Genomic DNA, 72089 nt, shown 5'->3' on the forward strand with positions numbered 1-72089 from the left:
ATAGTTCATTTCAAATATTTTAGGTATATCATAAACTTTTTCCTATACAACCTCTTATATTATAAAAGAGATAAAAAATATATATATAGATATACCAAGTGAACTATTTTTTAGATAAATACCCTCGCCTTGGCAGTCATTCTAGTATATCGTTACCTTAACATATATAAATTAGCTAAAAGGTGGTGCTAAATTGACACCCCTTAGACACCCCATTGACATCTTTATCAAACGTCAACATATAATTAACTATTTATATTTATTTTTTTACTTTTTTAAAAAAAAAAACAATGTAATTTCAAGAAATAAATATATTTCCATTTAGCCAACCCCTTATCTAAAAGGTTCTTAGGTTCCATGATACATTTGAACCCCCACTTTACCACACCACACCCTTGGACCCCATGGGTTTTTAACTTTGGGCTATGTTGGATAATTTTTTAGTTACTCAAAACAATATATTTTATTTTAAATTTATGAATTTTAGTTTAACACGTTTAGGTTGATTCGGTGTATATAGACCCAACTTGTTTAAATGTAAATATATTTGTGACATTCTAGAAGAAGACAAATTCTGTATTCTAAAAATTGATACCATGGATATTCCAAAAAGCATGTTAAGAAAGTGGTTACCCACGGAGAAGTTCAAGCTTTGCTTTTACGAGTTAAGCCCTTACAGGGCAACTTCATACGAGAAACAGAAGAACTTCTTGGTTTCTAAAGCTTTGAGTATACACAAGTCAATGTGGAGATTGTTATGTGTGACTTGAGCATTTAGAATCAACATGGAGCAGTCTGAATCATGATGGAGCATTCTAAATCACAATAGAGCATATCAAAATGGAGCTTTTTGTCACACCCCCAAACTGAAATGGTGGAAACGTTTGGGAATGGAGGACGCCATGTATAGTATCATAAAAATTGCATCATAGTAATCAAAGTAAACACAACCATTACATTAAGATAGGAATATTTACATCCGTTTGATACATAACTTGTATACATCGAAAGTATGACAAAATAAGTAAAAGACGTGTATCTATATGCTCTCTCTTCTCAAAATGTTGCAGGAGTACCTGATTACTGATTTCCTGAGAATACAAGCGATTTTTGAAATAGTATCAGCATAAAGCTAGTGAGTTCATAAGAATGTTTTTTTAGTGAAAACCAGTAATTGAATTCTGTAAAAATGTTTGTATGCTTCCCAGGAAAATTCAATATTTTCTAACATATATGTCTGTTACTGTATTTTGTTCGAAAATCTTGACTAACACTTGTACGTATAGTATGTTTTATTGGAAACCCAGGCTACCACCAGTATGTATAGTATGTTATGTTTGAAAACCATGGCTATATGTTTTGTTTGAAAACCATGGCCATATGTTCTGTTTGAAAACCCTGGCTACCACCAATATGTATAGTAGTATCATTATTTAAAATAAAACTGAGTATTGTATTCCATGGAATCCTCCAGTATAGTGTATAGTAGTTCTATTGATGAAAATAAAACTTTTGAAGAATGAAATCTCGTAAACAAAAGGTTAGTTTATACTGTTGTGAGTTCGTATAACCATGTTTGCTATGACCTAGTGACCTCTACAACGTTCTTCAGGCGTCGAACGTTATGACATTTGTCATCCCTGACATGCCTGCCTAACTTTAGCTAGCAGTTCGGGTGTGGGATAGTTAATCCCGAATAGATCTATTCACAAATCTCACGCTTTCCCTACAGGAGACTCTTGTTATACTATGATAGGATTTAACCCGCACCCCCAAGGGTACAATTGAAGTGATGTCTCACAACCATGTATTAACTAGTTTACGTGTAGTTTTGTATTGTTTTCTCGTAATTGAAACTGTTTGTATACTTGGTAGAGTATTAATAATTATACTTAAATAATTATTCGATGTTATACTTTTGTTATCCGAACGTAGTAATGAATATCATAAACTAAAGTTGTCATAGTTTATAGGTTTGCCCATATATATAGTCTAAATAGGTAAAACTTTGTAATGAATTCTTCAAAGTATATCCATTATAGTTTTCTTGAAATGTTATGTATTTTGTTTGTGAATTGTTCAAAAAACTATGCAATTATGTTTTTAAATTGAAAGTTTCCCTTATGCTCAGCATAGTACAAAAGGATAAAATATCTAAATATTTTATAAAATGTGGGAATCGTTTGACTGTATCAATTGCATAAGTTTTAAACTTGTTAAAATCCTTTTGTTTTGGTTCACAAAATCATTTGTGTTTGACTTGTACCCCCCCCCCCCCTGAAAAATGTTAAAAATCATAAAAGCGTAGGGGTATGAACTCACTGTTAGTTGTGTGCAAACGTGGAATCAATGAACTGGAAATGAAGACCCTCGAGTTGCTGTATGTGGCACTTAATGGAATCCTAATAAAAATTAAATACATATATGTATCTAAATTAGTGATTTCGTTAGATAAAGTATTAGTAAAACACTTGCTTTCAGTTAAGGAATGTTACCAGGACTTGATTGAATCGGGGAAAACGGGTTTTCAGTCTACTTCACCACTTAGGGAGGGTTTGCAACCGTGATGGGGTTTACGGTTGTAAAGGGTTTCCGATCGTGAACGAAGCCCTTTGAAAGGTTTACGGCCGTGAATGATGTTCTTGAAGGAAATATGAACTTTTGAAGGGTACAGACGTAAACTCAAGAACAGCAACACTTGATCTTGATGAAAAACTGATGATTTGATGCTCCAAAATGAGTTTCAAGGCTGATATAACTATAGATGAGGAGAAATCTTGTGTTTCCTCGCGTTTTCGAGTGATGATTATTAAAGAAAGAAAGTGTGTTCACGGCCAGAAAAATTCAGATGAGGGTGGCAGTCTCGTATATATAGGTTGGGGGTATGGTCGGTGGTGGAGTCCAGCCGTGATCGAGTTCATGGCCATGAACACTCTCAAGCCGGATTTTCACTGATTTTCGAAGGAACTCTGGTTTTTTGCGTGATTTTTGGTTCCGACTCATAAAAGAAAATTCTATTATATAACTTAAATGAATTTCTAAATCATAAGAATTTGACAGAATTAAATAAAATTCATATTTTATTAACGCAATCGGGCTAACATTAACGGAAAAAGATTCGGGTTGTCACATCATTCCCCCGTTAGAGGGAATTTCGTCCTGAAATTCAAACTCATAATAAATATCATGGACTCGGAAAAGGATGAGGTTATTTCTGTTTCATGGAATCCTCTCGCTCCCAAGTGAATTCAGGTCCCCGCTTGGCATTCCATCGGACCTTCACTATCGGTATGTGACTTTGTTTTGTTCGCTTGACTTCCCGATCCAACATTTCGACTGATTCTTCCACAGAATTAGGGTTCTCGTTGATCTCGATCTCGTCAAGAGGGATCACAGAGGTTTCGTCGGATATACACTTTTTAAGGTTCGAGATGTGGAAGACAGGATGAATGTTTCTAAGTTCTTGGGGTAATTGAAGTTTGTATGCTACGGGATTGATCCTAACGAGGATCTCGATGGTCCTATGTATCTCGGATTCAGCTTTCCACGCTTTCCAAAGCGTATCATGCCTTTCTAGGGTGAGACCTTCAATAGTACACGGTCACCAACCTGGAACTCCAAGGGTTTTTGTCTCTTATCGGTGTAACTCTTTTGTCTATCATGCCTTTCTGTGGTTTCACGGATGATTTTTGGGCCTGTGAGAGTGCTGACGGGGACTTGCCTCTTCTTATAAAATACTTATATTTTAAAAAGTATACTTTTAGTTCAGAGCACTTTGGCCCCTTAGTTTTTATATTTGTATACCATTTAAGGTTCGGTATACTTAGTTCACTATAAACAATAGATCTGATACCAATCTGTCACACCCCCAACCGAAACAGGGGAAACGTTCGGGGGTGGAGGACATCATGTATAGTATCACAACAATTGCGTCATAGTAATCAAAGTAAACACACCCATTACACTAAAATAGGAATATTTACATATGTTTGAGACATAGCTTTTATACATCGAAAGTATGACAAAATAAGTAAAAGAAGTGTCTCTATACGCTCCGTCTTCTCAAAATGTTGCAGGAGTACCTGATTACTAATTTACTGAGAATACAAGCGGTTTTTGAAAGAGTATCACCATAAAGCCGGTGAGTTCATAAGAATGTTTTGGTAGTGAAAACTAGTCATTGAATTCTATAAAAATGTTTGTAGGATTCCTAAGAAAATCCAATATTTTCTAACATATATGTTGTGAGTTTGTATAACCATGTTTGATATGACCTAGTGACCTCTACGACGTTCTTCAGGCGTCGGACGTTATGACATTTGTCACCCCTGGCATGCCTGCCTAACTGTAGCTAACAGTTCGGGTGTGGGATAGTTAATCCCGAATAGATCTATTCACAAATCTCATGCTTTCCCTCCAAGAGACTCTTGTTATACTATGAGAGGATTTAACCCGCACCCCCAACTGTACAATTGAAGTGATGTCTCACAATGTGACAACTCGAAGTTGTTCCATCACCGTAACCCGTTCCGCCCGTAAAACCCATCTTTAGCAATTCGTTTCGATTTCGTTTTGGGCTAAGATATTTAAATTTATATGTTTATTATAATCTCATGAGTGTCCAAACTCCCTACGAACTCATGTAAACGACCCAAATTATTAATTTGAAAATTTTTAGAATTGGTCCCGCCGGGTTACGACAACTTAATCGGGTTCGACCAAAACCCCGTTTAATGTCGGTATCGGGTAGAATTCCACCATGTCACAAAACTGAACCAAATATAAAGTTGATTAAGCCTCATTTGAAGCTTTTTCACTCTCTCTCTAACCTCTCTCCAAAAATCCAAACTCTAAGTCCAAAATCATCAAATTAAGGCTCCAAATCATCAAGGTAACTATCCTAGCTCCTAGTATAACATCCTTAGCCTTCATTTTCGTGTTCAAATCATGGATTAGGACCATAAACATGTGTTTACGGCCCTGGAACACTCTTGGTCCATGAACACATATAAAATGGGTTTTGGAGCCCAAAAACATTTCCAAACCAACTTTGGAGCTTAGATATGGCTTAAGGACTTATTGGAATGGACTTAGAATACCTTGAACTCATCAATTAAGGAGTAAACATGAGTTTACTACCCAAGAACATGCTTGGGCCGTAAACACCCATTCATGGGTAGTAAACTCCTTCTAAGGTGTTAAATTGCCATTTACACACCTCCTAAGCCTTGGATTAAAGTCTAGAAGCAACCACAATCGAGTTAGAGGCCTTAAACTTAATGAAAACCACCCCCATAGGAGCTTACGGCCGTAAACCCCCCCAAGGATGGGTTCCTGGGTTATAAACTCCTATAACTTAGTCAAATGGTGCCTTAAATTCATTCTATGGCTTGTAGATTTAGCTATAAACACTTGTTAATGACCTAGGACCACCAAAACATCAAAGGATTCAGTGTGGGGGAGTTTACGGCCGTAAACTCCTAGTTTACTGTCGTAAACTCCATTAAATGGTCCATATGTGAGTTTAATCCATTCCTATGCCCTAGATTTGATCCTAGCTAATTTTCCCAAGTCATATAAGGCCATTTAGCACCATAGAACACCTCACGATGATTTTACGGCAGTAAACTCATGGGGAATGGGTCATTAGGGCCGTAAACCCTCCTATGAGTTTACTCTCGATGATTAAACTCCATATCCAAGCCATATACGTCCCTAGATGTCACCCGGGTCACTCCAAACACTTGATTTGAAGTGTTTTCGCATCTTGGAGTGTAAAATCATATCTAATTAGTGATTTAAAGTCTAATTAGATACATTTGTATATCAATTCATATTACATAGGAACCTCACGCGTTATCAAGCCCCGAACCGACACTTAGCATCCAATCCGACACGCTTCTCGACCGGTGAGTTCATACCCCTACTCTTTTTCAATGTTTTTCAAATGTTTTCGGGGGGAATACAAGAAAAAGTACAAGGAAATCTTGTACTCAAACTTATTATTTCAATTCTAATGTTTATATTCCATATGTTTTTAATATCAAAAACTGTGTTAACCAATAATTCGAATTGTAGAGTTCGCTTTCAGAATAATCATAGATTTTTTTTTATAAAGTGTTATAATCTATGTTATATTTCACAATTTACGAATAATTCATACTAATTCTCAATTAGGATTAATACGAATACGAATACGAAAGTACATATAGGAATAGAACGAATACGAAAGTACAGCTAGGAACAGGACGAATATGAAAATACAACTAGGAACAGAGCAAATACAAAAGTACAGCTAGGAACAGGACGAATACGAAAATACAACTAAATAACAGAGCAAATACAAAAATACAACTAGGAGCAGAGCAATTACGAAAGTACAGCTAGGAACAGGACGAATACGAAAATACAGCTAGGAACAGAATGAATATAAAAGTAAGAATACGAATACGAATACGAATACGAATACGAATACGAATACGAATACGAATACGAATAGGAATAGGAATAGGATTAGGAATACGAATACGAATACGAATACGAATACGAATACGAATACGAATGCGAATACGAATACGAATACGAAAAGGATTCGGAATAGGATTAGGAATACGAATACGAATACGAATATGAATACAAATACGAATACAAATACAAATACGAATACGAATACGAATATGAATAGGAATACGAATACGAATACGAAAACACGCCTCTGAATATATTCAAGTGTAGAATAACTAGGAAATCAGAATACCTAGCTAATACAACAAGTATGATAGATAATTGTACATTACATTTGGTTGTGATACTTAACATGAAGTCACCTCCGCCCCGGAACGTTTCGAGCATGGGTTTCAGGGTGTGACAGATTGGTATCAGAGCCCTTGTTTATAGTGAACTAGTATACCAAACGTTACATGGTATAAGACTATAAACACTAAGGGGCCTAAGTGCTCTGAACTAAAAGTATACCTCAAAATATAAGTATTTTCAAAAGTATACAAAGTATACCCAACCGTCGAAATTAGTAACTACAAGTAGAACGAAACATAAGTAAATGGGTGTTGTACGTTGCAGTTAAACTTGGGCAGTTATGTAGTCGTGTCTAGGATCAATATAGCCTGGCTAACTATATTCATTCGAGACACGGCCAACATGTGCTTGGGAGTGACTGTGGTGTGCGGCATGCCTAAAACTTAACCAATAGCCAAACAATGCGACGTCGTTGCAGCGAGACATGAAATACTATGGGAGTATTTCTCGAGCCAAATTCGTTATAGAAATCCTTATCCCATCGTTGCTCCTCAATCATTCCTTTAGCGATAGTTTATCTGCTTTAATAACTCTTTCCTAATTTATCGCTTAATAGAACTCTATATCTCTCATAATGAGATATCCCTTGTATCATATCTCTTGATTTAATTCAGATGGCTTACCATCCTCTCTTTCCTGATCTTTTTAGATCAAGATGCCTCCAAGAAAGAGACCCAGTTCAAAGAACAACAACAACCCTCCGCCACCACCTCCTCCTCAATTTGATCCTGTCGTGTTCCAGGCAGTTGTTGTTGCCGCAGTGACAGCCGCCATGCCTCACATAAACCCCGGTGGTTTAGGGGGTGGTACCCACACCCAAAACTAGGAAAGTAGTCAGGGACACCGGAAGGAGTGTTCCTATAAGGATTTTATGAATGTGAAACCCACATTCTTCGATGGCACAGGAGGTGTCATTGCCCTAACTAGGTGGTTAGAGAAAGTCGAATCTATCTTCGAGATCTGTGCCTGTTCAGAATCCAACAAGGTGAAATTCGCAGCCTGCACATTCACCGATAAAGCTCTGACTTGGTGGAACGGCCGAGTTAAATCCCTAACCCTACCTGTAGCCAATGCTATGGGTTGGGAAGTCATGAAGGAACTTATGCATGCAGAGTACTACCCTCGAGGCGAAATACAGAAGCTGGAGCATGAACTCTGGAACCTGAAGATGAAAGGTTCTGATATCGCCGCTTACACTTCAAGGTTTGATGAGTTGGCACTTCTTTGTCCAAGGATGGTTACCCTAGAAAGCAAAAAGGTTGAGAGGTTCATCTAGGGGTTGACCCAGCCAACCAAAGGGAACGTTTTAGCTGCAAAGCTGGATACATACGACAATGCCAAATGCCTAGCGCAAATCTTGATCGACCATAGTGAGGACATATAGGAAGCAGCCACCACTCCTGAGCCGACAGAGAGAAGTGGTGAGAAAAGAAATTTTGGGAGACAAAGGAGAAAAGTCAGCCTTCACACGAGTTCTCGAAGAAACAGCAGATAGTGGCAGTCCACGCTGCCACTATCCCTGCTGTTGTTTCTGTCGTCGGTTTCCCAGCCCAAGCACCTATCACCGGATATGTCGGTATTCTCCCGTGGTGTAACCAATGCAGTTACCACCACCGCATCCCCGGTCCCTGTCGTGTGAAATTTTGCAAAAATTGTGTCCAAGAGGGTCACCTTGCACGAAGTCGCAGAACACCAACAAATCAAGCTTCCGGAGCGGGCATCAGTCAGGCCTGTTATGGTTGCGGTGAAGTCGGGCATTATAAGAGAAACTGCCCCAATGCAGCAACAACTGGCAACACTGGAAGAGTCCCAGCTATAGGACAAGGTGAGACAGCGGCCAATCCCACCATTACCACAGGTGTATTCCTCTTCGACAACCTTTATGCTTGCAATCCTTTTCAATTCTAGTACAAAAAGATAAATTGTTAGCTATTCATTCGAACATCTTCATAAACATAGTCCTCAACTAGTAACCGAAACATTTACCATCGAGATAGCTAACGATGAGAAAGAAGGCATGTTACATTCTGGAACATGTATCGCGAGGTACATAAAACTTTTCAAAATCCTCATTAGGATTGATCCCGTAGCCTACAAACTCCGACTACCCTCAGGACTTAGCAGCATCCATCCGGTATTCCACATCTCTATCCTTAAGAAGTGTCTATCCGATGAAATCCTAGTAATCCCTTTGATGAGACCAAAATCAACGAAATTTTGAACCTCATGGTAGAACTAATCGAAATCGTAGATCGAGAGATTAACGTACGAAACAAAGTCATATCCCAACAGTGAAGATTCGCTGGAAAGCCACATTAGGACTCGAATTCACTTGAGAGCGCAAAAATCCAACAAAGTAGAAGTATCCGTATTTCTTTCCGAATCCATAAATTGTATCTAAAGTTTGAATTTTGTGACGAAATTCCCTCTAACGGGGGGATAATGTGACAACCCGAAGTTGTTCCATCGCCGTAACCCGTTCAGGCCGTAAAACCCGTATTTAGCAATTCGTTTTGATTTCATTTTGGGCTAAGATATTTAAATTTATATGTTTATTATAATCTCATGAGTGTCCAAACTCCCTACGAACTCATGTAAATGAACCAAATAATTAATTTAAAAATTTTTAGAATTGGTCCCGCCGGGTTACGACCACTTAATCAGGTGCGACCAAAAGCCCCGTTTAACGTCGGTATCGGGTAGAATTCCATCGTGTCCCAAACCCGAACCATATATAAAATTGATTAAGCCTCATTTGAAGCTTTTTCACTCTATCTCTAACCTCTCTCCTCAAATCCAAACTCTAAGTCCAAAATCATCAAATTAAGGCTCCAAATCATCAAGGTAACTATCCTAGCACCTAGTATAACATCTTTAGCCTTCATTTTCGTGTTCAAATCATGGATTAGGACCATAAACATGTGTTTACGGCCCTGGAACACTCTTGGGCCGTGAACACATATAAAATGGGTTTTGGAGCCCAAAAACCCTTCCAAACCACCTTTGGAGCTTAGATATGGCTTAAGGACTTATTGGAATGGACTTAGAACACCTTGAACTCATCAATTAAGGAGTAAACATGAGTTTACTACCCAAGAACATGCTTGGGCCATAAACACCCATTCATGGGTAGTAAACTCCTTCTAAGGTGTTAAATTGCCATTTACACACCTCCTAAGCCTTGGATTAAAGTCTAGAAGCAACCACAATCGAGTTAGAGGCCTTAAACTTAACGAAAACCACACCCATAGGAGCTTAAGGCCGTAAACCCCCCCCCCCAAGGATGGGTTCCTGGGTCGTAAACTCCTATAACTTAGTCAAATGGTGCCTTAAATTCATTCTATGGCTTGTAGATTTAGCTATAAACACTTGTTAATGACCTAGGACCACCAAAACATCAAAGGATTGAGTGTGCGGGAGTTTACGGCCGTAAACTCCTAGTTTACTGTCGTAAACTCCATTAAATGGTCCATATGTGAGTTTAATCCATTCCTATGCCCTAGATTTGATCCTAGTTAATTTTTCCAAGTCATATAAGGCCATTTAGCACCATAGAACACCCCACGATGAGTTTATGGCCATAAACTCATGGGGAATGGGTCATTAGAGTCGTACACCCTCCTATGAGTTTACTCTCGAAGATTAAACTCCATATCCAAGCCATATACGTCCCTAGATGTCACCCGGGTCACTCCAAACACTTGATTTGAAGTGTTTTCGCATCTTAGAGTGTAAAATCATATCCAATTAGTGATTTAAAGTCTAATTAGATACATTTGTATATCAATTCATATTACATAGGAACCTCACGCGTTATCAAGCCCCGAACCGACACTTAGCATCCAATCCGACACGCTTCTCGACCGGTGAGTTCATACCCCTACTCTTTTTCAATGTTTTTCAAATGTTTTCAGGGCGGAATACAAGAAAAGGTACAAGGAAATCTTGTACTCAAACTTATTATTTCAGTTCTAATGTTTATATTCCATATGTTTTTAATATCGAAAACTGTGTTAACCAATAATTCGAATTGCAGAGTTCGCTTTCAGAATAATCATAGATTTTTTTTATAAAGTGTTATAATCTATGTTATATTTCACAATTTACGAATAATTCATACTAATTATCAGTTAGGATTAATACGAATACGAATACAAAAGTATATATAAAAACAGAACGAATACGAAAGTACAGCTAGGAACAGGATGAATACGAAAATACAACTAGGAACAGATCAAATAAGAAATTACAGCTAGGAACAGGACGAATACGAAAATACAACTAGGAACAGAGAAAATACAAAAATACAACTAGGAACAAAGCAAATACAAAAATACAACTAGGAACAGAGCAAATACGAAAGTACAGCTAGGAACAGGACGAATACGAAAATACAGCTAGCAACAGAACGAATACAAAAGTAATAATACGAATATGAATACGAATACGAATACGAATACGAATAGCAATAGGATTAGGAATACGAATACGAATACGAATAAGAATGCGAATATGAATACGAATAGGAATAGGAATAGGAATAGGATTACGAATACGAATACGATTACGATTACGATTACGAATACGAATACGAATACGAATGCGAATACGAATATGAATACGAATACGAATACGAATACGGATACGAATACGAATAGGAATAGGAATACGAATACAAATACAAATACAAATATGAATATGAATAGGAATACGAATACAAATACGAAAACACACCTCTGAATATATTCAAGTGTAGAATAACTAGGAAATCAGAATACCTAGCTAATACAACAAGTATGATAGATAATTGTACATTACATTGGATTCAATAACTAAACTTTACTTTTAGGAAAATAAGGGTTTTTCCTGGGATTACAAACTGTACATAACCGGATCGTATAATAAACGGATAACTCAACTAAGCTTATAAGAAACTATGGGATTTTCTTGGATAACAAACTTTTTCAAAAAACCAAAGGAAACTTGTACATTTTCAAAAAACAAACATCTTATAAACTCACCAGCTTTATGCTGATTTTCAAACTGATTGTATTCTCAGGTCCATATTAGACAGATACCTGCGATCTTTTTGGAGAAGACGGAGCTTTCAGAAGACTCATCTTAACTTTTGTTCATATGATATATGTATAACCTTTGTAACACTTTGCTTTCAAACAAATGTTATTATTCATATGTAATGTCTCTTGTTTACTATGATTACTATGTACATTGGTTGTGATACTTAACATGAAGTCACCTCCGCCCCGGAACGTTTCCGCCCTGGGTTTCAGGGTGTGACACACAACCATGTATTAACTAGTTTACGTGTAGTTCTGTATTGTTTTCTCGTATTTGAAACCATTTGTATACTTGGTAGAGTATTAATAATTATACTTAAATAATTATTCGATGTTGTACTTTTGTTTTCTGAACGTAGTAATGAATATCACAAACTAAAGTTGTCATAGTTTATAGGTTTGCCCATGTATATAGTCTAAATAGGTAAAAACTATGTAATGAATTCCCCAAAGTATACCTATTATAGTTTGCTTGAAATGTTATGTATTTCGTTTGTGAATTGTTCTGAAAACTATGCAATTATGTTTTTAAATTGAAAGTGCCCCTTATGCGCAGCATAGTACAAAAGGGATAAAATATCTAAATATTTTATAAAATGTGGGAATCGTTTGATTGTATCAATTGCATAAGTTTTAAACTTGTTGAAATCTTTCGGTTTTGGTTCACGAAATCATTTGTGTTTGACTTGTATTCCCCCTGAAAATGTTAAAAATCATAAAAGTGTAGAAGTATGAACTCACTGTTAGTTGTGTGCAAACGTCGAATCAATGAACTGGAAAGGAAGAGCCTCGAGTTGTTGTATGTGGCACTTAACGGAATCCTAATAACAATTAAATACATATATGTATCTAAATTAGTGATTTCGTTAGATAAAGTGTTAGAAAAACACTTTCTATCAGTTAAGGAATGTTACCGGGACTTGATTGAATCGGGGAAAACAGGTTTTCAGTCTACTTCACCACTTAGGGAGGGTTTGCGGTCGTGATGGAGTTTACGGCCGTAAAGGGTTTCCAGCCGTGAACTATTCTCGGCGTGCCCAACCCCTTGAAGGGTTTACAGCCGTGAACGATGTTCTTGAAGGAAATATGAACTTTTGAAGGGTGTACGGCCGTAAACTCAAGAACAGCAACACTTGATCTCGATGAGAAATTGATGATTTGATGCTCCAAAATGAGTTTCAAGGAGGATATAACTATAGATGAGGAGAAATCTTGTGTTTCCTTGTGTTTTCGGGTGATGATTTTTAGAGAGAGAAAGTGTGTTTGCGGCCAGAAAAATTCGAATGAGGTTGGGAGTCTTGTATATATATGCTGAGGGGTATGGTCAGTGGTAGGGTCCAGCTATGAACGGGTTTACGGCCATGATCGGGTTCATGGCCGTGAACGGGTTTACGGCCGTGATCGTGTTCATGGCCGTGAACACCAGTCAGGCCGGATTTTCGTTGATTTTTGAAGGAACTCTGGTTTTTCGCGTGATTTTTAGTTCCGAATCATAAAATAAAATTCAATTATATAACTTAAATGATTTTCCAAATGATAAGAATTTGACTGAATTAAATAAAATTCATATTTTATTAACGGAATCGGGCTTACATTAACGGAAAAAGATTTGGGTTGTCACATATTTGGACATTGGAGCACTTGGTCAAAAGTTTTATGGATTTTTTCAAATGCACTCATGGAATATCAGAATATGCTAGGGCTTTTATCAAAATCACTCTGCTTTTTGAAGCAAGCAGAATGCACTCTTATTAATGGAAGATACGCTCCTCGCTTCACCAAATACATTGTTGATGAAGGATGCATTAGTTCTTCATGGATGCGCTCATGGTCTTTTTGAATGAATTTTATGTTGTTGAATGCACTCATGGATGTACTAACACCTCTAGAATATGTTGCCTAAGTGCAATGGTGGTCTTTTAAATTAAAGGTGCTCTCCTAATCCAAAGGTTGAATTTACAAGCAGTTGCATGACGTCTTGTAATTTGTTGATATCCACTTACACCTATGAATGGATGGGTCTGGCCTATCAGGTTTTTATGTTTGATCCTTAGTCTATAAATAAAGGCTTCTAGCCAGTAGTTAAACTACTAATGATCTTTTGAATTATCTTTTAGTGGTTCCTTTGTGTTGGTCGAATTCAAAGTCTTTATGGTCTTGATTGTATTGTTACTCTATTTGAGCTAAGTGAATAAGAATTTTTCATCCTATGGTGTAAATGTATGTCACATTGACCAAACCATGTTGTGTTTGTGTATGTATGTGTGTGTGATTTTCATTCTTTCTAATTTATTCCATAACAATCCTTGACTAGATAAACCTTGCCCTCCTCTAGTATTTAAAAATAAAGTAATTACACTTTAACCCCTTGAGATTTTCAAGTTTCTAATTAACTCCTTATAAACTAATGAGTTAATAAACTACGCTCTTATCAATTTTTTTGTCATTGTTATGCTTAAATCATATATTTTGTGTGACCCAAAATGATCTTGTTTTTATATTAATATCACCAAATTGTTCTGACCATGGGCATACATCCAACAAATTTATCTAATCTGAGTATTCTACTTTGACTTACATTGTGTGTTCCTTATCATTATTTATCATTCTTGAGCAATTGGTGTTAGGTTATTATGTTTCCACTATATTGGTTGTGACATAGGTTGGTTGTAAGCTTGTGTTTGTACAAATTAAGTTGTTTGGTTCTATTGGTGACGAGAATCTCTAGTACATATTGAAGAATAAAGGTGGTGCAATTAGTGTGTAGGGTTGTACGATCTTGTGGTGTGCCTCTTATGGGTGTATTACAGGTTGGTATAGTAATTGGGGTATGATGTTAGTTGTCGTGACCTCATGATTATGCTCGTAGCTTTGTACTACTAATTTCGTGCTTGGCACTAGAACTGCTACCCGTTATGTTTTTACTAGGATTAAGTTTGCTGGTACATGGGGTATTACCTGGCATCCTGTTAATCGGACTAAATAGGGTGGCTTGTTTGTTTTGTTGTGGTTTTTTTCTGTCATTTTCTCAGTCAAATGTACGGATGGTGCCAATGATGCTACACTATCCCCATCGATGGTGATTCGAGGATATGCTTGAGGAGAGTTTGCATCTTTTCTCTAAAAGAGGAGACAAGAAAGGTCATGAGCTAATCCATTACCAGGAGGATTCGTGGTAATACTCTTCGATGCTTAGGTTAGAAAGTCGGGTCATGGTATTATAGGGAACGAGTTGGGGTGGAGAGTCTTGCTTTATTGGACATTTTCTCCTCTTTGTTATAGTTTTATGGATTTGGCTTAGGTGATGCGTTTTGTATTTGACCTAATATTTTATGCATTGGGCATATTGTCTAGCTTTATAGGAGCTTTTTATCAAATAATGTTACTTTTGGTACTTGAAAGTTTTTAAGGGATTTGATTAGGTCTTGTTGTTATTCACTTTTTGATTAGAAATGTCCGGATTTGGCCATGTCCTCCCCTTTTATGGCTATAAGTTGGTACATGGAAGTCGCTGTCCTTCTATACGTAAAGCCTTCTATCTGCTATTATTAGGAGTCCCCATTACTGAGCATAAAGTGTTCTTGTCAAACTTTGACTAACTTTTGTCCTACAAGACTACTAACATTGCCAAAGTCGATGGTGCTCAATTCGGATGAGGCTTTGGAAATTAAGCAAATATTAGGTTTTCCATCAGTTGTAATATCTAAACGTTACAAAACTCATGGAGGTGTCAGCCTAATTGATTCCCAAGAAAATGAAAAACTAGAAAATATCATTGACAAATTGACATCATTTATTTGAACAGATGATACGCAAACATAATATATATATATATATATATATATATATATATATATATATATATATATATATATATATATATATATATATATATATATATATATAGGATCGTCAACAACTCTTCCGCTATTGAAAGGTTCCTATTATACAAAGTAGAGCTGGGAGAGACATAAATTACACATTGAAGATTCCCTGCGTTGCTATATTTTTACCTAAAATAACCTATGAATTTTACACAGTCTAACCTAACATAATGCTTTACACTCGATCCTACTAAAATAATGAGTAGCCTAAGCTAAACCTAGAAAGAAAAAAATGTACAATGTGGTTTTTGATATGCATAATAATCCACACCCTACTCCAGTAAAAATTGGAAAGCTGGATTTTCAAGGAGTTCACCACTTGGTTTCATATCTGAAAAGTCTTTCTCATGGAGGCAATGGTTAATGTCATCGGTTGAAAATGGAACACTGCAAATACAATCATATGAATAACTTGTGCTTCTTTTATCATAGAAAAAGAAAAGTTTTAGTTTTTTTTTTCTTATTAGGAATACATATATATACCTAGAATTGTCATCCAGCAAATAAGCATTACTATGAGTATCACCTTCAGATTTCAATAACACGTTTAAGTTATGAATAACCTGTGACACACTAACAGGGTGAGAAAATATTATTGGTGGAAACAATACAAACTGGTCGGTTTGTTTGGTTGGATGGAAGGAATATGACAAAGGAATGGAATGAATCATTACTATGTATTGAAATTTTTTGTATTATATATATACAAATACAATATATATTTTTAACTTTATGTTATACATCATTTTAATTTTTAATTATAACTATTTAAACCAAAAAAAAAATCGAACATGATAAGAGTTGATTAAAACCCAAATAAGTTGGTATAATTATAACATTTTCTATTACCTGTAAATAATAAAATTGTAGTTAAATTAGAATGAAAAAAATTTTAAACATGGGAATAAAAACATTAATGTCTTACTTCTTGAGATACACCTCCAGTATTGTGATCATCCACATAGAAGGTGCAAAGTCTATGATGTTGTTGAACACTTAGAACCTAATTAACAAAATAAATAAATCATCACTTACTGACATTGTTGTTTGTTTTGGGGTTGTAAAAAATGCAAGTAAATGCGGATACTTACTGGGCACAGCTTAGTTGTGAGTTCATCGTATCCAATTTTAGGCTTCTGTGGTATAATCTGCACAAAGTAATATATATATTAATTAAATAAGAAAATGAAACTAGATTGAATTTACAGAGTTTTTTTTTTTTTTTCAGAATCAGAAGAAGCATACCAGAAATCCAACTGCTTGCTTTGTGTGCTGAAGTTCATCCATTGATGAACCTACATACTGATTTAATGGAATGGTTAGACAGGACCTACTACTATATGCTGATGTTTCTTTCTGACTTAATAAATAATAATAATACAATTCTTCCTTTTTATTGTATGGATACAGTTCTGATTGGGTAATTAATGCATTTTTGTCCCCATTAAGTCAAGGAAAACTATATATGGGTATTTCTTTCGGACTTGATAACTTTTCCCTGGCTTTTTTTATCCTTCCATTTCACAAAGTATGAGTCATTTTTTAAATAACAACACAAAAAAAAAAAAAAAAAAAAAAAAAAACCATGAATGGGCTAACTTCAACATTTACCTCTGCTGTGATCTGAGTACACCATTGCTCTAACTGACCTAACCCTCCTTTCACATATTCCCCATTTCTGAAGGTGCAGCACTCTGGTTCTGTGCAAAGGCTGCATTGCATAAAGGTGTAAAGTTTACATAAGTTTTGATAAAATAATTGGAAGAGTTTCTGAACTGTGAGACCTGTTGAAAATCTGTGCATTGATGTAAGAGAAAGCTTCAGTGAACATCTTCTGAACAAGGACTGATGGGACCTGAATGAATGGTCAAATCAGGAGATATATATATATATATAATATATATATATATATATATATATATATATATATTAACTTTATTGAAGGAAAAGGAAAAGTAGACATACATTATAACTTTTATATATATCGAGCATGATATTTAGGCACTGAATAACAATTAGCCAGTGACTAGATGGAGGAGGCCCGTTTTTTGTGGTCTTTGGTGCCTGAACCGTTTGGAGAATATGAATTAGTGCCTTGTTTGTTTTGCCTGTTATTAGGACTACAATTTCATTAAAAGGCTATATATATTATGCCAAACACTACACGACCTCATCATTCATCATTCATCATACACATTACACATTACACATTACCACAAACAAACATAAGGGGTTATTTCTTTTTTAATTAATCTCAACACAACCCTCCTAATGGTTTAATGTATAATTACCCCTTTACCTTCTTTTTTCCTCCCAACTTCTCTCAAATTAAAGTTGATGAATATATATATATATATATATATATATATATATATATATATATATATATATATATATATATATATATGGAATGTGAGGTAAAATGGTCATTTAGTCTCATTTAGAAAGTTTATTCAATCTTGAAAAGAAACAGACGTCATTTAAGTGAGATGATACAGAACAAAACACAGGTTGTACTGCATTTAAGTGAGACCATGAATGGGACAAAAAAAAAATTTGACATATTTTTTTGTTTTGTTTTGTCCAGATAAGATACATCATACCTGAATACAATTAGTAAGAACGGGTGCCAACTCCTTCTTCAAATTGTCACGCATAATTGCATAGATTTTTTCAACATAAGCAGTTAGTTGCTGCTTAAAAAGCAAAGCTGGGTACTTGGCCTCTACGTGGCGCACTATGTCATTGAAAGATGATTTAAATCCCTACAAAAATACCTTTTGTTTTTATTTTAAAAATAAATAAATCATCAGGGAATTGAATTGGAATATGCATAAATAATTACCTGAGTCATCCTTCCAAATAATGATGGTGAATGTGCTTTTGCATGAGAAGGGCTTAAACTCTTGTGAAGCAAAAATAGCAATGTAGATGTGGTAGACAGCCAATATGCCAAATGTTTATTGTCATGCTCTTTCTGGAAAAGATGGTATAAATAGATACACACCAAATAAATCTTCCTTATATTATAGATCAAAAAAAAAATACATTTTGCAAAAATAAATATAAAATGAAAATGAAAATGATCTGACCTCAATGGCGGAGCCGATCATCTGAATAAGACGATCAAATACACTTGTTTTTTCAGCTTCAAAAGTTTTCCAATGTAAAAGGCTTTTATATATTATTAAAGTAGCAACTGGTTTTCCTTGACTGAAACCCATCTCTTGTCTAACAGCCGCAATAAGAGCATCAACATTCTCCTGAATCAATGTCAAACTCAAACTCACATATAATATAATTATTTAAATATTATTACTTTAAACACATGCATGCATTAATTACATAAATACATACATTATGTTTTTCATTAGCAGAACGCCTCAAACTGCTGTTGAATTTCTTCATGCGTCCAGGAGTCATTGGACTTCCATGTTGACCGTTTTCTTCATCCTGCACATAAAATTCGTTTTTACAAGATATATTTATTTCTATCTAAATTTAATAAAAATAAGATAAGATAGATACCTTAATCATCATAGAACCTGACTTCATCATGGCTTGTTGCCTCAGTATAAATTCCTCCTCCTCCAGGTCACAAACTTTTTCTTGAAGGCTGAAACGAATGAATTCAATGACTAAAATTACTACTTCGCCCTTGCCTCAGATAATAATGAAATATTATTATATAATAGAACCTTTGCATGGAGGTCTTGAGCTCGATTACCATTGCCTCCGCATCCCTAGCTTGCTGTGACCTCTCTTCACACAGCTTGTGGGCCTCATCAAATTTCTTTTGCAGGGCACTAGCCATGTACTGAAAAATAAAAATAAAAGAAAGATATATTTATTTCAAATTTTAAAATATATATACAATGTAAAATATTTATTCCTTAAATCTTAATTACCTTGAGTCTGACATTTTCAGCAGTAAGCTTATCAACTGTCTCATTGCCAGTAACAGGAATGTCTTCAAGTCGAGGAAGCTGTCCTTTTTCTATCTCTGAAGCACCCTCTTCCTTTATGGGATACTCTGTGATCTCTTTTATATAAGATTCTAGCTTTGCAATTTCTTTATCTTTCGCCTCCAGTTGGGCAATCAGTTCTTGCATCTCTTCATTCGTTTTATTTTTGGCTTCCAGAGCAATACTTGTCTTGGCAGCCTGCAAAATTATTTTATTATATATTAACCAAAATCATATATATATATATATATATATATATATATATATATATATATATATATATATATATATATATATATATATATATATGTATAGATGTCATACGTTTCTAAGCTTGGTTATTTCTGCATGTGCTAAATTTTTTCTGCAAACAGACTGAGTGACTATTGCTGCATTCCTTGTTTTGACAAAACGATGGTGGGACAAATCATGTCGGCATATACTCTGCAAATAGTTGATAAAAAAATAAAATAAAAATTCACATATACAGCATAGTAGTAACTTGATTTATAACATACATACCTGGATTACAACTGCTGCATCTGTTTGTTTCTGGGAAAGATACTTATTGTTTGCAGCCTTCCCACGGATACTAGCCTGGAGTCTAGTAGCCAAATCATATACAGCCCTGTAACATTTTAGTTTCAGAAACATACGTGCGTTTTTCTGGATGACTACGCATGCAGCTACTCTCTTTAGGTGTTCAAGCCGTTTACGTGCAATTTGCCCTATAATGCAATCATAAGTCATAAATCATAAATTATTTGTAACTACATACATACTTCTCATATATAATTTACGTACTATATACCTCTACAGATAGTCTGTATAGGAACAACTGCTTGTTGTAAAATAACATACTTCCCGTGTTCTGAATGTGACCGATATTTTGACTGGAGTTTTGTTGCTGATATTCCTAAAACCTGAGTTCTGAAAGCATCTAGCTCCGCCATCTGACCAGCTCTCAGAAAAACTTTTGTTTTACCTATCTGTAACAAATAGCCAGTGTATTTGTTGGTTAACTTATTCAATGTGTCTTTAATTACCGCATTACTTGAGTCTTAAAAGTTGTTTTTCAGTTACAAAACTCAAGAGTAGCTTTCTTTCGGTTCATTTTTTTTTCTCTATTTAAGTATTGTAATTACTCGGTTTCAAATGGCAATGAATAAAAGTATCCTTTTTCCCTTCTCCTATTTACATACTACAGCATTTCAATCAACTAACTTGTATAGTATTATTAACCATCAAAACACGATATAAAGTACCTACCTGATAACCTTCAAGTTTTGCCTTTGCTAATAGCATCTTCGAACGCGCGACATCATCGCTCCTACAGTTAATGAATATGAGAAACAAAATCAAGATTATGTATTTCAAAAAAAAAAGATAATTAATAATTTTCGAATTGATAGAAGTACAATTTTGCTACAGCGTCAGGTGCGAGGATTTTGAAGCGTTCTACAAATTCGGCGTAAGGTTTACGAGTAGGAAACCCTGCACAACTGATTCTGATTGCCTCCATAACACCCTGGAATCATATGAATCTTCTTCAATTTTCAATATTCAATATCATCAATATATATATATATATATATATATATATATATATATATATATATATATATATATATATATATATATAAGAAAATCCCTAACTTACCCCACATCGAAGTTGTTGAAGTATATTGGGATTCTCAAAGATATCAGGCTTCAAAAGGCTATTGGGTTTGACACAACGAACATAATGTGGTTCTGTATGACTGAGTGTCTCAAGCAAAGCTTGTAGTTGTTGCTGTGAAGATGAAATACAGACACATAGCGTGATGTGAGTGAGTGAGTGAATGAGAAAATGAGATGACCTAGTGGATTGGTGAATAAGAACCTTGAACTTTAAACCTATTGATGAGAACTTTGATGATTTAGATGAATCCTCTGGCGTTGGTGGGAATAAGTTTGCTACAAATGGGCATGTTGAAGCATTTAAGAGTGCTTGATGCTCTGCAACAACATAGTCCTTGTTCTTATCCAAGAAAAACTCACTTTGATACGTCACCTGAAATCATCATGACTTGATTAAAAAGATGACACAGATCAATAGGTATATTAAAACTTCAGATGCATACATCACCAGCATAGTGACAAATGGTGAAATCTGTTTTTGCAAGCTTTGGCTTGCTAAAACGTTTATGGTTACTGAATGTCTGATAAAGCTTTTCTGCAAATGTTTCATGTGTAGCTCTTGGAAACATGCTGCATCAAATTTTCCTAAATTCAGTTTTACAGATTTAAACTAATCTGACAAAAACACGTGTAACACGTACCAAGCCTCATCAAGAAGAGCAAGCACTCCACCAGGTTTCTGAAGTAATCAAAAACCTTAATTATTAACATCAACAGAGGGGATGAATAATATCATCTTTCAACAGAAACACACCTTTTCAATCAGATCTAAAATGTCTTGATTGTCCTCAAACTGTATGTAACTCCAGTCTATTTCCTCCTTTGTATATTCTTCTTGTTCCATCTTGAAAACATGCTGAAAAACATCCAGATTAGTTAGATTAATGCTAGTTAGGATAGGATATAACATGACTGAAGATAATTAATGAGACAAACCTGATTAAAATGTTGCTGAAGTTTCTCATTAGTTAGATTAATGCAAAACTGCTCAAAACTGCATATGAGAGGAAATGAAATTTATGTTAAACTAAAATAAGAAAATGAGCACCTGATATGTCTGGCAAGCAAGTCAAAGCGTACCAGTTAAGCACCTGTTTGTCTTGAAACTCTCAAATCCATAAATATCCAGAACCCCAATGAAGAACTTTGAGTCCGAATCTTGGCCTATCGTATTATTAATCTTGTTCACAAGCCTGCGTCATTCTCACTCAGTTATTATTAATTAAATCATCAAAAACATGAAATTGAAAGAAGGTATTAATTAATACCATTCGGATAAAACCTACCAATCAAATAATTTTGAGTATACTATTTTGGCAAATGCATCTCTACTGATAGTTGCAGCCGTTGGATCAAGACACTTCTTTATGCTTTCACCACGAGTCACAATGACACGTGTGCAAAAAGAATCCTCAAGAGCCGTCCTATCACACCTAAACATAACATGTATATTGTATATTATATTATATTATATTATATTATATTCACCTAAATTATCAATAATCATAATAACAAAAACAAATTACTCGAATAGCTCAGCTGCAGTTGTTAGATGGAAATTAGATTTATCATCCTTGGGTTGGGAGGAATCCGGTTCACTTCCTTTACCGAACTCAATGTTACCTAAATGAAGGATTGCAGCAACAACACGAAATATAGCATCCTGTTTCGGAGGAAGAGAAAGAAAAAAAAAATGATTAAGGTAAGATTGAAACGATCGAGGGCAATTTAGTAAATATGTCAAACACCTAGGCTACTTACCTGCTCTTCCGAATTGATCCCAACAACATCCATAGCCTTCCTAGTTTCAAGGTACTCTTGAGACTCATCCACTCCACTCAATTCGTAAAAATTTGATTGATTGAGATAATGAAATGTCCTTGGATTTCCAACTTTGTACTTTTCAGACTCCTGAAATGACAAAATCTTAACAACAGGGGATAATATAGTTTTACAGAACACATGTGTTTTACAATTGTGTTTGTTGATTAAAACAAAAAATAATAATAATAATAATTAGTAAGTACCCCAGGTGGTGCAGCACACAACATGTAAAAGCAATGATAATTTCTCTCAGGATCAGAAACTTGGCAGACACGTGATCTTTCCAGTAAATAAGTTCGGATAGCAGCTCCAGAGATTCTTCCACTGTCATTAAACTGGATCTCAACAAACTTACCAAAACGACTTGAATTATTGTTTCTCAGTGTCTTTGCATTGCCAAATGCTTCTAAAACCGGATTAGACTGCAACAAGAAACAAATTTGCATTTTCAAACATATACAAATATACAAATACAAATACAAATATACAAATACAAATACATACTTCTAGAACTTGCTGCTCGACACTCCGGTGCCCCTCAGATGAAGGGCGACCTCCCATAAAAGCAAGATACTGCATAAGATTCTTTGTGCTTTCTGTTTTACCAGCTCCACTTTCTCCACTAACAAGAATGGACTGGCTTATTCTCTCGTTCACCATCTGCCTGTATTTGTATCATACATATACAAATCATATCATATATTATAAGCAACCAGTGAATGTGATTTACAATCAGAACTAAATAATTAATTGAAAAAAAAAAATGCATGCCTGTATGCAGCATGTGCAATAGCATAAGGATGTGGACTCAATTCCCCAAATGATGCACCTTTGTACTGTGTCATTATCTCTTTGGTATATAAATCAGGTAATCTTTTGAAAGGGTTCACAGCTATTAATATATTTCCTGTGTATGTCTAGCAACAACCAAGAAACCACAACCTTACCTTATAAATCTGCTAATAAAGGAAAATATATTATGTATATCATAATTTACTCTTACTCTCTACTCACATAAATGTCATCCGCATCATATCGACTTTTTAAATTTTGTAGAACCCCTGGCTCGTGTAAATAAGTAAGCCTTGTCATATCATCCACTCCACCTGCAGGAAACTCAGGATCTTTTGCAAGAACACTGTTTGCATTGATTACTACCTGTATCATATATTATAATTAATCATGGGAAAAAAATGTTTCAAAGAAAGAAATGTTCTACTTCCACTCACTTACCTCTTTTCCTGTTGAACATTTAACTTTAATATTATCACCATCGATTTCCAAAACATCACCATCTATCCAAACTACCTCAGGATCCTCCAGCCAGACTTGAGATCCAACCACTACTTTGGATGGAGCAGCCTATACCACAACAACAAGGAAAAGTTAAATGATATGATTACATAGCTGCATGCATCTCATTGGTGATATAATCAAATCAAATGAAGGAAATAGTATATAAAAGATTGATGAAGTGGTAATAAGTTGAAAAAGCTTACCATCCCAGGGTACAATCAAAACCAAAACGAAAACGTAGGGCAGAAAACCCCAAATATTCCTTGTTTAAAGCAGTATGGTTGCCAAAAAACCATCCCAACACTATTCGGAAATCTGGACAATGTAGAAAGATCTAATGCTTTTGAAAACATTTCCAAGTCTGCATGCACGTATTCAAACCTTTCTCCTGTCGATAACAACAACGTGGAAATGGAGGGAAGGGGGATGATGACCACGATAGCGTAACATCATTTGGGGAAAGTTGCAGAGGCCAAAATTATTCAAAACAAACAAACCTCCGCCAACCTTTCCTTTGTCTTTCTCTTTCTCTTTGTCCCCTACGATTATCGAATCGTGTTTTCTCTACGTTTTCTATCCCGATTTTCCGGTCGGTATCTCAGTTTCCGGTTCCTTTCTCCGACACGGTCTTGTTTTCTCGCATAGAGAAACATCGACAACGAAACAGCTAACGACTTCGTTTTTCTTTTTGCCACTTTGCCCTTTCCTCGCTCCTGCTTTTAGTTAAAAGAGGCAATCTAGAATAATACTCCCACGTCTTAACTTTTTCAGATCAAACACCCGATTCAAACAAATTCATTACCATCTTTATCATGTTCATGAGAATTTCTCATGACATTCTTTGATTGATATTCACGAAATGTAAAATCGATTCTCAATCCAAGAGTCGAATATGATGACAAATCAAATCTGATCAAACAACAGGATGCGACAACGGAATGATTTAAAGAACGTGATATGAATCTGATTGAATTAATGATGATGATAAACGTGATCTTGAATTTTAATTGGAGTCGTGAACAACAGGATGCGGGATGTCGTCACCAAAAGAATAATCAGATGACGAAAGCAAATTAAAGTAAAAGAAACGAGTTATGATCTGTAATTGATCTGGATGATTTGGATTGGGCTTCTGAATAAATCCCAAACGAATTAATTCTTTTTGGGAAGATGAGTCGAATATTCATCAACGATTTGTACAATGAAAAAAAATATTAGATCAATTCGATCGATCATGAACAACAATCAGCATAAGAATTCGGCTTGATTTTGGCTCGAATGAACAGTAATGATCACGTGATTGGGCTCAAAAGAATAAATCCACGTTATTGGGCTCAAACAATGGAATGAACAGTAGTTTGGACATTAAGACGGATCTGATGAATAGTAAAGAGATAAAAATATGGATCGATATTTTGGATGAATAAAATTGGATCAAAATGATTTTAATTTAATTTGGGCTAGATTAATAAAAAAATGGATCGGATTAACAAATTGACCATGAAATAGATCCAATCAAAAATTGAAATGAATAGTAATTTCAAGAATATGAACATGATTTAAAAATTAAAAGACTCGTCAAAAAGATATCGAATTTTGAATTGATTATACAAAAAATATTGTCAAATCATAAACCATTGGATGAAATAATTATTTTTTTTAAATATATTTGAAATATTCTAACTTAATTTTTTAACAATTCTAGTATATTATTAGAATATTCTAACGATTTTGATAGAATATTATAACAATTTTATTGAAATATTTATAGTATAATATTTAGTAGAATATTAGAATATTTTAAAATTTCTATAAAAGATCGATATAATGCAAAAAAATGATAACTTATTTTATTTTTTATTCTATTTTTATTTTATTTTCTTTTAATAAAAAGGTGATGTAAATAATATTAAAAAATATATTTTGATTTTTTCTATTTATTTTGCATTTTAAAATAAATATTTTTTATCTTCAAAATAAATGGCTACAATTGCTTCCTCGTATCTCACAAAATTTTATTGTTTCGTTTGAACTCAACTATATATATATATATATATATATATATATATATATATATATATATATATATATATATATATATATATATATATATATATATATATATATATATATATAATCAAGTTCAACAGTGAACTCCATCGGAGGGAGCGAACCAACAAATTATGCATCATTTTTTCTTTTTTTCCCTTGCTTTGAATCGTTTTCCTTACGTCTTAATCTTAATCGATTCATAGAACCGATCGACACTCACCCCAACCTCTTCTCTCTTGGACATTGATCGCAGATTCTCTCCCTCTTTTCTCAACATCTCCAATGGATCATGTAATGTTTGGTCCAGGTATGAATTAATTCTAGTTATTTTTAAGTATTGGAAGAAACTCGACGAGTTGGGAGGCTCTAACTCGTCGAGTAGAAAGTTTTCTGTTGGGTCAAGATTATGGTTTATACTTTGCTTTTCTAGGCAATTATATTTTTTTGTTGTGTTTTATGAGTTTACGGTCAGGTTTACGACTAGGTGGGTGTTTACGACCATAAACCCATTTATGGCCCATGTTCCCCAAGTATATATATATATATATATATATATATATATATATATATATATATATATATATATATATATATATAGGTGTTAGGGGTGAGGAGTGGTGGATGAATACAAGAGAGTGTACAGAATAGTAGAGTGAAAAAGGAACTTAAGTATGTGTGAATCTATTGTAAGGAACTTCATTCTCATCATTAATATATCATAGATTTAAGTTATTCTTCTTCTCCTTCTCTTCTATTTTGATCTGACATCATCCGTTTAGTTGGGATTTCATACCATCAAACGGATCTGATTGATACACAAGTAGATTGGGGACTTACAATTAGTATCAGAGCTTGATTTGTATCAATCAATTTTGTCAGATCTAGAGCTTATTTGATCTAATTTTTGAAAGATATTTGCATTTTTTGATAGATCTTGGCAAAATAAGGGGGTTTGTTCTTCGTGTTTTTCATAAAAACTAGTTTTTGATCGAGTTTTGGAGCAAAATTGGTGAAAAACGTCGTTCTTTTCGCGATCTGAAGCAGTGTTTATGGTCGTCGGAGTTTACAGCGGCGTTTGCGGCTCAGGCGTTTGCGGCTCGGTAGACGGCTTGTGGATCGTGGCTCGGTGGACGGCTAGGGAATTTGGCTCAGCAGCATCAAGCTCTTATCTGCAACAATGTCCAATAAAAAAAAGGGGAAACGAATTGGGGGTACCAGGGATCGAACCCAGGTCCCTTGAGTTATCAACATGTCACACCCCCGAACCAGACGGCGGAAACGTCCGGGGGCTGTTGTGACTCAATTGAATACCATCACAATGAATATACATGAAACATAACATCATACATCACCAAGCATTGGAATAATACAACTGGTAGTGTTTACATTTAGTACATTGTTCCCTAACATTACATGCCCAAAAAGTAGATTGTTCGGTGCTAATTAAACAAGCAGCAAAACATCACTGAGTACACTTATCCCTTCGATTTATCTGTTACCTAAGAATACAAGTATTTTGAAAAACATCAACATATGAAATGTTGGTGAGTTCATAAGTAATGTTTGAAATCCAATGTTTGTATTGTTTCGAAAACCACCAGAAAATCCGATATTTTCTGAAAATAGTATAACGTAAAAAAAAAGTGTGAAGATCCGTGAGCATGCTTGTTTGTTTTCTATAGATGTAAGCGTACGAGTTGTAAAAATTTGGCATGTAATTCGTAAGTGTATTAGTTGAAAACCCTAGGAAAACCCGACGTTTTCCTATCACTTTGCTTTAATTAGTTTATGTGTTGTTGTTTCGTTACGTTAGAGGTATTCATTGAGCTCCAGAGGCATTGGGTATACAGTGGGTTGTGAATTGTTGTAACGTACGTTAATGAAAACGTCCAGTTGACAACCGTACAAGCGATCCCTTAGGCGTCGCTCGCACTTATTCACATAACCCAACCCTCCCGGACTTGTGTAGCCCCACGACCGAAGGGAAAAAGAGAAGGTGCGAAACCCTCGGTATTTCCCTACGTCGTTCAAGACCATAGCGAATGCGAAGGGCCCGAAGCCCAACTCGCAATCGTGATTTCCCGACTTTACTAGCAGTACCGAAGGACCCTTGGGGACCAGCAGCACGTTTGCCATTGAAAGTCCTTTTACACGAGGTTAAGTCGTATTAGACCCAACTACATGTAAGTAAGTATCCTTTGGGCCTAAAGATCATGTCATCGGGCTAGCTAGGCCCAACAAGCATGATTTGAAACTTTTGGGCCTAAGGAAGGTACGTCGACGTACTGAGTAGTTCCACGAGAGTATAGAGTTCCGAGAGTTCCATGTGTGTATTGAGCGTCGTAGTGTTAGTGGTTTCGGATTTGTTATTGATTCGAGACCGAATCAATTCGTTTGATAACGATTGTTGGTGATATTGTGTATTGTAATTCATCGAGATTCGTAGTGTCAGTCTTTGTTCACAACGAGTGTATTGAATTATCATTGAAAATTTTCTGTTTACAACCCCTCTTTATTTTGTAAATTTACTTTTTCACCCCTTCAAGTAAATTAATTTCCGGTTTAGTCCTTAAACCATTTTTCTTGGCATTTTAACATCAAAACTTAATGAAATTGATATTTTCAGCACCTTTTTAGTTTAAAACAGTTTTAGACCCTGAAAATACAATTTTCTCGGTTGTAGCCCTTCATTTCGCAATTTTTACACTTTTGGCCCAAATTGGAAAATTTTTGCAACTTTGGTCCTTTTTAAATATGGAAAGCATTTTTGACCTTTGAAAAGTACTTAGAACACTAATAACCCACTGTTTTACAGAAAAACAAGGTTCAGCCCCTCAAATTTGGGAAATTTCGCATATTGGGCCCTATTGGGCCGAAAATGTTATTTTTAGCCCATTAAGCTTGAAATTTATGTTTTTAATCCTCCAAAAGAGTATATTTTTAGAAAATACATTATGGAAACTGTTTTGACTCATCTCACCCATCAGATTTCGAAATATTTCATTTTGGGCCCTTCAACTTTGTATTTTTAACATTTTATATCTAAAAAAAATGAGTTTTTAGCCCAAAGTATGTGTTGTTAAGCCACTTAGCTATTTTTCTTGGTATACTTTGTATGTAGTAGTATATTTTATGCTAGTATCATTTAATATAAAGTATATCTCGGTTTTTAGTGATTCATGACTAGATCCAACATCATAATCATACAAAACACACATATAAGCATAGAAATCATACAAGGCATACATATAATGATAGATCTACACATTTGCTTGTATTCTCCCCCACAAAACTTATAAAAACCGAAAATAAGGGGGTATGAAGCTCACCTTGGGTGTGGTTTCGGTTTTGGGAGGAAAATGAGAATAAAAATCGGCCTTAGCAACCCTCCTTGGAAGATCTCGAACTTATGGAGGTTTTCTAAGAGTATGATCACAAAATGATTAGAATGAATGATCTTAACACAAGGATGAAGTTACACAACTTAGATGAGTAAGGGCTTACCAAGGGAAGATGATTTTTTGGTGGAAACCTTCTTGATTCACCTTAGAATTTCGAAAATTTGAGAAGAGTGAAGACTTTCTTAGGAGAGTGATATTGAAAGAAGTTGGTGAAATTAGTGTGTGCTTCTCTTTTGGCCGAGAATTAAGAAGAAGAAAGGAGGGGAGAGAGAATTTCATGGGTATATGAGACTTGCATGGGTATATGAGACTTGCATGGTTGTTTGTTGGGTAATCCCTTACTTAACCTCTAAACGATAATGAGGTGTCATGAAGCCATTTTTTTTCATTCATTTCCGCTTTTTTTTTTCCACTTGTTGGCCGAGAAAGGGGAATAAGGAAAAGAGGGTTTGGGCCTTGAGTCCCTAAGTCCAAAAAATATGGCCCATTAGGAAATATAAAATCACTTATGGCCCAATTGGGCCCATTAGGAATAGAATGAACCATTCTAGGTCCACATGGCCCAAAATGTTAAAGTTGATGAATGTGAGTCTAATTAGAGCCCAATTAGGGTTTCTAGGCCCAAAATAGTCAACTTGAAGGTTTGTTGGTCCTTTAGGCCCAATAAGAGAATCCTAGGCCATAGTGAACTTGAAAGGGGATATCTAGGGTTTCCAACCCTTATTTGAGCATATGAGATACATTTGAATGAGAATGGAGTATAGTATTCTCATAGATTATAGGCTCTTACAATGGATGATGTTTATAGAATTTCCTAGCAAAACGCCAGTTGTGACATCATCCCCCCGTTAGAGGGAATTTTGTCCCGAAATTCTTTCAAAGGGTAGGTTCATGAATGAGAGAGTAGGTACTTCATCTGATCCTCGCATTTCCCTTGTGAATTTTGGTCCACGCTTAGTGTTCCATCGAACCTTCACAATCAAAATGCGGCTTTGTTTTGTACACTTTACTTCCCTATCCAATACATTGACTGGTTCTTCGACGAACAGGAGATTCTTGTGCATTTTGATCCCTTATAAAGGAATGATAAGAGTCTCATCGGATATGCATCTTTTCAGATTCGGAACATAGGGTGTACGTTGCTGAGCTCTACTGGTAGCTGCAGACTATAAGTCCTTGGACCAATCTGAGCAAGAATCTTGAACAGTCCGATGTATCGTGGGTTTAGTTTTCTCGGTTCCTAAAGCGAATCATTCCATTCCCTGGAGACTCCTTCAATAACACGCGATCCCTGACTTGCCATCCTAATGGCTTACGCCGCTTGTCAGCATAGCTCTTTTTATCGGTCTCGCGATGCTTGAAGTCCAGCTTTGATTTGGATTATCTTCTCTGTGGTTTCGTTAGTGGTTTCTGGTCTCATGAGAGTACTACCGAGTGCTCTGCAGTTATGACTATAAAGAGTTTTCGAAAGGAGCAATCTTGATGCTCGTGCGATAGTTGTTATTGTATGAGGATTTAATCAAGGGAAACTAGGTATACCCTGACTTGTTGGACTCAAACACCTAGACTTGTAGCATGAATTTGAGTGGTTGAATAGTTCGTTCGCTTTGGTTAGTGGTTTGAGAGTGGTAAGCAATGCTCATACTTAGCTATGTTCCCTTAGTCTTCTAAAATGACTATTATAGTCTTGAAGTAATCTCGTTATCCTGATCCGAGATAATAGATACTGATACTTCATGGAGTCTCACGATCTGTATTAGCTGGAAATGGGCAGATTGGGTTAACCTATCGGCGATCACCCGGGTAGCGCCAAACGCAACTCTTATAACAATAAACTTCGTCTTTCGACTTCGAGAGTTTTATCCATCCATGTAGTGCTTCCTCTGCGATATTCTCCGGCTTCGATGCTTTCAAGGCTGGTCGTAGATGATGATAGTGTTTCGTTCTCGCTTTGCAGGCAGACGAATATGTTATTAATGAAAATGATGAAAAGGCTAACTAGGGATGGTTGGGAAAACTTGGTTCGTAGGGTCCATGAATAGTGTGGGAGCATTCGTTAGACTGAAGGATACCACAATGAATCTGAAATGGTCATGACGAGTTCGGAAGGCAGTTTTTGAAATGTCGCCTTCTCGGACTCGAAGTTGATGATAACCGATTCTTAGATCTATTTTAAAGAAGTAACGGGCTCCTTGGAGCTGGCCAAATAGATCGTCAGTCCGTGGAAGTAGGTATCGATTTTTAATGGGGAGATTATTCAATTTCCTAAAATCGATGTACCCTCGGAAGGATTTGTCTTCTTGAAAAACAAGACCGGAGCTCTCTAGGATGAGAAGCTTGGTCTAAGGAATCCTTTGCGCAACAATTCTACTCAGTTGACAGGATAACTTGTGAATTTTTGGCGGGAGTCAACCTATAGGGTGAATTGGCAATTGATGTGGTTCCCGATATGAGGTTGATTCGAAATTCGACCTGTCTCTCTGGGATATTCCCGAAAGTTCCTCGGGAAACACATTTGGAAAAATTACATGCTACTGGAATACCTTGTATGCCTACCTCTTCTTCGGTCTTGTCCACAACATGAGTGAGGAGAACGTAGTTCTTCTAGTGCAGGCACTTCTGCGCCTTGATGCACGAGATAGGAAGAGGATTGGCGCCAGGTTTATCACCATGGATTATTAGAGTTTTCGTGATTAGGAAGGTGAAGGCAAACGGCCTTCTCGCGACACATAGTATCAGCACGGTGGGGGCTTAACCCAACCATGACGATTATCACATTAAAACTCCTAATATTTACCGGCAAGAAATCTATTTGTAATGAATGGTTGTTTCGTGTTAAGGTGTACTCCACATAAGTACCCTAGGTTAAATCAGTTTTCCCCATTGGCCATGTCCATTGAGAAGGCTTAGCTTAGCTTTTGGGGATGTTGTTTTAGTAAGTGTTTGAATATGTTACTAATCGAAACTTCACTCGAATTTACCATTGAATAAGAGGTAAGCGAAAGAGTTGTCAAGTGGGAACATACCAATAACAACCGTTGGGTCTTGGACTGCTTCGCCTTGACCCCAGGTCAGGACCATTTCTGATCTTTCTGCACCTTGATTGTTATCCTTGGGGCAACTACGCCAGAAGTGACCGGTTACTCCACACCCATAGCAGGTGTGAATGGTCTCATTATTGGTGTTGTTGTTAGGGTTGTTGCGATTTTTGTCATTTTCATTTGGCTGACGCTTCTGGCATGGATAAGTTCTACAAAATTTGGCGGGGTGATTCTTTCGGTTGCATTTGTCACAGTGCATCTCCCGGCAGGCTCCATTATGATGGAATTTGCACTGGTTGCATTTTGGAAGGATTCCAACATATGGTCTCCTGGTTGTTGGTGTAATAGGGGTCATGGTCTCATGAACAGCAACAACATGTTGCTTCCTTGAGAACCCTTGAGTGGGATGTCCCTTTCTCTCACTTCCAGACCTCAGCTTCCTGCTCTTAAGCTTGGGGTTTGGAGTTCCTTGATAGGTTGTCACTTGTTGGTTTCCATGTTCGTCCCTTTGGCTGGAGTTGTCAATGCTATTCCCGCCTCCATTTGGGTTGTTTGCATCGATTTGTGCCATAGTAGCGGTTACTGCCGCCATTACAGCAGCTTGAAATGTAGCAGAGTCCATCTGCAGGAGCGGTGTCTCGAGGGCGCGCTTGTTATCCTTGCGGGATGGCATTTTCCTGTGTTTCCATCTACATCGCTATGATGTATTTGCGGTAGTACGTATTCACATATTTGGCATGATCGTTGCGTCTATCCTTAGAGTATATAGGTTGTTCTGGTTTTGAGATCCTTGAGTGTCTAGCGGTCTCGAGGGTTCGCTTGTGCATATTATTGAGTCTTTGCAGTAATGTGAAATCAATATAGCACCTAATTGTTTCAGGGGTAAGTACCATCTCAGTACACGAAAGAGAGTTATGTCGGATAGTAGGGGGGAACTAGAAAAGTTTGATCCTAATCGTGGCGGGAAGTGTCTGGTGGTGGTGCTGGTGAAGTGGATGCACCTTGGAGACGAGCTACTTGTTGCTCGGTATCTCGTAGGCATACCTCCCAAACTAACTGTCTCGCTCGAGAGTCTCCATTCACTTCCCATGTTTTCCTTTTATCCCTCTTAATAGCAAGCCACATTTGTTTCGTTCGATTTGGGGTGTCCTGAGCTTGGTTATCAATACTTCGGATGCGTCGGACCATGATTGGGAGAGCCTGGTCAGCGGGTTCTTTATGGCCAATGGTCGGAGAGACCTCGGTTCCTGCCCTAGTGTGGTTGTATCCCCTGCTGGTGACTCTATTTCCAAATTTCGTATGCCCAAAGGGGGGCATGGGGCCACTGGGGCCCACACGATAAGTCGGTATTCTGGCTTTTCATGGATGGTTGATGACATCAAATTCTGCATCCGGTTCATCATCATCTCTGCCCTTGGGCTCTTCCTCCTCGAGGTCCACTATTGTCTCAGCGGGTTCACCTGCGAGTTCTACTCCGTGTTCCTCCGGTGGTTCTTCCTCTGGATCGAGCCACCCTACTGTTCCTTGACTAGGGAGATAGGGTTTTCCTGACTAATGATACTTGTCTATAGCGCATTTCACGAAGGACTATGAATACTAGAAACAAATAGCATACCAATTACTCCTATAATCCTACAACTATTGCATAGATTTAGTTGGGGTTCCCTTCTTGGAGATTAAGGGGTATATTTTTAGATTCCCTAGCTATCACGATTTCTTCCAGACATGTGATGGTTGTACCTTGGAGGGAATGTAGTTGATCAGGCTACATCCGCTCCTTGATACAACCAAGAACAGTCCTGGATTAACCGAGATACTAGCATTATCTTGTTTGGTTCGGTGTTAGGTTCTCGTTCCTAATACAAGCAAGGGTGTTTTTATTGTTATGTTTTACTTGTTTTGTTCAGAGTTATGTTAGTCCCTCTTTTGGTTTATAGTTGCATATCAATGTATGGTTAGATATGCTAGTTCACTATAAACAGAGCTCTGATACCAACCTGTCACACCCCCGAACCAGACGGCGGAAACGTCCAGGTGCTGTTGTGACTCAATTGAATACCATCACAATGAATATACATGAAACATAACATCATACATCACCAAGCATTGGAATAATACAACTGGTAGTGTTTACATTTAGTACATTGTTCCCTAACATTACATGCCCAAAAAGTAGATTGTTCAGTGCTAATTAAACAAGCAGCAAAACGTCACTGAGTACACTTATCCCTTCGATTTATCTGTTACCTGAGAATACAAGTATTTTGAAAAACGTCAACATATGAAATGTTGGTGAGTTCATAAGTAATGTTTGAAATCCAATGTTTGTATTGTTTCGAAAACCACCAGAAAATCCGATATTTTCTGAAAATAGTATAACGTAAAAAAAAAAAAAAAAAAAAAAAATTTGAAGATCCGTGAGTATGCTTGTTTGTTTTCTATAGATGTAAGCGTACGAGTTGTAAAAATTCGGCATGTAATTCGTAAGTGTATTAGTTGAAAACCCTAGGAAAACCCGACGTTTTCCTATCACTTTGCTTTAATTAGTTTATGTGTTGTTGTTTCGTTACGTTAGAGGTATTCGTTGAGCACCGGAGGCATTGGGTATACAGTGGGTTGTGAATTGTTGTAACGTACGTTAATGAAAACGTCCAGTTGACAACCGTACAAGCGATCCCTTAGGCGTCGCTCGCACTTATTCACATAACCCAACCCTCCCGGACTTGTGTAGCCCCACGACCGAAGGGAAAAAGAGAAGGTGTGAAACCCTCGGTATTTCCCTACGTCATTCAAGACCATAGCGAATGCGAAGGGCCCGAAGCCCAACTCGCAATCGTGAGTTCCCGACTTTACTAGCAGTACCGAAGGACCCTTGGGGACCAGCAGCACGTTTGCCATTGAAAGTCCTTTTACACGAGGTTAAGTCGTATTAGACCCAACTACATGTAAGTAAGTATCCTTTGGGCCTAAAGATCATGTCATCGGGCTAGCTAGGCCCAACAAGCATGATTTGAAACTTTTGGGCCTAAGGAAGGTACGTCGACGTATTGAGTAGTTCCACGAGAGTATAGAGTTCCGAGAGTTCCATGTGTGTATTGAGCGTCGTAGTGTTAGTGGTTTCGGATTTGTTATTGATTCCAGACCGAATCAATTCGTTTGATAACGATTGTTGGTGATATTGTGTATTGTAATTCATCGAGATTCGTAGTGTCAGTCTTTGTTCACAACGAGTGTATTGAATTATCATTGAAAATTTTCTGTTTACAACCCCTCTTTATTTTGTAAATTTACTTTTTCACCCCTTCAAGTAAATTAATTTCCGGTTTAGTCCTTAAACCATTTTTCTTGGCATTTTAACATCAAAACTTAATGAAATTGATATTTTCAGCACCTTTTTAGTTTAAAACAGTTTTAGACCCTGAAAATACAATTTTCTCGGTTGTAGCCCTTCATTTCGCAATTTTTACACTTTTGGCCCAAATTGGAAAATTTTTGCAACTTTGGTCCTTTTTAACTATGGAAAGCATTTTTGACCTTTGAAAAGTACTTAGAACACTAATAACCCACTGTTTTACAGAAAAACAAGGTTCAGCCCCTCAAATTTGGGAAATTTCGCATATTGGGCCCTATTGGGCCGAAAATGTTATTTTTAGCCCATTAAGCTTGAAATTTATGTTTTTAATCCTCCAAAAGAGTATATTTTTAGAAAATACATTATGGAAACTGTTTTGACTCATCTCACCCATCAGATTTCGAAATATTTCATTTTGGGCCCTTCAACTTTGTATTTTTAACATTTTATATCTAAAAAAATGAGTTTTTAGCCCAAAGTATGTGTTGTAAAGCCACTTAACTATTTTTCTTGGTATACTTTGTATGTAGTAGTATATTTTATGCTAGTATCATTTAATATAAAGTATATCTCGGTTTTTAGTGATTCATGACTAGATCCAACATCATAATCATACAAAACACATATATAAGCATAGAAATCATACAAGGCATATACATAATGATAGATCTACACATTTGCTTGTATTCTCCCCCACAAAACTTATAAAAACCGAAAATAAGGGGGTATGAAGCTTACCTTGGGTGTGGTTTCGGTTTTGGGAGGAAAATGAGAAGAAAAATCGGCCTTAGCAACCCTCCTTGGAAGATCTCGAACTTATGGAGGTTTTCTAAGAGTATGATCATAAAATGCTTAGAATGAATGATCTTAACACAAGGATGAAGTTACACAACTTAGATGAGTAAGGGCTTACCAAGGGAAGATGAGTTTTTGGTGGAAACCTTCTTGATTCACCTTAGAATTTCGAAAATTTGAGAAGAGTGAAGACTTTCTTAGGAGAGTGATATTGAAAGAAGTTGGTGAAATTAGTGTGTGCTTCTCTTTTGGCCGAGAATTAAGAAGAAGAAAGGAGGGGAGAGAGAATTGCATGGGTATATGAGACTTGCATGGGTATATGAGACTTGCATAGTTGTTTGTTGGGTAATCCCTTACTTAACCTCTAAACAATAATGAGGTGTCATGAAGCCATTTTTTTCATTTATTTCCGCTTTTTTTTTTCCACTTGTTGGCCGAGAAAGGGGAATAGGGAAAAGAGGGTTTGGGCCTTGAGTGCCTAAGTCCAAAAAATATGGCCCATTAGGAAATATAAAATCACTTATGGCCCAATTGGGCCCATTAGGAATAGAATGAACCATTCTAGGTCCACATGGCCCAAAATGTTAAAGTTGATGAATGTGAGTCTAATTAGAGCCCAATTAGGGTTTCTAGGCCCAAAATAGTCAACTTGAAGGTTTGTTGGTCCTTTAGGCCCAATAAGAGAATCCTAGGCCATAGTGAACTTGAAAGGGGATATCTAGGGTTTCCAACCCTTATTTGAGCATATGATATACATTTGAATGAGAATGGAGTATAGTATTCTCATAGATTATAGGCTCTTACAATGGATGATGTTTATAGAATTTCCTAGCAAAATGCCAGTTGTGACACAACACATGCATCAAACCAGTTGGACTAGCAAATCCTTTGTTCCATTCATTCGAAATTTAATTCAAAAGGATTCCCAGTCGCTTCTAGTTTCGAAATTTGACTTTTTTAACCCCAAAAATCAATTTTCTTTTAATTTTAAATTTCATTTTCAAAGCAAAATTTTAGTTTTTAATTTTTGTCTTTTTATTTTGACTTTTTACTTTAAAGTTTGACATTTGACTTTAAATTTTGACTTTCTCGTTTGACTTTAAAATTTTCAAATTTAGCTTTTCGGTTTGACTTTTCAAGTTTAACTTTTAAGTTTGACCTTTTATATTTGACTTTTCAAGTTTAACTTTTAAGTCTGACCTTTTATATTTGACTTTTAAGGTTGACTTTTGAGTTTTTAGTCAGAGGGCATATTTTTTTATATAAAAATGAATTCTGAATCCATTCTGGTAAATGAAGTTTCCTGTACTCCAGCTTGTGAAACTACGATTAAATTTCTTCGCGAACATATTGATATATTAAAAAGAGAAGTTGAGGACCTAAAATACGAACAATACACAATTAGGAAGGATCAAAAACCTCTAAAAGCACAACTAGAAGCAAAAACCAAAGACTTTAGGAAGCTTCAAGAAGATTATAACAATAAATGCGAAAATTATGACTATGTTAAGAGACAACTTGCTGAATTAACTGCTGAGCTTGACACATTAAAAAGCAAATTTGAAACTGCAGATTTTGATTTTAGAAAATTTGATGTGTCAAGCGAAGTAGTTGCAAACATGATAGACCATTGTCTGGAATTTAAAGATAACCAGTGTAACACCCATTTTTTTATTAGTTAAATAAATAAGTTAATGAATGAATGTTAGCCTAAAATAAATAATTATATATGCAGGGTGTTGTGTTCGAGGAGTTAATTGCCACATTTTTAGAAGTCGGGAGCTAAAAGCATGAGTTTAGGACTCATTTTATAAATATTTATGAAGACAAGGGCTCTATGGTAATTATTTGAACTTAATTTAAAAGGAAATGAGGTGGAAGGGCTGATTATGTCATAATTAAGATATTGGGGGCTGTATGATAATTTATGGGACTTAATTTGTAAAGGAATTCAAAGGGTAGGGTTTAAGTGGTAATTTATAGACCTCTTTTGGAAAGATTTTATGGAGGAGGGGCTGGAACCGTCATTATGGAAAAAGATGTGATGAGGGACAGGTATTTATTTCAAGCAAACCCTAAACCTAACAAAGGAGTGTAGCCGCCATCTTCACCCTTCCGTCTCCGACGCCACAAACCCATCATGCCACCCTTCACTACTGGCGTCGTCTGTTGCTGCTGAAGACGTGAGTCGCCACCCATGATCTCTCCAATCGTCGTCATGGAACTTCTCAGCCACCGATGCCAACCACCATTGCGGTTGCCGACAAAGCTCACCATCGTGCTTCCAACCACCGCTCGAAGTGCATCGTTCCTCTCGGTTTTCTCCTGCCGTTGCACGAGTGTTGTTGTCACCATTCCGGGCGGCTGTTGCGGCCGGTGTTTTTCCCGTCTACCTTGTACCACTGCGAGAGCGGCCAATATCGGAGATGATGGGTTGTTATGCTGCTTCTATTCACCATGGTGCCTGTTCGTCCTCTTCTCCAATCTCTCTTGTTGTTGCATCCCGACTCCACCTGCCGCCAAGGGTCGCTGTCGTTTCGTGTGTTGCTGCCATCGCCACCCACCACAGGTGGGTGTTGAGGTTATTTTCCGGGCAAGGAGGTGCATGTACTACTATTGTGTTGCATCTCGGATTATGTGGGTTATGGGTACTGCTATAAACTGAGAAGTATGTGTGTGTGTGTGTGGGTTTATTTGGCCGGAAAAAGCCACCATCACCACCGTGAGGTGGTGGCTGCCACCATACACCGCCATGTATGTGTGTGTTTAATGGGTGTATGTGTTTTAGCTGAGATTTACCATTGTAAAGTGTACTACAAATTGGAATAATGAAAAGAAAACTGAAAACCACCACCGTAGGGTGGTGGCTGCCACCTCCTGCCACCACCGGCCGCCTTGTCGAGTGGCGGTGTGCTTAGTTGTGTTGGGGTTGCTAGTTTGGGGATGTTTGGACAGGGACTAAAACCCTAATGAGCCTAATGAGGCTTAATAGACATAAAAGCCCAAACGTGTGATTAATAGGCTTAAGGAAACCCTAATGGGTCTAATGGACCCTAATTGACCCAAAGAGACCCTAATGGGCCCAATAAGGCCCACAGTGACCTAAAAGCCCAACCAATGGGCTAATGGGCTAGTATTAAGTTGGAAAACCCTAAGGGTATAAAACCTTAATTGTGGGAATTGTTTGGGACACACACAAAAATTATTTAATAACTTGAAATATTAAATAATAATAATTGGCAGAAATTAATCTAAGCAATATTGGACTTAATGGATTAAGTCCTTAGTGGATTAAGTCATTAATGGGTTAAGTAGGAAACTTAACCCTAATTGGCATTTTATGTGAAACCCTAACTTCACTTTGGTTTATTGTTGGGCCTTTCTATTGGGCCTTGATGATTGGATTATTAATGGGCCATCCAAGAATAATCATATGGACTAAAATAATTTAATGGGCCTACGGTAAGGCCCATGTAAGGGGTTGGGCCCAATTTGGAAAATTAGGCCATAGATGGGTCATAATGATTATATGATGTTGGGCCTTAGAATAAGACCATGTATAGGCCTGGGCCCAATTTGGAAAATTGGGCCATATGCTAGGCTTTGATTTCCTAGTGGACTTTGGGCCTAAGAGTTGGGCCTTGGGCTTGCATAAACCCAACCTTGGGGTAATGTAGTGATTATCCAAGTAAGTATTTATGATTATGTGTTGGGACCCAATTATTAATTGGGTGTTATTTTGGTGTTGATAGTTCGGGAATCTATCATCTAGCAGCTGGAGTTTTATTTGCGGGACTTCAACAGTGCCAGGTGAGTCTTCTCACCATATCCATGTCTAGCACCTGGTTCTTGGTACGTATTCTTTGTAATTAACTCTTTAAATATTTGCATTTTTGGCCTTGGACTCGGCGAGTTGAAGGACCAACTCGCCGAGTAGAAGCAGGATAAGACGCGGGACTTAAGTGATAGACTCGGCGAGTAGGTACTGTTCGGACAAAAACCCTAATCCGAGGGTTTGCACCCTATTTAAGCAATGTTATGACGTCCATATTGTCCCTTATGCTCCCCAAAACATTTCTCATTGAAACCATAGTCGTTTGTGCTTTGTTGAGGCAATTTTTGGTGTTCTTGTGTGGTTGTTAAGCTTGGAAGGAAGGAAGGAGCTTGGAACTTGAGTTGGGACCAGTGAATCCAGAGATTTTACTTCATTTTCAGCAGCTTCAAGGTATAATGCCCCTTGTCTTGACTCATCTATGTGTTTATTCATCTTTAACTTGGGATCTCTTTGGATTTCTAAGTCATATTTCGAATTTGGAAGTGTTGAGTGGGTTTGACTTCAGATCTGGACCTTAAAGGGGTCTCATGTCATAAAGGTGCCAACTTTAGGGCCATGAGAGCCCCATGCACATTGTAGGACACTTCATATGGAATTTTGAGCTAAAAACCCCATACATGTGCATCAAGCTTGGAGCTTTACGTATAAAGTGAACATTAGGAGGCCAAATCTATGGTTTTGGTGTGTTAGATCTCATTTAAATCGACTATATGGAATTGGTCAAGATTGGACTCGGCGAGTCCGTTTTGGGACTCGGTGAGTCCAAGGCATAAAGTCCCAGATATGTTAAGGGTCTAAAGAACTTAGCTAGGTGTTAGAAGGACTGTAGAAGGTCAGAAAGGGTGACCCAATGTTCTGGACAAAGCCATTGTTCAGGATATTCATGGGACTCGGCGAGTGCATGAGCAGACTCGGCCAGTCCAAGGCAATCTTCTTATGGATCAAGATGAACTCGATGAGTTGTTCATACAACTCGGTGAGTCAAGGACAAGACATGTTTATCAGTTGAGGATGAACTCGACGAGTTGTTCATACAACTGCGAGTCGGATGATGTGACAACCGTCAAATTCTGTTAAAGTTAAAGCCAAATAAAGTCAACAAGTCAAACCGGTCAACTCAACTAACCCTTGTGTACTAGGGTTTACGTTATGTAATTACAATACAACTCGTTATTCTAATGAGAAATCATTAATTGAAAAGTTCGTATATCTAGATTTCATTAACCTAAAACTGCGTTAAGTAATGAACCAAACCGATAAAACAATGTTGCATACTAATTGGGAGTGTGTAGGAACCTTAAACATGGCTTAACAGAGTTTACGGACCTTGCCTTGCGAAGCCAGACACTCACAAATGTCACACACGAAACCTCTCTCAATCGTTTTCACTCTATCTCTCTCTCTATCTAAAATCTCTCCCAAATCTCTCCCAAAATTTCCTTAAACTTTTTATAGTCTTTCAGGCCATCCCGACCCTTAACCCGGTCAAAAACAGCTTGAAACGGGGTAAAAACTAGTAAAATAGGCTTAAGGACCCGAAACCCCCTCTTAAGAAGCGAAGCCTCTTAAGGCCGAACCCTCTTGGACCGAAAGCACTGAGAACCGAAAGCCCTGCTAAGGACCGAACCGAGATAATGACCCGAACCCGAAGGTCCTTTCAGGCCCGAGCCTCGCAAGCGAACCGAAGCCACCTTCGGGCCAAAGCTACTTTCGGTCCATTTCGCATCCTTCTACTTTCGGTCTATATCTACTATAAAGTATCGGTTTATTCATAAGTGTGGTACAACTATAAAGTGCTGGGTTATTCATATAAATGGGGTACAAATACAAAGTACTGAGTTTATACAAAAAGGAGTACATTACAAGGTCCCGGGTTTTTCTTTCAATTAAACGAGTTTATGTCAATTTGAACTTGCATGATTTGTTTTAAGCATTGAAAAATACTTGTAAACTTCAGTTTTTGGATTAAAGATTTCACTTACACTTTAAGGAAAATATTGGATTTTCTGGGAGCATACTCCATCGCTTTTACAAGGAAAACGGTTTCTTCATAAGTGGGGTACAACTATAAAGTGTCGGTTTTATTCATAAGTGGAGTACAACGATAAAGTGTCGGGTTTATTCATAAGTGGGGTACAACTATAAAGTGTCGGTTTATTCATAAGTGTGGTACAACTATAAAGTGCTGGTTTATTCATATAAATGGGGTACGAATACAAAGTACTGAGTTTATACAAAAAGGAGTACATTACAAGGTCCCAGTTTTTTCTTTCAATTAAACGAGTTTATGTCAATTCGAACTTGCATGATTTATTTTAAGCATTGAAAAATACATGTACACTTCGGTTTTTGGATTAAAGATTTCACTTACACTTTAAGGAAAATATTGGATTTTCTGGGAGCATACTCCATCGCTTTTACAAGGAAAACGGTTTCTTTCTCGAACAAATATCTTATGAAGTCACCAACCTTTGTGTTGACACTTTTTCAAACGACTTGTATTCTCAGGAATTCAGTGAAACCAAGTAACTACAAGATTTTGAGGATGGGATGCTACAGCGTTAAACAACTATTTCTACATAGTGTTGTAATCAATTAATGATACATGTAACACTGGAAAATCATGTAAACATACGCTTTGGTGTAACCTTTTCAATTATAAATATGATAGGCTGTATTTACTTTGAGCACTATTATACTTGTTATTGTGATACTATACATGAAGTCCTCCACCACCGGACGTTTCTGCCATCCTTGGTTTGGGGGTGTGACAGATTGGTATCAGAGTATTGTTTATAGTTAACTAAGTATAACGAACCACATAAGATATACAAACTATAAATGCATTGGGACTAAGGTCTCTGATTTAACATTTTCCAAATAACTATACTTTTAGAAATAAATCGTTTCTTGTTAAAAGTATACATGCATTCATACATACTAAGGTCAACATCATTCTAGAATAAAACAAAAGTAATGATTGTTAAATAGAACAAGTAGGCTTGGGGATGTATAGTCAGGTCTGGGAAGGACATAGCCTGATCAACTATGTCTAACCCAGAAGTGATTAGCATATGCCCGAGAATGGTAGTGGCATTGCAACAAGTCTAAAAACTTATCAACTCTATCTACAAACAAGCATTGAAAAGCATAATTCAAACATTAAAATACTATAGGAGTATTTTGTAATACTATAACCACCTTATGTGAAAACTAAAGACCCCTATAAGTAATTAATTATAGTGTTAGACGCCTAGTGAATATCTCTTCCACTCCTATTCTCGCACGTAGATCATAGCAAGATCCTACTTACCGGGCGACCCCTACTTTCCCAACCCGAACCCAAGAAATGGTGAATGATTATGAGAAGAATCAGAAGCGGAATCGGAGGTAATCAACCCTCCATGTATAGCCAGGGTTCCGGCGAACCTTTTCGACTACATCGAACTTGTGCCCCGTTGGGCAACTGTGATCGAGGGTTGAAGTCAACAGCAACGACATCAATCACCATGTGGAGACCAACGAGGGTGCTATGACCTCAGCCATGGGGGACCAACTGATAGATCCCTCCCAATGAAGACCCGGCAGATTGTGAACATTGGGGATTAAAACCGGGAGACTGCAAACCGAGTTCGAAAATTGTGCGCTACTATGGACCCCACTGTCTCACATACCCGAAACCGGAAAGAGACTACTATTTCAGAGGCCAAATCTCTTTCTAGGACCTTATCGCCGCTCGGGCAGAAGTAAGAGAGTAACAGGGTAGACACACGACATTCAAGGAGGGGATGATTGCAGCCAAGCGTCGAATTGCAAAGCTGCAAGGTGCATCGATTTTGCCCCAGGCATCACAAGGGACGGATCGTCGTAAATGAATCCATACCGCTCATGAGACCTTGTAAATTAAGATCATGAGTACATGTTGGTGCTACTCTATTCTAGGTGTAAGCACAACACTGTGATTTAAGAGGTTATACTAATCAAGAGATCTAGTTGCTATCAAAACTTTTCCTTGCATGGATGTGAGGTAGACTTGCATAGGTCAAAATTTTCGCTGAAACCATAATTACTAGAATCATATTAACAAGATGGGCTTAGAACATACCTAACAGACTCGAAGGTCTATTTAGTCTTAATTATATATCTAAGCACACATCAATTGGTCACTATAAGGACCTAGCTTGGATCAAATTACAAGTTTTCACTTGGATACAGAACTACTAAAATACATGAGTTTATCATTTATAGGCTCTCGTTATGAAATGTTTTCAGAACGCCATAAAACAACCGAAATACATTACAAAATGAACTAAGATAAAATCGGTTAGAAAACTCGCGACGTATAGTCATCCTAAAAACTCATTTCCGTCTCACCTTTAAACACCTTGGTTGAGAGGTGTCACACCCCAAAACCGGAACGGCGAAAACGTTCTGGGGTGGATGACGTCATGTCAAGTATCACAACACATGCATATAGTAATCAAAGTACAACAAAACATTGCATTAATAGTAATAATTTTACATGGTTACATTACAATGTATCAACGTAATACAAGTAAATATAGTAAGTACAACAAGGTACTAAGCCATCCTCACCAACAGCTCTGGGGGTGTACCTGTCTAATTGCTGACCTGAGAATACAAGTTATTTGAAAAGCGAGTATCAGCATTTTTACAAATGCTGGTGAGTTCATAAGTATTTAGTGACATTTATTCAAATAACTTTATAAAGTAGTAGTTTAAGTGTTTACTGTGTATTAGAGTTCTTTCCAGAAAATCCTATATTTTCTTTAATAAAGCAGCCTTCTACCAAGACTGGTCAGTGTTATGTGGTAAAAAGTAGTTTTCCCTAATTTGCTATCGTTATCAAAATACTGTATTTGATTACTAAAGAAAGCATTAGACGACAGGGAAATGACATATGCCTCAGCAGTGAGGACTGCTGACTAAGGCAAAGGAATCATAGACTCCAGAAAAGTATCGAATGAACAACATGCCTGGTTCCGTCTATCAAATAGAGACACAGACCCCAGAAGGTACCAAATGAAAGGTACATCTGGTAAGGTTCAAAACAGTGAATACAGACCGTAGACGCTACCAAATGAAAGGTACATCTTGCAAGGTCAAAAAAGAGATTACAGACCGCAGACAGTATCAAATGAAAGATACATCTAGCAAGATCAAAACAGTGAATATAGACCGCAGACGGTACCAAATGAAAGGTACATCTTGCAAGGTCAAAACAGAGATTACAGACCGCAAATAGTATCAAATGAAAGATACATCTAGCAAGGTCAAAACAGTGTGACTCTGAAAAAAAATGCTACCAGCATATAGTGTAAATTGATGGCGAAATACCGTTACCTTAAGCCCATGAATTATAAGGTAACCCAGGATACTCGTAACCATACTGACTAGAGTACTTGACGCCCTACAAGCGTCTATGACATATGTCACCCCTCGGCTTGGTGGGCCGTAGACTGTAGCTAGCAGTCAGGGTGCAGGAGTGTCAATCCCATATAGATCTATACACACAATGTCCACTCTCCCTACAGGAGACTCTGGTTACCAACTAGACGACGGAGAAGGTCGCGTCCCGAAGATGGATCCCAAATAGAGGATAGTGTGTTTCTAGAGGGGAGTGGATTTCTAATATAAGTGTAGACTAGAGGTGGAGACTCTTAACTGAACTGACTAGAGAATTCCTGTATGTCCATACTCACATACATAGTATATAACTAATGAACCAAACGACCTTCGGACGGCCATCCGATCCCACCAGACCACATCTCAACAAAGAAAAGGAAATAGGGTGGATGAGCCTTCCTAAGTTTTTCAATCGTTACTTATATGCATCTATATAAGCACAAACATACATCTAACTTCGACTGAGTGTGTAATAAGTGGAGACGTATCATCGTGGTGTGCATCCGTATAGTGTGAAAAAATCGGATCATGAAGTGTAAGTGCATCAAGTAGAAGTGTATCACGAAGTGGAAACGACAACTGGTGAAGTAAAAGTGTATATCAAGTATAAGTGGCTACAAGTATAAGTGAAATAGAGGCAACAACCAGTATAAGGGTATCATGAAATAGCAGCGACAATAAGTGAAGTAAGGGCATCTATCAGGTATTAGCGAATACAAGTGTAAGTGAAGTGAGAGCGATATCAAGTATAAGTGAAGTAAGAACGTATCACTAAGTAAGAGTGTGACAAGTATAAGCGTCCATCAGGTATAAGTGTATCACGAGGTGGGGACGTTATCGAGTAGAAGTATAAAAACATGAAAGCTAAGCAGTGGTATCCAACAAGTAAAAATATACGTCGTAAAAGGGAACTTTGCTGAAAAACCTTTATTCTCGAGAAAATCATAATTTATGTTCTTTTGTAAAATATGTTTGAAAATCTTTGGAAATCTTTCATAAACCAGTTTAGAATGAAATTTGATAATACAGTATAAGTATGAGTTTTGAAACTATTGAAAACCATTATAGAGTCCTACTCGTAAAACAGTGTACAGTGTGGTAAAATCTTGTGCATGCGGGTTATCAATCACATGTGATTGATATGATAACTGGCATGTTTAACTTGTATTCCCCCTATAAAACATTTAAAAGCATTTAAAAGGTTCATTCAGGGGTATGAACTCACCTGGTGTAAGTAGGTCCGACGAGAGTGCCGTTTGGGCGTTCGGTGCCACGTAAGGACTCAAACACACTCAATGACCTATTTAGCATATGATAACATATTTTCACATACAATTAGTATATTTAATACTAATTAAACAGATATACGCGCTCAAAGGAGCGAAAAACACTTTGGTTAAGTGTTTGGGTGTCCCGGGTAGCGTTTAAGGGTGCTAAAGTGTCTCATATCAATTGTGGAATTTTGCTAAACTCAAATATCAAGTGTGTGAATGGGTTTAGAGTATCTATATGGACCAACTTGGAGTTTATGGCCCAACCCAAGGGAGTTTACGGCCGTAAAATCCTAGGGACATATTCTTGGGTGTTTTATGCTTCTAGCTTACTCATGGGATTTTTCTAAGTACTTTTCACAAAAGGCATGAGTGGGTTTAAGGCTTCTAAGGGCCTCATTAGGGAGTTTATGGCCTAGGGACACTCCTAAGGGAGTTTACGGCTGTAAACTCTCATTCTTTGAGTTTTGTGAAGTTTTAAGCCCCTATTACCTTTCTAGCAATTTCTAATGGAGTTTAATGCCATTTTGGGGAATTAAGACCATCATTTGGGGGTGTTTTGGGGTGTTTACTGCCTTGACAAGTGTCTGGGCCGTAAACTCCCTTTACTCCTTCATTTTGATGTGTTTAAGTGGTCTAAACCCAAGATACCAAGTCCCTAATTTATGTGTTAGGCCTAAGGGAGGTTTGGGAGTGTTTTGGAGGCATTTTGACAAGGTTTTGAGGGGTTTACGGCCTACGCAAGTGCTTGGGCCGTAAACTCTCTTTTGTGTCCTAAATTCATGAGTTTTAATGTTTAAACACTCCTATGCTAATACCTCAATTTATTTCCAAGCCATTGGGGACAAGTTTGGGTCATTTTGGCCTCATATTAGGTGTTTACGGCCTAAGGAGGAGCTTTAGGCCGTAAACTCCTTTTCCATTGCTTCTAAGTCCGATTTTTGGGCTATAAACATGAATCAATATGTTTAGAATAAGCTAGGGTAAGCGGACTTACAATTTGGAAGCGTTTGGTTGCGGATTCGGGGCGAAAACGGGTCTAGAGAGAGAGGGTGGAAAAGCTCCAAATGGAGTCCACTCACCCTTATATAGGGTTTCGAGTCGGGGCTCAGTGGAATTTTACCCAATACTGCCATTAAACGGGGCTTTTGGTCGTACCCGATTTAGTGGTCATAATAATAAAACTTAACATTTTCCAAATAAATGGAAGTGTGTGTCCTGTGTTTTTATTTCCTTTATCACGACTTAACGGCATTTTAAATGTAAACTAGTGGGATGTTTGTTAATATTGACGACCTCTAATTAACGGAACTTTTATACAGTGGAATATTCCATTAACGGTAACGGGGAAATGTAACGGGGCAAATTGGGTTGTCACAAGAGGTGCCTTCTTCGTAGACCTATAGGGTGCGATCATACCAACACTAATGCACCGGATCCCATCAAAACTCCTCAGCTAAGTGTGTTTGGACAAACATGATTCCAAGATGAGTAAAAGCTTAAAGCTTGTACGAAACCTACTTCTACACGCTACCATAACTCCATCTCAGGAACGTTAGCAAAAACACTAAGAATAGTACAACAATGTGCAAAATTTAAATATATGAATATAAATCGTAAGAATGCACTTGAGATAATTATCCCCACTCACAAAGTCGTTTTTATCGTGAAACAGAGTTATGTATTCACCAAGAGGCAACCAATCAACTTGCAACGCGCCAACCCTGCAGGTAGACTCTGCTACTTTTCAATCTGTAGTCACGGCAGCCGTGACAGCCGTCATGGTGCAACTCAATGCTAACAAGGCCAGCAGAGGCGAAGTTGATGTCGGCAATACTAACCGCAGTAACAGTCAAGGACACCAGCGGGTGCCCACCAATGAAGGCATCTCAGACCACCAACCTACGAACAAGAAGCGAAAGTTTTGGAACAAAAAGAAGTGCAACCTATCCCAAAAACTCACTAAAAGACAGCAATCCGGGGATGCCCCTACAACTACAATAGCAGTCACAACACACGCCTCGACATCAGCCACAACATCGGTCACTCAAGCACCGGCCAGACCATATAAGGGATCACTCCCAAAGTGTAACAAGTGTGGCTTCCATTACAATGGGGTTTGTCGGGTGATGCACTGTAAAAACTACGATAAGAACGGACATATTGCTCGCTTCTGTAGGGCCCCGACCTAACAAATTGCTCCAACCACCAAAACTGGTGTAAATCCAGTATGCTACCTATGCGGTGAAACGGGACACTCCAAGAGGGACTGTCCAACCAAGAGGAATGACGGAGGAGCAAAAGGAGTGTGACAACTGAACCAGCAGAAGCCTATTAGGACTCTTGTAATGTTTCCAAAAAAAAACATTTAAGTATCATATGCTTGTAATAAATTTGGTATGATTGCTAAAATTACCGTCTTTCTAAAAGTAGTTAAAATACTCTCTCATTCAAATCAAACCAAAGACACTCATATATGGCCTTAAAATCATTACTTGTAAGTTGTGATGACTTGGTACATACATCAGGGTTAATTCTAATCAAAATGCTAAAGACATAAAGCGAATAATTCCGTTTTGACATCCTGTTCCATGTCTAGCAGTGGGATTAGGGTAGAGCCACCCACTCGACGATTCCACCAATACCAAATTTACATACGACATACATATACCGCTCGATCATATAATGACTTTTCAGGGATCATGATATCAAGTATCATTGCTAGTTATCGGAACACACTAAAAAGAAATACAAAATACTCCATCACTCCAGCGAACACTCCGTACGAATACATATTAACACGTGTCCTACCTAAAAAGATATTGTTGTCATCATTCGATTTCAATTGGTATAGTTCTCCACCTTCCCAATTAAACGGCTATGAAAGGACCCTTCACATGACCCACCGAATATCAAATCCTTCGTCTCTCATAAACATAAACCCGAATGGACCTCCGGGTCATCTCTCACCGTGAAAACCCTAAAACACTCACCAGAGGAGTGATATACCTCCAAAACCTTATCACAAGTATTTCCAAGAGACCCTTCGAGAATGTCATGCATACAATAGACAAGGTTCAAGCGCATAAGCTTGGGACGGATACGGTTAGTCTACCACTACTACGTGTATACGCGAGGATAATGTATAATTAGGATTCTACGGACATTGGATGTGTGTTTCCGCCCTATTTCCTGTTCCTTGTCTGGTTGTGGATTTGGCGCAGAGTCACCCATCCAATTGTCTTGCCAACCTTAAGTACATAAGACCTATATGCGAAAGTTAATGATAGATGGACCAGGTACGAGTCCTACCATGAACTTCGAATCAAGGCTACCCAGGAGTATGAGTGAACGTCCTACCATCCAGATAAGTCTAGTCGTGTAACCCAAACCCACATGCATCCTACCGAGCTAAGAAATCGAGGAAACACTACAGTAGGTCCTATGCAGCACTCCGAGGAGAAGTTATTACATATGACTTAAGATAGCTAAAGATGTAAGAGGTCGGCTAGGTAATGCATGACCTCGAACTAGGAGCGGTAGTGTTCGCCCTAGAGGTCTAGAGGCACCATCTCTATGCCACGAAGCATACAATCTTCACCGATCATAAGAACCTAGAAGGCACGGACAGGGGGCGTGTTATCCGATGAGCCGGATCTGGACACCGAGGTTGATGGATTCAGAAATAATGTCACGAATGAAGCCCACGGAAACTCGCTACTCCCTTCATCCAGGCTCGGACAATATGCGTCTGGACCTCAAAAAGTAACATCAGCAAATGAATAGGAAAGCAGACATCGCTACACATGTGGGCAAGTGTCAGACTTGTGCCAAAGTCAAGGTAGAATAAAGGAAGCCTTCGCGTTTCCTACAACAACCAGTGATACCTAAAAGGAAGTGGGAGCGGCTAACCGTGGGCTTCATAACCAAGCTACCCAAGGCGATGGATGGTCTCAATACCATTTGGGTAACCATCGTCAGAATGGCTAAATCCGCACACTCCCTATTAATCAAAGAGACCGACAGGATGGAGGAATCGACTAGAATGTACATCAAAGAGATAGTAGATTCATTTCGCGACCCTGACAACCCTTACATGGAACTAGGTTAGACTTGAGTATGGCCTACCAACATCAAACCAACGGGCAGAACAAAAGGGATTGTTCGAACCCCCATGTTAATAGCATGGGTGATTAACTTCGGTAAGGCGTGGAAATGCCCACTTACCACTTGGCGAAATCAAAATGAATGAGAGTCTTCACTTTGTAGCGGAGAGCATAAAGGCACACATAGAATACATTATCATTTCAAAACAATAACTCCTTTAAATTGACTTAGCTCTAGATACAATAAGAAATTCCAACATCGTCGGTTAACATCAGGCGGATTGGTCCCCGCAATACCAATTTCTTGTACACCGAAAAGTACCCACATCTCTTCCCGGACTCTTGAATCCCCAATCAAAATGCAATTTTTGGGATGAAATTCCCTCTAACAGGGGGATGATGTGACAACCGTCAAATTCTGGTCAAGTCAAAGCCAAATAAAGTCAACAAGTCAAACCGGTCAACTCAACTAACCCTTGTGTACTAGGGTTTACGTTATGTAATTACAATACAACTCGTTATTCTAATGAGAAATCATTAATTGAAAAGTTTGTATATCTAGATTTCAGTAACCTAAAACTGCGTTAAGTAATGAACCAAACCAATAAAACAATGTTGCATACTCATTGGGAGGGTGTAGGAACCTTAAACATGGCTTAACAGAGTTTACGGACCTTGCCTTGCGAAGCCGGACACTCACAAATGTCACACACGAACCTCTCTCAATCGTTTTCACTCTATCTCTCTCTATCTAAAATGTCTCCCAAATCTCTCTCAAAAGTTCCTTAAACTTTTTATAGTCTTTCGGGCCATCCCGGCCCTTAACCGGGTCAAAAACGGCTTGAAACGGGGTAAAAACTAGTAAAATAGGCTTAAGGACCCGAAACCCCCTCTTAAGAAGCGAAGCCTCTTAAGGCCGAACCCTCTTGGACCGAAAGCACTGAGAACCGAAAGCCCTGCTAAGGACCGAACCGAGATAATGACCCGGACCCGAAGGTCCTTTCGGGCCCAAGCCTCGCAAGCGAACCAAAGCCACCTTCGGGCCAAAGCTACTTTCAGTCCATTTCGCATCCTTCTACTTTCGGTCTATTTCGCCTTTGGGCCCAGCAGCTTCAGGACCGAACCTCCGGCCCAAGACCGAGAGGTCTCGCAGGAAGCCATCTTTTCCCGGTTTTCGACTACGACTTCATTTTAGCTTTGTTTTTCATCGTTTTAACACGGGATTTTCACCTGAAACTTTATTTTAACAATTAGGTACCCATATCTACTAATTACCCACGTTTTGAGGATAAAATCTTATCCATGAAGAGTGGGTGAAGTACAAAGGTTGAGTGTTGACTTTTCTTTGTATTATGACACAAGCAACCACCATACCCACTCCATGACTAACCCACACTCCTCCCCACCATACCTAGTCACTTCCTTGTACTTTTTCCCTCTCTCACAAGTAATTCTCACATTCTTAGAGTTGGACATCCATCCTCTCTTCTAACACTCTCTCATTTTCTCTCATTTCCACCAAAAGATTAAACACTTTTCTCTCAACTCTTCTCTCTCAATTTTGAGATTTCCAAGGAACTTTTCAAGACTTACCTTCTCTATTTGGTAAGTATCTTCAACATTCCTATGATTATTGCACATCTTTCTACTCCAAAATCATAGAAATCTTACACAAACATCGTCACCTTCATGTTAGGTTCTCGATTCTTCAAGGCATATTCTAAGTGATCTTGAGTGAACACTTCTTATCTTCTTCATCCACCCACTGGAATCACTCAAGGTGAGTTCATAACCCTACATTTTTATGTTTTCTTAAGTTTTTAGGGGGGAATACAAGTTAAAACAACAAGAACAATAATAAACTTTTCCAACAGCTTTCATCAGAAAAGTTGGACTCCATTCACGGACTGTTTTGGACAACTTACATATTTTATTTTTTAAAACTATATTAGGTGCAAATAGATCAAGTTCTTATCTTTAAAATGACTACTTTCACATCTCCATACGATTTTCTACAATTTATGGTGATTTTTACAAAACGCACTGTAGCTACGAATCCGGACCAGTATGTGAATATGAACATTTTAACACAAGTTAAAGACTTCCAAAATTTATAATAAAAATTGTAAATAAACTAGAAACATTTTATGAACTCTCAGAATTTACGGATTCAGTTTTCGACTTCATATGATTTTTCTAAAACAGTGTTGAAAGGTTACAAACTAGTTAACAGCTTACAACTTGCATAACACTTTGTAACATGTTGAGCAAAGTGTATAACCATAAGTTCTAAATATTGAATGTATTATCTCGTTAGTTCATCATCATAAAATGAAATTCAGTCATTCATGATAGGGTTTACTCATTCATTATGAACACATATAATAAACTCCAATAAGCATAGTTATGTTGACTACATTACAAAGTTTTATAAACTATAATAGGTATAGTTTGTGATCCATTTACTTTTCAAACTCATTATGAAGGTTTATTCATAAGTGGGGTACAACTATAAAGTGTTGGTTTATTCATAAGTGGGGTACAACTAAAAAGTGTCGGGTTTATTCATAAGTGGGGTAGAACTATAAAGTGTCGGGTTTATTCATAAGTGGGGTACAACTATAAAGTGTCGGGTTTATTCATAAGTGCGGTACAACTAAAAAGTGTCGGGTTTATTCATAAGTGGGGTACAACGATAAAGTGTCGGGTTTATTCATAAGTGGGGTACAACTATAAAGTATCGGTTTATTCATAAGTGTGGTACAACTATAAAGTGTTGGTTTATTCATATAAATGGGGTACGAATACAAAGTACTGAGTTTATACAAAAAGGAGTACATTACAAGGTCCCGGTTTTTTCTTTCAATTAAACGAGTTTATGTCAATTCGAACTTGCATGATTTATTTTAAGCATTGAAAAATACTTGTACACTTCGGTTTTTGGATTAAAGATTTCACTTACACTTTAAGGAAAATATTGGATTTTCTGGGAGCATACTCCATCGCTTTTACAAGGAAAATGGTTTCTTTCTCAAACAAATATCTTATGAAGTCACCAATCTTTGTGTTGACACTTTTTCAAACGACTTGTATTCTCAGGAATTCAGTGAAACCAAGTAACTACAAGATTTTGAGGATGGGACGCTACATCGTTAAAAAACTATTTCTACATAGTGTTGTAATCAATTAATGATACATGTAACACTAGAAAATCATGTAAACATACGCTTTGGTGTAACTTTTTCAATTATATATATGATAGGCTGTATTTACTTTGAGCATTATTATACTCGTTGTTGTGATACTATACATGAAGTCCTCCACCCTCGGACGTTTCCACCATCCTTGGTTTGGGGGTGTGACAGATGAAGATTCAGTCGATGTTCATTTAGAATGGAAACTCGTCGAGTCATCGCCTAACTCGACGAGTAGAGATGGGTATAAGGATAGATGGAAGGATAGGGACTCGGCGAGTTGGCGAGCCAACTCGGCGAGTCAGGTCAACTAGTAGTTGACTTTGATTTGGACTTGGTCAGGGGTAAAATGGTCGTTTTATCCTAAGAGTAGATATCAGTTCTAACTAAGTGTTTTGTGGGAATTATAGCCGCAGGATTTTCGGAGCAGCAGCGGCAGCAGTTAGAGGATTCCCGCACAGATCAGCAACTACTACGAGATGAGTTACCTTCCAGTAGCAGTGGGCCTACGACCAGAATGCCGAACCACCAGTAGGAGTTGTATGTTAGATGATTTTCTTTGTGATATCATCTAGGTTTACTACTACCAGAATGGCCGCACGGGTAGGACGACACCCCAGAATGGCCGCACGGGTAGGTCGGCACCCCAGAATGGTCGTACCGGGTAGGTCGGGCACCCCATAATTGCCTGGCAGTATGTATGTTATGTGATTGTATGGTATGTTGTACGATGGGGGAACTGACAAAGCTTCGTGCTTACAGTTTACAATTTTGGTTTCAGGTACCTCGTCATCAAAGGGGAAGGAGTCGGCGCGGTAGCGGCACATCATACACACATGTTGTTTTCCGCACTATGAGATTACTCTGGGATTTGTACTTTGACATTATAGTTGGTTTCATGTTTTGGGTTGCAGACACGAAATATGTTTTAAGAAATGATATGATCGAATGTTGTTTATTTACAAATGTTTTGCAAAGTGTTTAATTAAAAATGAAATTTTTGGACTTGAAATTTGGGTTGTTACACCATGGGTCTACGGCACCAAGGTCGGCCCATTATGTGTTTATGATATATGTGCAATTACTATGTGCGTTGATATGTATTGTGATATGTTTTACATAAAGACCCCGGGGGGAGCCCGTGGCCTTGGGTGTAAGACCATGTGGGGTAGCCCATGACAGTCCAAGTAAATACCATGTGGGGTAGCCCATGGCCTTGGGTGTAAGACCATGTGGGGTAGCCAATGACAATCCAAGTAAAGACCATGTAGGGTAGCCCATGGCATTAGATGTACGACCATGTGGGGTAGCCCATGGCAGTCCTAGGTAAAGTCCATGTGGGGTAGCCCATGGAATTCTTGCTGGTTCTTTGTATGCATGGCCGATGTGATATGTTACTAGTATATGTGTATGTGTGGTGTGTTTAAAGGAAACGAGCCGGCTTGATCGCAACGCATCACACTATGGTTTTCCGTGCATGAGATCTTTGGGATTACACTCTGATATTGTTTTATGATAACATGTTTGATTATTTCTACTTTGGTTTTGACATGATATTAAAAATGTTTTATTACACTGTTGGTTTTATAATGATGTATTTAAAAATGAAATTTTTGGCCTATTTTTTTAGGATGTTACAAGTTGGTATCAGAGCCTTGGTTTGAGGGATTCGATCACACTCTCGGGTGTGTTTGAACTCAAACTAAGGACTTGGTATGAAAATTTTCAAAAAAAAAAGTAAAACCCTTTTATAAAAAGAAGTTTGAAAAGAATTTGAAAGAGAAAAGAACTTTGAAAAGAACAAGATGTGTGATGCGTGCAATCAGCCGAGCTCAAGTAAGTTTTCCCCAAGATACCCATACATGTGATGCTATGATATGATATGATTATGAGAAGTGCATGCTAGATTAGGTTTGAGGATCTAGGAGGATGCCTTATATTCCTATTGTATGTGCTTGTAGACTTGCATGTTAGTACCGATCAGTCAGTATTAGGATAGCCTGTTTAGGTTATGCCTGATTGTATGAGCCTTTGAATTGCATGTATAGATTCCCGATTAGGGGATAGAATGATTTGATTAGAATATGATGGTTAGATTTTTCATTGTCTGAATGATGCTTGCTTTGTGCTTTGTGGGACTCTTAGTAATGTGATTTAGCTATTAAGTGAATATGCTAAGTCACATGTGGCACATGCTGGATAATCTTAGAGTAATAGATTTGACCCTATTATGCAGCTCTCATTTGAGTCTAACCGTTATAAGGATGAGTCTGTTACTTGAAGGATTATCTGATCTTTGTTGCATGTGGTTATATTCATGAGGTAGCTAGTTAACATTACTGGGAATCTTTCAGCAGCTGAGGACTAGGTGAGTTCGGGAACCTAGGAAAGCCTAGGATATGTTTCAGTGGGTTAGTAGTGAGGTTCAGTGAGACTTAGGTGTACCAGTTTGAGGAAGTGACTTGGAGGATTCGGGATGATTGTTGAGGAAAGTATGGATAGGTGTGGAAGGTAGTATTGGGCCCGTACTACTGAAAGCACAGGATCCATACTCAAATTAGTGAGAGTCTTGGAGAATCTGAGAAGCTTCGGGGAAGAGTTAGTGACCCAGTTTGGGGATAGAGGATGTTCCCGTGTTGGAGCTTAGCCATTCGCAAGTGAGCTAGCGAGCGTGACAGGGTGTCAGAACCTGAAGGATATGACTTCCAAGAGTTTATAGATACGAGATCGATTTGGAGCACTTTGAGAAAAGGTTCGTGCTAGGTGAGTATAGTAGAGGGTCCCGGGAAGAGACCCATGACTTCTGATCATCAGGTGAAAGGCCAGTAGGGCCTGAGTCGGTGCAGCACGTACATGACAATGCTCACGGGAGTCTGTCACTCCAAGGGTTTAGGATGCTATAGGATAGCGGGATTGGTCATGTCAGCAGAAGGTGATCAGTATTCCTCCAGGTGCTGCGAGTATGTCATCTTCTATTGCTACTAGATGGATGTTGGGGATACATATCACTTTGGGATTGTGTAACAACCCGTTATTTCAAGTCAGTAAAAATCGAGTCCTGTAACCTCTTTGAGAAAAGAATTAGAATATCATCGAAAAATGAAGTATTCAAAAACTCTATTTGGAGTACACTATGTGGTAGTTATCGTCTTAAGGTTTCCAAACATATAAATAACACAAAAATCCGAGTTATAACGAAGAAGTTATGATCATTCTAAGTTTTCCGACAAAAACCGGCAATACGAAGTTGCGTAAAAACGCAAAGTTTCAATAAAACACTTTCCAACCTTAGGTGTCTAAATGAAAGTCGTAGATATCGTTAAACTACAAACATGCATAAAAAGAACGCTCAAATCGGACATCGTATGAATAAGTTATGAATTTTTAAAGAAATTCCTTAATCACGTCATTTTAATAAATAAATAATAAAAATAATTCCGGAATTTGCCAACGGAATCTAAATGAAAGTTGTAGATCGTAGTCTCACCTTCGCGAGGATATAAAGAACGTCAAAAACAGAGTTCGTATGAAGGAGATATGAATTTTCGAAGTTTGATAAATAATTTATATATAATTTTTATTAAAACTTCGGTATTATCCGAATGGGAGTCAGCGTCCTCATCCGAGGTACGCGCTGCGTACCCCTGTACGCCCCGCGTATCCGAGGAACTTGGTCTCAAACCATCCACATCGCCCTATGCGAGGCACCCGACCCGCCCGTCCGACCCGCCGTCTCATCCGACCCGACAGCCTGAGCCGTCCCATCCGAGGCCGAGGCAGTCGAGGCTTTGGTCACGCATGACGTACGCGTACGCGCTGCGTACGAGCGTACGCCCCACGTACGAGGCCTCTCAGGCCCCCCTATAAATAGCATGCGAGGGTTCCCGGGAAAATGGCCCATTCTCTCTCCTTTTGCTTGCGTTTTACCTCGTTTTCCGTGCTCGCACTACCCCGAAGCCCTGGTCATTTTGTGCAAGTCCCGAAGGTCGATTTTACTCCCGAGGAATCCCGAGATTTCCGAGGAAAATCCATTTCCCGAGACGAAACTCTGCCCAGTTTTCCATCTTGCTATCTTCAAACTTTCAAGTGAGTTCATACCCCTTTCAAACACACTTTAAATACATTTAAATGCTTTTATACTCTTTTAGGAGGGGGGATACAAGTAAACATACGGTTATTATCGTGTATTTTATAAAGTTTTACTTCACTTGTTTTATCGAATAAATCACTTGGAACTTATTTCTATTATGGAAAACTCTTGTCATACTTTGTGTGCATTAGACATTATACAAAGTATATAATGATTTCAAAGTACCTTTCATTGTTAAGTCTTTTTATACATTCTAAAAACTTATGATTTTGCTTTGTCAAACATTGTGAAAAAGGATAAACCTTGCATACAAAACTATCACTTTAATACCGACTTAGTTGAGAATCCATGAGACGTGTATATCTTCAAACGTTACTTTTCTTTATTAGAAAGTAATGCTGCAAGTCCTGTTTATAACCAGAGTCTCCCGTTCGGAGAACGTGTCAAATGTGTATAGATCTATACGGGAAGTCATGATCCCGCGCCCTGACTGTTAGCTACAGTCCGTCTTTTGGGGTGACAGTTATCATAACGCTGCGACGCCTGAAGAACGTCGTTACAGGCATATTATGTTTAGTATGGTTATAAAACTCATCGGATATACAATTATTATGGTATTATGCTTTTATGAACGAGTAGCTATTAAAGCTATTCTTCATCTAACAAATGCGATCTCCGTATAGCTTTATTATATAAAACTATGACACAACTTTTGAACGTCGGTTTCTTGCAAAGTTTTGGTCTTAGAGACTGCCATTTATGTTAGGAAAATAAGGGATTTTCCTGGTGCAATTATTTACAACTTATAACACGAACATTCATATGCATTTCATACTTTTATAAGAAAATAAGGGTTTTTCTTGGGAAACACAACAACTCGTATCTCAACCATTAGGGAAAATATGGGATTTTCTGGATTTAATACATTCACTTTCAACAAAACAAATCACAACACTTTACATTTGAAATGCTGTGTTTTCTGGAAAATATACACCCATTTTGGAATGGCATCCAAGTTTTCTAAACTACTTATGAACTCACCAACTTAATTGTTGACACTTTTTCTTTGAAATAACTTGTATTCTCAGGGAACCGCTAAGCAGGTTTGGGAATCAACTTTTGGGATTAACGCGCTGGCGTTAATTACTTCTTTTGAATGATGTTTATGTATTTATCTTTTCAACATGTAATGAATACAATTATGTAAACATCTTGGAAACTTTAATATATATGGTGGTGTGTACTTTCCTTTCTATGAACTGTTATGATACTGAATATGACGTCCTCCGCCCCCGAACGTTTCCGCCGTTCTGGTTTGGGGGCGTGACAGATTGGTATCTGAGCTTTGTTTATAGGGAATTAAGTATATCAAAACCATTCCTTTTTGATATACAACTATAAACTCAACTGGGCAAAAACACTCTGAGAAAAATTCATACTTTTGAAAGTAAACCTAATTAGTTTTAAGGTAAGCATGCACTCATTTATACTAATAACATTTTCATAGTAAATAACTTTAGAAGTATTATAAATAAGTTGTGCAGTACAGGTACGCCTTGGGACATGTAATCGGAACTGGGAAGAATATAGCCTGATCAACTATATTTGTCCAAGAGCCGACTAACGTATGCCAAGGAGTGTCTGCAATGGACAACAAATTTAAAACTTACCAAAAGCATATAGCTAAAGAATACTGAGGGAGTATTCGAGTGCCGTCAACCATTAAACTTAAGGTTAAGTTTCATGTGCTCTAGCTTATAGTAAAATTTTAACTCTATTCTCGTACAGTCTAAATGGCGGGATTCCATCACCCCAATGACCCCTACTACCCCAACCAAGGTAATGGAGGGTGGATCGAAGAAGATCCTGAAGAAGACGAAGAGCCTATAGAGTTGGAGGGAGGGGATGACTCTGGCACGGATTCGGAGCCAGAAATTATAAATCCACCAATCCCACAATCCCCCGTCCACGTGAGGAATTTCCAAGGACCCACTCCAGTGTGGGGAAGTCACCTCCATCATTGGAGCCAACAACAAAGCTTACGCCCTCCCTACGGCATGTGCCGAGACTTCTATAATGTGAGAGGCGGGGGATCAGCCGACCGAGCACTTCCGGTCATGGTTGGAAAACTCGCTAACCAGTGCTATCAATCCGGAGTGCAAGCCAACCGAATCCGAGAGGTCAATGTGGAAGTACAAATCCACACGGCCGATATCAACCGCCTAGAGTTGTTGCAGAACGACATCCACATTCGCGCCGAAGCATTTCAAGCACAAGCAAATGCGGCCTTCACAGAATTAAGAGAACAACAAGCTGCGTTTGATAGACGCCTCATGGAGTCGAATCAGTCCAACACGGAGTCGAGCTCCAAACGCAAAGCGCGCCGCAAGTAGTACTTGCCCGACTCTCAAAATTTTGTTATAAATTAGGACTTCGGATAAAAGTATTATTTTCTTTAAATTGTTCTGTAATCGGAGGCCTTTAGAAAGGCCAAGAACTTTTGTCTAGACCCCGCTGTAACACAACTATATGTTTAATATATATAAGGGTATACCCCTTTTCTTGTAGTTGTTAATCATGCGCAATTCGTTCGATTCATTGGTACATCTATTCAAACTTTACTTTCAAGCTCAAAACATTGTGTCAGTCAAACCCAACTTCTTAGAACTATTAGAAGTTAACTCAATATCATTCAACTCTGAACTGCCAAAACTTATAAATTTTTCCATATTTTTTTTCTTTTGGCAGCACGATGCCTCCTCGTCCAAACCTAAGGCCCAGGCTGGGCACGGTACCACCACCACCTCCACTACTAGCTTATGATCCAGCCATGGTCCAGGCTGCTATCACAGCAGCAGTAACTGCAGGCCTCTCGCAAATAAACTCTCACGGAAATGGAGGGGCGGGAAGCAGCACGAATCATCCAAATCATGGCACTGGTCATGGCCAAGGAAGAGAATGTACTTACAAGGAGTTCTCTAACGCTAAGCCAAAAACATTTAATGGAACTGGGGGAGTCATTGCACTAATGCAATGGTTCGAGAAGACCGAAACGGTCTTCGAGATCTGCTCATGCCTAGAAGCAAGCAAAGTCAAGTTCGCTGCTTGCACTTTCGTAGATCGAGCCCTCACTTGGTGGAAAAGCCATGTGAATTCAGTGACGCTCACTGTCGCCAACGCCATGAGTTGGGACGATCTAAAGGTTCTACTACTGGAAGAATACTGCCCAAGGGGCGAAGTGCAAAACCTGGAGCAGGAGCTCTGGAATCTGAAAATGACTGGGTCTGACCTAGTCACCTACACAGTTAGGTTCAACGACCTCGCTGCACTGTGCCCTACCATGGTCAACCCAGAATCAAAGAAGGTTGAAAGGTACATTTGGGGGTTGTCACCCCAGATTCAAGGGCATGTCCTAGCTTCCGGCCCTGTTACCTACAACAGCGCTAAATGCCTGGCTCAGCGACTCATCGACCACGGAGTAAAACCCAGTATCATTTCAGCAACCGCAAATCCACCTAGGGAGGCTCAGGGCCAGAGCAGGCCTTGGAACAAAAGGAGGGGAAAAATCTCCAGGAAAACCCCAAGAAACAACAAGTAATAGCGACCCATGCTATGACTGTACCTGTGAACCCTGCCCCCACAAGCTCATATAATGGGAAACTTCCTAAGTGCAACCGATGCAGCTTCCACCACCATGGTCCTTGCCATGATCTTCAATGCACCAAGTGTAATAAGAAGGGACATACAGCCCGCTATTGCAAAGGGCCAACCCAACCATCCGTCCCCACTACTAATACCGGGGTAAGCCGCGCCTGCTTTGAGTGCGGAGACACGGGGCACTGCCGCAGGGACTGCCCAAAGGTAAACAACCGGAATACCGGCGGAAGGGGCCGAGTTTTCGCAATGGGACAAGATGAAGCCATTGCGGACCCTACTGTTGTTACGGGTACGTTTCTTCTCGATAACTCGTATGCATGCATTTTGTTTGATAGTGGAGCGGAAAGGAGTTTTGTGAGTCACGACTTTAAAGGCCTGCTAAAATCAATACCACAATCATTAAGTGAACCATTCATAGTAGAAATGGCCAACGGGAAAACCGAAGGCACTAAGGAGATATACTTAAACTGCACCCTAACTTTAAACAATAATCCCTTTTCAATCAACCTCATGCCAGTCTCGATTAAGAGTTTCGATGTCATCATTGGCATGGATTGGCTGAGTTCTCATCATGCGGACATTCTATGTTACGATAAGGCCGTTCGCCTTAATCTGCCAACCGACGAAACTTTCATTGTCTTGGGGGACAAACCAAGTACCACTCTTCGTATCATCTCAAGTATCCAAGCTCGGAAATGCCTACGCAAGGAGTGTCACGCGTTCTTGGAACATGTTGTAGATGTGAAACGCGAAGTCCAAGACATCAAGAGTGTGCCCGACGTACGCGATTTTCCCGACGTTTTTCCCGAGGACCTTCCGGGAATACCACCCGCGAGACAAGTTGAGTTCTGAATCGATCTGGTTCCCGGAGCTACCCCAGTAGCCAAAGCACCCTATCGATTAGCCCCGGCAGAGATGCAAGAGCTATCCAACCAACTGAATGAACTACTTGGAAAAGGATTCATCAGGCCGAGCTTCTCGCCATGGGGAGCACCCGTACTGTTCGTGAAAAAGAAGGATGGATCATTCAGAATGTGCATCGACTACTGAGAACTCAACAAACTTACCATCAAGAACCGATACCCCTACCTCGAATCGATGACTTATTCGACCAACTCCAAGGAGCCAACTACTTCTCCAAGATCGATCTGAGGTCGGGATATCACCAGCTGCGAGTCCTAGAGAGTGATATTCCCAAGACGGCCTTCCGAACACGATACGGACATTACGAGTTCGTAGTGATGCCATTCGGACTAACCAATGCCCCGGCCGTATTCATGGACCTAATGAATCGAGTATGTCGTCCATTCTTGGATAAATTCGTGATAGTATTCATAGACGACATACTCATTTATTCAAAGAATAAAGAAGAGCATGGTCAACATCTGAGGCAAGTTTTAGAGACGTTACGGACTGAGAGACTGTATGCAAAATTCTCAAAATGTGAATTTTGGATTAGAAAGGTGGACTTCCTCGGTCACGTGGTCAGCAAGGAAGGAATCCACGTGGATCCATCAAAAATCAAGGCTATCAAAAACTGGTCTGTGCCAACTACACCAACAGAAATTCGCCAATTTCTAGGTCTTGCTGGTTATTACCGAAGGTTCATCCAGAATTTCTCCAGCATCGCAAAGCCTCTTACCGCCTTAACTCAGAAAGGTGTGACCTACAATTGGGGAGAAAAGCAAGATGCTGCATTTCAGACTTTGAAACAGGCCCTTTGCAGCGCGCCCATCCTTTCTCTCCCAGAAGGGACCGAAGATTTTGTGGTGTATTGCGATGCTTCGAAGCAAGGGCTGGGCTGTGTACAAATGCAGAGGGGAAAGGTTATTGCATATGCCTCACGACAATTGAAAACGCATGAGGTCAATTACACCACTCATGATTTAGAACTTGGGGCGGTGGTCTTCGCTCTTAAAATCTGGAGACACTACCTATATGGTACCAAATGCACTATCTTTACAGACCACAAGAGCCTACAACACATCTTCAACTAGAAGGAGTTGAACATGAGACAGCGACGTTGGGTCGAATTGCTCAATGACTACGAATGTGAGATTCGCTATCATCCAGGAAAGGCTAACGTCGTGGCAGATTCCCTTAGTCGTAAGGAGTACTCTGGCCGAAGAGTGAAGTCATTAGCCATGTCAATCCATTCGCACCTGTCGACACAAGTCAAGGAAGCTCAAATAGAGGCCCTGAAACCCGAAAACGTGACAGGTGAGACCCTTAGGGGAATGGACAAGAATTTAGAAATCAAGAGTGACAGAGCACGCTACCTCATGAACCGAATATGGACGCCCAAGTTTGGTGGACTTAGAGAGGTAGTTATGAGCGAGGCACACAAGACTCCATACTCCGTACACCCCGGGTCAGACAAGATGTATCAAGATCTCAAACAACTCTACTGGTGGCCAAACATGAAAGTAGAGATCGCTACATATGTGAGCAAGTGTTTGACTTGCGCCAAGATCAAAATACAACACCAGAAACCCTCAGGACTACTCCAACAACCTGAAATTCCTGAGTGGAAATGGGAGCAGATTTCCATGGACTTCATAACGAAACTGCCCAAAACTCAGGGTGGCCAAGATACTATTTGGGTAATCGTCGATAGATTAACCAAGTCCGCTCATTTCCTACCGATCAAGGAAACTGATAAAATGGAAAAGCTATCGAGAATCTACATCCGAGAGATCGTACGACTCCATGGAGTGCCAATGTCTTTCATCTCGGATAGAGACAGCAGATTCACGTCTAGATTCTGGAAATCATTGCAAAAATCCATGGGAACAAGATTGGACATGAGTACAGCCTACCACCCCCAAACTGACAAACAGAGCGAAAGAACGATCCAAACCTTGGAAGACATGTTGCGAGCATGTGTAATCGACTTTGGTAAAGCATGGGGTGTTCACTTACCTTTGGTTGAGTTCTCTTATAACAATAGTTATCATACTAGTATCAATACTGCTCCATTTGAAGCCCTTTACGGCCGTAAGTGCAGATCACCTCTGTGCTGGACGGAAGTGGGCGACACACAACTAGCAAAAGGTCTAGTCCCTGATAGCACCCTCACTGGTCCAGAGATCATCAGAGAAACTACTGAAAAGATCGTGCAAATACAAGAACGACTGAAATCCTCGAGGGATAGGCAAAAGAGCTATGCCGACAAAAGACGTAAACCCTTGGAATTTCAGATTGGCGATCGGGTACTACTAAAGGTCTCACCCTGGAAGGGAATGATACGCTTTGGAAAGCATGGGAAGCTAAATCCTAGGTACATTGGACCCTTCGAAATCATTTCAAGGGTTGGTCCAGTAGCCTACAAACTCCGACTTCCAATAGAGCTTAACAAAGTACATCCAGTATTCCACGTATCAAACCTGAAGAAGTGTTTGTCCGACGAAACACTTGTAATTCCACTCGATGAGATCGAACTAAATGAAAATCTTAACTTTGTGGAAGAATCCGTCGAGATCATGGATAGGGAAGTTAAACGAACTAAACAGAGTCGCATTCCAATAGTAAAGGTCCGATGGAATGCTAAGAGGGGACCTGAGTTCACATGGGAACGAGAAGATCAAATGCAACAGAAGTATCCGCATCTCTTCCCCAGCCCCTAAGACTCTTCTTTTGTATTAAAATTTTGGGACGAAATTCCCTCTAACGGGGGGATGATGTAACAACCCGTTATTTCAAGTCAGTAAAAATCGAGTCCTGTAACCTCTTTGAGAAAAGAATTAGAATATCATCGAAAAATGAAGTATTCAAAAACTCTATTTGGAGTACACTATGTGGTAGTTATCGTCTTAAGGTTTCCAAACATATAAATAACACAAAAATCCGAGTTATAACGAAGAAGTTATGATCATTCTAAGTTTTCCAACAAAAACCGGCAATACGAAGTTGCGTAAAAACGCAAAGTTTCAATAAAACACTTTCCGACCTTAGGTGTCTAAATGAAAGTCGTAGATATCGTTAAACTACAAACATGCATAAAAAGAACGCTCAAATCGGACATCGTATGAATAAGTTATGAATTTTTAAAGAAATTCCTTAATCACGTCATTTTAATAAATAAATAATAAAAATAATTCCGGAATTTGCCAACGGAATCTAAATGAAAGTTGTAGATCGTAGTCTCACCTTCGCGAGGATATAAAGAACGTCAAAAACAGAGTTCGTATGAAGGAGATATGAATTTTCGAAGTTTGATAAATAATTTATATATAATTTTTATTAAAACTTCAGTATTATCCGAAGGGAAGTCAGCGTCCTCATCCGAGGTACGCGCTGCGTACCCCTGTACGCCCCGCGTACTCGAGGAACTTGGCCTCAAACCGTCCACGTCGCCCTATGCGAGGCACCCGACCCGCCCGTCCGACCCGCCATCCCATCCGACCCGACAGCCTGAGCCGTCCCATCCGAGGCCGAGGCAGTCGAGGCTTCGGTCACGCATGACGTATGCGTACGCGCTGCGTACGAGCGTACGCCCCGCATACGAGGCCTCTCAGGCCCCCTATAAATAGCATGCGAGGGTTCCCGGGAAAATGGCCCATTCTCTCTCCTTTTGCTTGCGTTTTACCTCGTTTTCCGTGCTCGCACTACCCCGAAGCCCTGGTCATTTTGTGCAAGTCCCGAAGGTCGATTTTACTCCCGAGGAATCCCGAGATTTCCGAGGAAAATCCATTTCCCGAGATGAAACTCTGCCCGGTTTTCCATCTTGCTATCTTCAAACTTTCAAGTGAGTTCATACCCCTTTCAAACACACTTTAAATACATTTAAATGCTTTTATACTCTTTTAGGGGGGGATACAAGTAAACATACGGTTATTATCGTGTATTTTATAAAGTTTTACTTCACTTGTTTTATCGAATAAATCACTTGGAACTTATTTCTATTATGGAAAACTCTTGTCATACTTTGTGTGCATTAGACATTATACAAAGTATATAATGATTTCAAAGTACCTTTCATTGTTAAGTCTTTTTATACATTCTAAAAACTTATGATTTTGCTTTGTCAAACATTGTGAAAAAGGATAAACCTTGCATACAAAACTATCACTTTAATACCGACTTAGTTGAGAATCCATGAGACGTGTATATCTTCAAACGTTACTTTTCTTTATTAGAAAGTAATGCTGCAAGTCCTGTTTATAACCAGAGTCTCCCGTTCGGAGAACGTGTCAAATGTGTATAGATCTATACGGGAAGTCATGATCCCGCGCCCTGACTGTTAGCTACAGTCCGTCTTTTGGGGTGACAGTTATCATAACGCTGCGACGCCTGAAGAACGTCGTTACAGGCATATTATGTTTAGTATGGTTATAAAACTCATCGGATATACAATTATTATGGTATTATGCTTTTATGAACGAGTAGCTATTAAAGCTATTCTTCATCTAACAAATGCGATCTCCGTATAGCTTTATTATATAAAACTATGACACAACTTTTGAACGTCGGTTTCTTGCAAAGTTTTGGTCTTAGAGACTGCCATTTATGTTAGGAAAATAAGGGATTTTCCTGGTGCAATTATTTACAACTTATAACACGAACATTCATATGCATTTCATACTTTTATAAGAAAATAAGGGTTTTTCTTGGGAAACACAACAACTCGTATCTCAACCATTAGGGAAAATATGGGATTTTCTGGATTTAATACATTCACTTTCAACAAAACAAATCACAACACTTTACATTTGAAATGCTGTGTTTTCTGGAAAATATACACCCATTTTGGAATGGCATCCAAGTTTTCTAAACTACTTATGAACTCACCAACTTAATTGTTGACACTTTTTCTTTGAAATAACTTGTATTCTCAGGGAACCGCTAAGCAGGTTTGGGAATCAACTTTTGGGATTAACGCGCTGGCGTTAATTACTTCTTTTGAATGATGTTTATGTATTTATCTTTTGAACATGTAATGAATACAATTATGTAAACATCTTGGAAACTTTAATATATATGGTGGTGTGTACTTTCCTTTCTATGAACTGTTATGATACTGAATATGACGTCCTCCGCCCCCGAACGTTTCCACCGTTCTGGTTTGGGGGCGTGATAGATTGTGAGTGAGTTGGGATAAATCAGATCTTGGGTCGGTTTCCTGCTAGTGTTTGGGTTATCAAGGATCATATATGCCATCCTGCAAGCCGAAAATTCATTGATGAACCTACAGAGGGATGCATCTTGCGGAGCGGGTTCCGCGTCTACCGTTATCATTCTAGATCTTTGTCGGTATCTGTACAAGAGTATTGTTGAAAGATCCTTGGTCAGGGTTAGAGTAATTGTTCTACAGTGAAGTCAGCGTTCAGGGGTTCTATCATTGTTTAGGTATGGTCGGTAATTGTCTATGGATGAACTTTGGAGTTCAAGGCACTACCGTTGCTGGGACAGAGCTGGTGACATGAAAGGGGTAGTGTCAGTCGCGGGTGTTAGATGCATAAGTGGTTGGTCATCACATGTTCAGGAGAATTTTATTTTCGCATGGGTTGTGTTTGGTTAGAGTTCAGTGGTACTGCAAGATTGGAAATGAGAACGAGGATTCGTCAGCCAGAGTGAAGATTGAGACCTTCAATTGACAACATGTTAGATGGATCAAGGTGTCAGACTGGATCAAATGTCAAGAGTACTCATCGAGATTTCCGAGGATGTGAGATCTCAAGGTTTAATTGGTGATTAAACGCCAGCATTGGCAGGCACAAGTTGTCATCAGTGGGATATTAGAAAGCGAGAAGGATCGGAAACCCTTCACTTCTTGCGTGCAATGAAGACTGCGTGGGGTGCAATCTCTTGGGCACCTTGTCAACCGAAAAGGGTATTCTAGTTGATCCGGCCAAGATAGAGGCTGTGATGCAGTGGAAGATTTCGAGGTCTCCATATGAGATTTGGAGATTCCTGGGTCTAGCAGGTTACTACCAGAGATTTACATGGGACTTCTCCGAGATTGTGGTTCCTTTGACCCGACTGACCAACAAATCGGTGGTCTTTTGCTGGAGGCTTGAGCAGCAGGCAGCCTTAGAGACTCTCAGACAGCGGTTGTGCGAGGCACTTATTCTCACCATGCCAGAAGGTGTAGATGATTCCGTGGGTTACTGTGATGCTTTGATCATGGGCGTGGGTGCGGTACTGATATAGTGGGGTCACGTGATAGCAAGGTTCGGGAACCAGGTTAGAGTTCCGGTTAGGACTCTAGTTCAGTAATGTGTTAGGTCGAGTGCGTGTTCGACGCGGTTTGGAAAGTGTTGTAAGACTACGGGGGTAGGCGTAGCATGCACTAGCAGTCAGGTAGTATGGAAAGTGTTGTAAGACTACGGGGGTAGCCGTAGCATTCACTAGCGGTCAGATAGTGATAGAGTGTTGTGAGACTGCGGGTGTAGCCGTAACATTCACTAGGTTAGTAGATAGTGTGAGCAATAGTACCCACCAATTCAGGTGTAGCAGTAAGGATAAGGAAATCCACGGATTGGATTTTGGAATTACCCAGACGGAATAGATCTGGTTGAGCCAGTGATAGGACTGTAGGAACGTCACTACAGATATGAGGTCAGAGAAGCAACAAACTTCTTAAGGACGTGTGAGATAAGGCTACCATTGGTCAGGTAGCAATAACTTTTAGCCTTGGATTTGATGATGATAGGATTCGATGCATGGACCCGATCAGTTATATCATAAAGTAGTAGAGTCACAGTGGCATGATAACTAGTGGTAACTAGTTCCAGAGAAGGATTTCGTTCAGAAGTCGTGTGAGGCGACTAAGTAGTGAGTCCTTTGGCTCCGAAGTCGAGTGTAAACCTATTATTGTAGAGGACTGGAAAGCAAATTAAGACCCAGGAGGTCTCGGTAGCTTTTGGTAAGCAGCTATGTAGCAGTGTATACTGCTTCAGATAGTTCAGTGTTTGGGCAGTATTAGCATTTGGGTTTCAGGTTGTGGGTACAGATGGAATAGCTGGTTGATCTGGGAAGTGACAAGTCACTCACAGCGGGATCAGCTGAGCCTTGGCCAAGTATAAGTGACATGTAGGGATAATTGGGTCTGTGAACCTGTTTTATAGTGAGAACCTAAAGTTATCAGAAGTTGAGTAGCATGTTGAGGGATCAACGGACTGGATTCAATGATAATGATTTAGTATGAGCAGTCTGTCGGGGAATCAGACCATCTCGAGATAGTAGATTCAGATGAAGTAGATGTGATCCTGTTGCGAGGAATTCGTTCATATGAGGATATTAGGGCTTTGCGAAGATTGGTCACAGCTATCCTGGGAAGGCTAGGGTGTGCCCAGGACGGTGATCATGTTACTAGAAGTGGTTTGGCATATAAGAAATAGTAAGGAGTGATTTCGAGGACGAAATGTAATTTTTGTGGGGGAGAGTTGTAACACCCGTTTATTTATTAGTTAAATAAATAAGTTAATGAATGAATGGTAGCCTAAAATAAATAATTACATATACATGGTGTTGGGTTCGAGGAGTTAATTGCCACATTTTTACAAGTCGGGAGTTAAAGGCGTGAGTTTGGGAATCATTTTATAAATATTTATGAAGATAGGGGCTCCGTGGTAATTATTTGAACATAATTTAAAAGGAAATGAAGTGGAAGGGCTGATTATGTCATAATTAAGATATTGGGGGTTGTCTGATAATTTATGAGACTTAATTTGTAAAGGAATTCAAAGGGTAGGGTTTAAGTGGTAATTTATAGACCTCTTTTGGAAAGATTTTATGGAGGAGGGACTGGAACCGTCAATATGGAAAAGATGTGATGAGGGACGGGTATTTATTTCAAGCGAACCCTAAACCTATCAAAGGAGTGCAGCAACCATCTTCACCCTTCCGTCTCCGGCGCCACACCCCCATCATGCCACCATTCACTACTGGCGTCGTCTGTTGCTGCTAAAGACGTGAGTCGCCACCCATACTCTCTCCAATCGTCGTCATGGAGCTTCTCAGCCACCGATGCCAACCACCATTGTGGTTGCCGACAAAGCTCACCATCGTGTTTCCAACCACTGATTGAATTGCATCGTTGCTCTCGGTCTTCTCCTGCCGTTGCATGAGTGTTGTTGTCACCATTCTGGGCGGCTGTTGCGGCCGGTGTTTTTCCCGTATGCCTTGTACCAATGCGAGAGAGGCCAATATCGGAGATGCTGGGTCGTTACGCTGCTGTTGTTCACCATGGTGCCTGTTCGTCCTCTTCTCCTATCTCTCTTGTTGCTGCATCCCGACTCCACCTGCCGCCAAGGGCCGCTGCCGTTTCGTGTGTTGCTGCCATCGCCACCCACCACAGGTGGGTGTTAAGTTTATTTTCCGA

At 38.7% G+C, this 72089-nt stretch overlaps 1 protein-coding gene across 1 annotated transcript; it reads right to left on the reverse strand.

Annotated features, from left to right (window-relative positions):
- Positions 1-15808: 15808 nt before the first annotated feature.
- On the reverse strand, positions 15809-25652 carry LOC145001603 (myosin-8-like). Its single transcript, XM_078960966.1, has 36 exons — positions 24747-25652; positions 24481-24609; positions 24262-24405; positions 24019-24164; positions 23752-23911; positions 23451-23669; positions 23185-23334; positions 22950-23086; positions 22710-22856; positions 22515-22616; positions 22360-22417; positions 22178-22279; positions 22065-22102; positions 21867-21993; positions 21626-21796; positions 21404-21535; positions 21162-21271; positions 21013-21073; positions 20555-20732; positions 20266-20471; positions 20068-20187; positions 19687-19941; positions 19477-19595; positions 19307-19394; positions 19136-19231; positions 18871-19041; positions 18624-18755; positions 18382-18543; positions 17744-17842; positions 17563-17633; positions 17390-17489; positions 17024-17080; positions 16870-16926; positions 16704-16781; positions 16262-16341; positions 15809-16165 (listed from the first exon to the last, which is right to left on the reverse strand). Exons 1-36 carry the CDS (start codon positions 24747-24749, stop codon positions 16051-16053), a joined length of 4320 nt encoding a protein of 1439 aa, XP_078817092.1. The 5' UTR covers positions 24750-25652; the 3' UTR covers positions 15809-16050.
- Positions 25653-72089: the final 46437 nt, after the last annotated feature.

The sequence above is a fragment of the Lactuca saligna genome, chromosome 6, assembly GCF_052625555.1.
Source record: "Lactuca saligna cultivar CGN05327 chromosome 6, ASM5262555v1, whole genome shotgun sequence".
In the NCBI taxonomy this organism is placed as follows: Eukaryota; Viridiplantae; Streptophyta; class Magnoliopsida; order Asterales; family Asteraceae; genus Lactuca; species Lactuca saligna.

Bases quoted from the DNA above. Each gene is read 5' to 3' on its own strand.
- LOC145001603 (XM_078960966.1), bottom strand. The intron at 20,472-20,554 runs GTATATAGTACG...ATTGCATTATAG, and splicing joins TATACAGACTATCTGTAGAG to GGCAAATTGCACGTAAACGG. The intron at 16,927-17,023 runs GTATGCTTCTTC...TACTTTGTGCAG, and splicing joins AGCAAGCAGTTGGATTTCTG to ATTATACCACAGAAGCCTAA.